This window comes from Haliotis cracherodii, unplaced genomic scaffold (assembly GCF_022045235.1).
Source record: "Haliotis cracherodii isolate W230 unplaced genomic scaffold, xgHalCrac1.p SCAF_14, whole genome shotgun sequence".
NCBI classification, from domain to species: domain Eukaryota; kingdom Metazoa; phylum Mollusca; class Gastropoda; order Lepetellida; family Haliotidae; genus Haliotis; species Haliotis cracherodii.
The window spans coordinates 11872525-11944613 of NW_027266269.1; the positions used below are offsets into that span (position 1 = coordinate 11872525).

A 72089-nucleotide genomic window follows, 5' to 3' on the forward strand; every position below is an offset into this window, starting at 1 on the left:
TTTCGACAATGCATTCGAAATATCGCATTGCTTTTATTATATTTACATATAGGCTTTAACTTTGTTTCTTGTCAGCTACACCATAAAAACGATGCTCATGATGTCAGTCACTGGATTGTTTGGTCCAGACTCGATTATTTACAGACCGCCGTCATATAGCTTGAATATTGCTCAGTATGGCGTTGAACAACAAACAAACATTATGTTACATGTGGTATATATCATGTTCAGATGAGAGATGTATGAGATATATCAACCCCAGAAAGTATGTACCGTAATCATTTCACGAAACAATCAAAGTTCTTCTTATTGTTTGACAAACATCATTTGTTTTGATGTTTAACCTGTCAGTGTTACAAACATGATTCCCCGAGAACTGTCCGAGAATCGTGTTCAAAAAAGTACAATCAAAAGCGAAACTAACTGTAAAATAACAGTTCGTAATAATAGGTTGACGTTTTAGAAAAAAATATGTATATATGCGAAAAAGAATAGAATTTATTCGAAGAATGAGTGAGTTGGGTTTTAACGCTGCTTTGAAAATTTTGCAGTGACATCACGGCGTGTCAGGTAAATGTGGGAGGAACGCCCGAAGTAATGCAGGTCTCAGACGTTTACAACTTTGGTGAAAACCACGAGCACGGTTATGGTGTTGACAGACATAATCGTGGCGAATCGGGATTCAAACCAATGTTCATAGGCGTCTGGTCTGCCCAAGGGGCGCAACTCTGCTTGCATTGCGGCGCGCTAGAAGACTTGGCCATCTGTGCCCCCCTTAAAGAATTTAGATGTGTACATGTGTCTATTTGGACTGCTTACATGAAGTAGGAAGAATGGGTGAGGAGAAGGTCGGTGGTTCCAACCACTGACCCCCTCGTACTTAATGACGTTCACAAATGGTATTTGTTGTTGCCCCGCCTGGCTAGGTCAATATAATCAACAATAGTCAGGACCAGTACAAGCAGACACACATACGCGCCTAATTTCACATCACCTTGTATTTAAAGAAGAAACAGGGATAAAGGGAAATATTCGTTGCTTTCTGTTTTTACACGTCTGATTATTGAATAAGATATCATTATGTATCAATGCTACATTTCAAATGGGTTTTAGCCCAATTCAACCATGGTTATGTCACTGTCGTCATGCCTGGCGCCCAAACACACCACCCTGACATGCACGCGGAACATCACTTGTTTGGTTTTTAAAACACTGGGTTTTCATGTGATTGCCATCACAATATTACAGCAAGTGAAAAGCGAAAACATGCCACGACTGACGAAAGTTAAAAAATCCAACAAGGCCACCTCTACAACTACGGCAAGTCATTGGATGGGTGGCCATGTTCGGCAGCTTGGCTCCTGAGAGTTTCAAGGGCTTCTGTCCTGCCCAACACTGAAGCACACGTGTGGTGTCTCATTTGGCAAGTGACTTTGTTCGAAATGTGCCTCTGTTAATGAATGAGTACCCGGTAAGATGAGATGTTAATTTACCTTTTACCGCCTCACAGGTAGCTTGGATTGTATGCCCCACAGGGAGCTGAGAATAATTGGTGTGCACACTGGGGTTAATAAGTGCGCCTTGAGCACCAACTTAGTGTGTGTGGAAAACTGCGCCAAAGAAGTTGACTTGGGGGGTGTTGTCAAGTGGCCTAAGACGCAATTCTCTGTGCATCCGTTAGGCCTACCAGAAACCTGTGATTGTGGGTTCTAAATCCCCGTTCACCCTAATTATGTTTCTACGTTTGACAGCACCACACTTGTGTTCATGGGTTTTACTAAAGTAGTAAACGTCTAAGATCTGCACCACCTCGGTCTTCCACAAACATCACGTGAACACGCCCTGATACAGCTGATGTTGAAAGCAGCGTTAAACCCAACTCACTCACTCACAATAGACAGTTAACAACACCCAATCAGTTCCTTTCAACACCTCAACGTTTCAAATCTGTATCTTCTATAATATACTGCGGAAGTCGGGTACCTCAACACTCTCCATTCCTTAAAATAACGGCGCAGAGGCCCTGCAGCCGACACATGTTTTCGGGGGAAAAAAATCGATATTATTCACTTGTCAATAAATTTTAAAAATAGTTCCGTCCTTTCCAAGTGGAAATTCATTCAAATGTTGGTTCAATATAACGTATAGTTGACAAAACAACCTCCCATTCCTGAAAAATAAAGGAGCGTTCAAACAATAGAATGACGTCACAGATGAGTTTTAAAACGTACCAGTCTAATTTGATATAGTCACTATATGGCTAAAATATTGCCGATGTGACTTTAAATATTAACTCACTCACTCACTAAAACGTACCACTGATTTGTCATTCGTTCATCTGGATGATTTCACTGGAAACGGTACAAGTTGCGGATGATGTAGTTTGACCAGGGGGTGATGCAATGCACACTACCAATGACACGAACATGATAGTCGGGCTGATTTGGGTCAGATGTCTGGAAAGATGGGATTCGATATCATTCACCAGTATGCAATATTCTGCCTTTCTTCTGCTGTATTTTGTTTCTTCAGAAAGTATTCACTGTCCAGCCTAATTAAATAATCACTCAGAACAAAACACATGAAAAAAACACTAAAGGGGGCACAGGTGGCCCCGTCGTCTGAGGCGCTGGGATTCGATGTGTAGAGTTGCGTCTCTTGTCGGTGGCGGAACCCTGTGATAGTGGGTTCGAATCCCGATTCTCATCGATAATGTTTCTGGGTTTGTAAACACCATACCCGTTCTCGTTAGTTTCGCCACTGGTGAAAATATCTCATTTCACTCGTCACTTGATGAGAGAAAGATGATATTTCACACTACAAATGGAATATCCTGTTTATTATATTCTTTTGGAGTAGCTCTACCGGTACATTTTTATTATTTCATTTCAAATGCAAAACCTTGAAACGTAAATTCTCCCTACCTAACACACAAGGACGTTCTACCACCCCTTGTAATTACGCCTCAAAAAGTAGTTCCGGGTGTTAACAAATATAAACAAAAGTAATAAAAACATTTGAGGTCACGAAAATTCTAAATCCTAGATTTGGATATGATTATACACAAAATCAACTTCAAAATAAATATTCTTGAAAACTACGAGACCGCTGTTAGAAGCGTGGTGAATGCACGCTGGTCAAGTCACAAAAATGGCGCTTTACGAAACGAACAGTATCGATGGACGAGTTATAATGAGAAATTTACAGTTTATAACGAAACAATTTCAAGAGAATAACAAATGGCAAGAAGCGATATTAACTCCATAAATGTCATTATTTTTGTCTTGTCAATGTGGAACTAACGTAAAAAGTCAACGGTTTGTGTACGTACCAAACATTTACGATAAAGGGAGACAATATGAGGGGAGGTAACTATTGTTTAAAAATAGTTCCGTCAACGTGTTATGTTCACTCAGTGAAATATCAAGTGTTATGGTCACTGCAGTGAAGTATCAAGTGTTATGGTCACTCAGTGAAGTATCAAGTGTTATGTTCACTCAGTGAAATATCAAGTGTTATGGTCACTCAGTGAAGTATCAAGTGTTATGATCACTCAGTGAAGTATCAAGTGTTATGGTCACTCAGTGAAGTATCAAGTGTTATGATCACTCAGTGAAGTATCAAGTGTTATGGTCACTCAGTGAAGTATCAAGTGTTATGATCACTCAGTGAAGTATCAAGTGTTATGGTCACTCAGTGAAGTATCAAGTGTTATGGTCACTCAGTGAAGTATCATGTTTTATGTTCACTGAGTGAAATATCAAGTGTTATGTTCACTGCTATGAAATATCAAGTGTTATTGACCTTAACAAAACAGATTTCGGTAAAATTCGATAATGGATATAAAATTTATCAATGAAATGATTCTCAGTTCAGCGTACAAGGGACAGAGTAGTTAGAAACAGCATTCACTTTCTACACACACAGTGTTTATATCACAAAAGTGACACATTCTGTGTGCTCTTTCGATCCCCATATATCTTCCCATCTCGATAAAGAGTTTATGTGAACTACATCTGAATCTTACAAATGCAATTCGAAATGTTTTATTGTTACATTTAATAAGTATTGCCCTCCACAGAAACCATTTTTAAAGAGGAAATAAGTTGATAATTTAATGCATACTTATGAGAAAAAGTGCCAGTTTTGATTAAAAGCATCTATGAAATGATCTGGTATATACGTGTTCTGTTCTGTCCATACATCATCATAACCACATGAATAAAGCGCAAGTCTTTGAAAGGCGTTTAGAAGTGATACACATAAGGAAGAGAACACAAAGCGTTTAAGTGTATATACTTACGCCTTCATCATTTGCACCTGATGAAGGCGCAAGCAGATACTTCCGAAACGTTGTGTTCCTCATAATAAAGAAGATGACATCCATATATTCTCTTCCTTATGAATGAAGATGATACGTAGCAGAAGATGACAACTTACATCTTTGCATAAACCATGTTTTAGCTAGTCCGACTGTATCAAAGAAGTTTATAAATTCATAATCGTTCAAAATGGATTTTGGTCCAGACACGTTCCAGAAAATAAAGTTTACGGACCCAGTCAACAAGGTGGAATTTGTAGGTGAACCTGCATGAAACACCCTACAATCAACTTTGCCCTGGCCACCCCCGTATCCTGTGTTTGTTTTCTCTCTCGTTCTGGGGCAGAGTGATCGCGGCTGATAGTCAATTCTGTTTTCTTCCCCGTGCTTTCGATTAGAGTTCTTCCTGGTTCCACCATAGTTTGGTCTGATATTACTTTTCTGGGCGTGTGCAGGACTATCTCTTCTCTCTATGGCACGTTTAATGTCCTCGGCAATTAGTCCTCCTTTGAAGAAACAACTTTGGCGTGGTTTATCAGTCCTTATAGACAGCCTGTGTGCAAGTTCAATATCTCTTGACACTAGCTGGGGAAGTTGAGTTTCCTTATTTCTAGCCCTGTTAATAATATCTAACACCTTTCCCCTGCATGCATCACTACATGCATGCATTCACTATCTCCTTCAGAAACATCATAAAGAATAAAATTGTTTCTTCTACTAGGTCGTTCCTGACTTTCAACTCTTTCCTCCAAAGTCTTAACAACGTCTCATAACCATCAATATCATCTATTCAGACACAGCATCAACATCATGCCTTAAGATTGCCTGTTCTTCTTTGTTGTTGTTTATCTCTTCTCGAAGTTCAAGAACATCGTTCTTGATTGTCTGGATTTCAGCTTTAACAGGTGCAGTATGTTTAGTTAATCTAGCCTCCGATGCCTTTATCTGTTCAGTTATTGCAAACTTCAACTCATCAAAGCTATCTCCTGTCGGTCAAAGATTAATTTTGATATCTCCGGAGAGATTAATAAGTGTCACAATAGGTTGTCGGCTAAATTCGAGGTTATTGTTCAGATTTCTGTATGTAAACAATGTCGATTGTTTGTATACATGTTCACAAATTTCACCATCTGAGCACAAAGATTCTGTAGTAGATCCCAAATACCAGATTGTGAGAAGTGGTGCTGTACAGATCAGACATCAGACTGTAGTCCATGTCAGTTCTAGCTGTCCACTCCGTCGTGGTCCACACTGGCACCTGCGTGTTTCTATGGATATCCCCATTCTGTGATGTCAAGTTTTGACGGATATTTGCCTCAGATTTTATTGTCACAGGTCGTTTGAATCAACACCCGATTACTCTAGCACATGCGCCATGTTCTCTATTGTTGACAATAACAACCTTCGTCAGTTATTTAAATATGGACCACAATATCCAGAGCAACCTCCTGCCAATTGGGATCACAACTTTAAAATCATTATGGAAGCTGTCGATGCATGTGGGCCCAAAGAGAAGAGGAATGTCTTTCCGAGTGGTTGAGTTAGTGCATGATGTTGTTATTGGTAGAATGCATAAATTTAAACAGAGGAAACGGAATTGGAATGTACCCATTCTGTCCCAGCCAGCTGCCATCCCAAGTTTGTTGTTGTTTCTACTGACAAGGCATTAAAAAACATAACCATTATACGGATGCATGTAGAATACTCAATCATTTGCATAAAATCAATATAACCACCAAGTATCAATATTTATCTCTTAAATGACATGCTTGGGTGAGTTTAGACATCAATGTTGATTGTTATTTTCTGAATCTACTTATCCACCTGACAATAAGTTTCGTTTTCATTCATGTAAATACTTGTTGGAAACAAGTTTGACGTATATGTGGTCCTCTCAAAATTAACCCAAACCAGTTGTTTCACACGAAGTCGACAAGTTATCTCCCTTGTAGATCATTTGAGGACATTCAATATAACCACCAAATACCAATATTTGGATATAAATCTGAAACTTTTGATCCAGTGCTCATTCCGTTACATGATTGTGTGATTGATGAACATTATTACGTGATGAACAGTGGAAAACATGTCATGGTGAATGCTGGAGCGTGACGTTGCAGAGGCATTATATACATGAACCTCGAAAGTCTCTGGTTTGTCAGATTCTGGTAACTGTTGACTATTGATACAGCTTGTACCATGTTATTCCACACACACAGCACAGCAGGTGATACCATATTTCCGACAAGTACATCTTTGTGTGATATAGTCTTTTTTTAAAAAAATACAGCAGGTACTATCAAGGAGTGCGGAAGGTGCTGCAGGCTGATCTGAGTGTATTGGTAAGCAACGTCAATCTATCATGTGCCATCCCCACTCAAATGGAATCACGCTGAACACAGGGTCTGTCGACAGGCAGTGTATATAGAGGTTATCACGCGAGTGTGTTTGGGGATGGTAAATATCCTGCATTAGGAATAAACATTGTATTTAGCGAGCCTTGGCGAGCTAAATACATAGTGTTTATTCCTAATACAGGATATTTACCATCCCCAAACACACAAGCGTGATAACATCTTTATCATATAATGTCATTCTTTAATTCTGTGCTTTAAAATCGCTTTCCCTCACAAACATTACCGAAACATTGCGAGTTTTCCTGGAATGCGCGCATTAATATTTAGTACGTCACAGGGCAAGTGATGTGTCAGTAGGACTGTGGCAGTAGCCAATATAGTTCCAACTGAAATCTGTTTCATATACAGTGTCGAAGCAACTTATACGCAAACAACAGTTGTTTTTAATTGCCTTTCGTGGCAATCCATCGGTCTGTCCTCTAGAGTAACTGCCCTTTGTCAAAGGGAAGCCACTCTAACCCTAGTCTATGAGACGTCACGGCCACGGTCAGACTTTGTTGACAGTCAGTCTGTCCTTTCATAACGTTAAGAAGTGTAGTCAGATGTTCACACAGCGACAAATCGAAACAAGGTAACAGTTCAAACATATTTCGGCCGAATCCAACCATTTTGATTTGTGGAGAAGGTTTCAAGCCACAGAGGTCTACAAGCACAGATATGGCTTCTGATCCCGCTTGGCTAGGCCTCGTGCCCTCGCAAAATTGTTTCAAAATTTATATCTCGAAAGTTGCCAAAACTTATAAAGTGCCTTAGCTACATCACGGTTAGACACTGATTTTCAGTATATTAGACTGTTCGTTTGATAATGATAGCAATTATCCCTGTAGTTTATCCAGATTCACGATGGTTAATTCTGACTCGATCGCCGAATGATGAGGGCGACGCCATGTTTGTTTATACACAGTGAAAGTTGTCCTATTTGACCTTTGATATTTGCATCTCTATCCGCATATGACCCCAACGGATATCGTTTTTATCCGTTGGCTTTATCCTGCCGAGAAACCTACCCATTATATGATAAAGCAGATTAACAGAACATGGTATCGGAGCACTTCGACCCTGTTGCGTGATCTTTTAACAGCAGTATAATGTTAGGTACCAGCATAGAAGATATCCCTCTTCCATGTGCTACACCATTGCTGTATGATGTCAGTCAAAGCTTCAGCTCACAAAAAGCGTTGTTTCTACCCTTACGGGTCTAGGTTCAAAAGTCTACCACGCGTAGCAGCGGTAGGTAGGGCTGACAGTTGGCCTTTCCCTGTATTACGTGCTCTTTATTCTTTCGGACCTGAAGATCAGGATGGCTGAACCGGTTGAAGAGGTACATGTTGATAACTGTGATGATAATGCCGGTGAACAAGGGTGTAATGCACCCCGTCTACCACGCATTGGTGGAATTTGTTCCCCTGGACCCACGATAGTTGACACAAATGTTGTTGAACACTGGAAATTGTTCATTCAAAAGTGGACGAACACTGAAACTCTGAAAGAGCTCAAACAATATGATGATAGTACCAACTGGCATTGTTGCTGAATAGCATTAGCGATTCTGTACTGAAAAGTTTTAATGTGTTTCATTTTGACTCTACAGAAGAAGCCAGAACTGTAACAGAGATCCTGTCTAAGTTCGATTCTTTCGCCATACGGGAGGTGAGAGATATGTGTTTAATATACGTTGTCGGAAGAAGGTGAATCCTTGGAGAACTTCCACTCAAGTAACAGAACACTGATTACAAAATGTAACTATTGTGAAGACTTCAGTCCTCCGTGACAGAATAGTGCTAGAATCCATGACAGGGAAACCCAACAGCCCTTAACGAAGAAGCGCAAGTTAATCCTGGAACGAGCTGAAAAAGCATCGCTTCACTGTGCAACACTGAACACCGAGACAACTGAAAGTGTTAATAAAGTGGGTGTATCAACAAAACATAATGGTAAACGTTGTACTCCTCACAAAGACGACAGGGCAGCCTCCTAAGTCAGAAGCGAGTCAGGGTCAATAATGACATGTTGATTGTGCATATGCTGTGTCATCTCCAAACTCTAATTCCATCATAGATACGTACACAATAGTGTTTGATAGTGAGCTGGATACCTTTGAAGGTGCAGTGGGCTTTGAACCTCGACCAGACATTGTTTCAGAAAGAGATGCCCAACAAATGGATTACTACTGCTGTTAGGCCAAAACTCGACTTACCAGGATGGGAGTCGTAATACATGTTGAGAGAGCCACTCTGTGGGAAAGTCAAGTGGCAATAACTGAGAATCTCTAGGTGAAATAAGAGTCTGTCTTGATCTTAGACACCTCAATCAGGCCTTTATGTCGAGAACACTTCACATTACCAATCCTGGAAGATTATCTTAATTAGTTGGGCTAAAAACGCGTATCTAAGATCAGGCTACTGACACGTACAGCTTGACAAGGAATCTAGTATGTTGACGGCATTTCAAACCTGTATAGAAGGTTTCGTAATGAGAGACTTCCGTTCGGAACATCCACCTATTTTGAGATATTTCAGAAGAAGCTCATAGAGAGCGTTTAATGGCCTGCATGGAATTCTGTGCCACAAAAGGTAGGGACAAGCAAAATAAGCGACAAGCTAAGTCATTTGCTTTGGTTACTCTGACTCGAAGTCTTGACCATTATGCATACAATCCATGGCATTGATAAAAAAAACATGTATATGTATCAGAATGTGGCATCTTAAGTGGGAGATGTGTTTTCTTGTATCAGTTATCACAAATATATGTGCCGTCTGGACCAAGTGTTACAGGGCGAAGGTAAATCGAGATGCCATATTATTATTATTAGGGATATGATCTCTCCATGTCGCGAATCGGCGGATACATTTATCAGTTCAGATGGTTACAGGTTCTTGCGTTCTGTCTGATGCCAATTCATGAAAATTATTTATCCAAAACATCAAGTGTTAATTATATTATGTGCCCTTGTCAGCGACCAGCTATCCCCGAGGACGAAATATCGTCACACCCGTTATAGCTCAAGTGATCGCCACTCATTTACTTTTGTTGTTCTGTTTATTAGAAGAAAGAAGTATTTGCCCTGCAATGATGAGCAAAATAGTGGCGTCATAAAAGAAATCGATGGAAACGTTTCCACAGGCAGAAATAAGGGCATATATTTATAGTTTTACAAAAATCAATGTTATTGATTATAATGGTACAATCAACTTTATACACAGAAAGGTTCAGAAAAAAATGGGAAAAATTGGCGATGACAGGTACTCTCTTTAGTTCCAGTACTTCTGACAAATACCTGAAATATATCGTCAAGTACTGAACATACCTTTCACTTTTTCGGTAAGGAAATCATGAAATATGGGACGTCGAAATACAGACTAAAGATCGGAAGGTCCGTTGTTCGGTCCCCTGGTCACGCCCTACCAAGAGACGTTTAAAGAAGGCACTTGTTGTAACCATGCCTGGCACTCGGCATTAGAGGGACTACACAAGGACTGCTCGGTTCGGACTCTATATAACGTGCCTGAATAGAGTATCCATGTTAAACGGTATCTCATTGGCTAGCACTATAAAACCGACGGTAGTCAGGGCTAGCACAAACAGCCACACACACACACGTGGATATTCGTCCCTACTTGAGTAAAATAATCTTAAACGAGGCGTTTAACCACATTTCACCTCCCCTCAACCATAACCTGGGCAGACCTGGTGTTGCGACACAAGATGCTTGAACTGTAGCCTGTGCACTGACAGATCCTGCCGCCACACATATATTGACAATGAAAGTGATACTGATTCTAAGTGTGAATGGAATTGGTGTTACAGAATGTAACATAGTGTTGTGTTTACTCATTTGCAAACAACTGACGGGTGTCAGCCTCCTAAATGTACCGATTATGATGAAAAGGAATATGTTTGAATGTGTGGACGTTACAAGAGCAAGGGATTATGTTATAAATCAGCAGGACCTGTTTACCTGTGTATCTGGATATTTGATGTTTTACTTCTTATGTCTGGGTTGGCGTATAGGTAATCTGTGATATTCTTACTGTTATACTGAACACGTTGATTGATGAAAAGTTTGCTCTCGCCACTATGGCTGAGAAATTTGTGATGCGACAGGAAAGTTACGATAACTCATTACCTATTTCACTCGTTCTTTACGTACACAATAATTCGGAGGAGGTGAGCTGAAATAGTGTTTAACGTCATTGCACTTGTATAGCGACGTACATACACGCGTGCGTGCGTGCGTGCGTGCGTCCGTGCGTGTGTGTGCTTGTACTAGTCCGGACTGATGCCGATTTATAGTGCAAGCACACTGAGATACCATGCCGCAGTTTTAACCTGAATATCCCACTCAGACACAGTATACTGACTCCAACCAGTCCTTGTTTTAGCCCCAAACCCGAGCGCCAGACAGGGTAACAACAAGTACCATCTTTTCATGTCTTTTGGTATGACGCAGCCGGGGATCAAAACCCGAAACTTCCGCTCTCCGTCGGCCACTCTACCACTAGACCACGGAGGCGTCCTATAATTCGGAGGATGCAATCCCTGTGTTAACACGTGGCATTATAACAACCATGTAAAATATGTGGAGATTGATTCATTTCGTCAGCTTCTCTGATAGTGATTTAATTAATTGACTGGTATATTTGTATTGTCGTTTGTTAACGCGCAACATCTTTTCTGATAGTGATTTTATTAGTTGGTAGGTATATTCGTATTGTCGTTTGTTAACGACCAACATCTTTTCTGACAATGATTTTATTAGTTGGAAGGTATATTCGTATTTTCGTTTCTTAACGACAAACATCTTTTCTGACAGTGATTTTACTAGTTGGAAGGTATATTCGTATTGCCGTTTGTAACAACCGACATCTTTTCTGACAGTGATTTTACTAGTTGGAAGGTATATTCGTATTTTCGTTTCTTAACGACAAACATCTTTTCTGACAGTGATTTTACTAGTTGGAAGGTATATTCGTATTGTCGTTTGTAACAACCGACATCTTTTTTTACAATGATTTTTATAGTTGGAAGGTATACTCGTATTATCGTTTCTTAACGACCGACATCTTGTCTGACAGTGATTTTATTAATTGGAAGGTATATTCGTATTGTCGTTTGTAACAACCGACATCTTTTCTGACAGTGATTTTATGAGTTGGAAGGTATATTCGTATTGTCGTTTATTAACGACCGACATCTTTCCTGACAGTGATTTTATGAGTTGGAAGGTATATTCGTATTGTCGTTTGTTAACGACCAAAATCTTTTCTGACAATGATTTTATTAGTTGGAAGGTATATTCATATTGTCCTTTGTTAACGACCGACATTTTTTCTGATAGAGATTTTATTAGTTGGAAGGAAAATTATTATTGTCGTTTGTAGCAACGGACATCTCTTCTGATAGTGATTTTACTAGTTGGAAGGTATATTCGTATTGTCGTTTGTAACGACAAACAACTTTTCTGATACTGATTATATTTGCCAACAGGTATATGCGTATGACCGTTTACCATGTAATAATTTGCTTTGACCGGACTGAACTCAACACAACCGGACATTAGACATATCCGCAATCTCATTAAAATCAGATCTTAGTTTTCACTTCCGCTAAACAAAGATCTGAGGACATCACATTATGGGTCACGTCAGAACGACATTTCGCGAATTTTGACCGACCAATGTAATGACTGACATGGGCCAATCAGAAGGTAGCTTTCTCGAGATTCACGACACTAGTTTCAAACTGGCGAGTACGCCTCGAAACATATTTTGACCTATTTTCCATTAAAAAAATTGAAACTGATAAGAAGAACATTCTGGAATGGCTTATAGATGGCCTAGATTGTATGGATATAATCATAAAACCCGTAGCTGTCGTACTGATAACCCCGTGTTAAATATATTGTGGTTGCATGATTAGAAAACACAATTCGACTGTCACTTTTATGATCTGGTAAGCGACACTCTGATTGGTTGGATAAAAGTTCGTTCTGACGTGACCCGTAATGGGATGTCCCTAGATCTTTGTTTAGCGGCAGCGAGAACAAAGATCTGATTTTAATGATATTGACATATCCGAGAAAAACTAGGTTGAACTGAATGTGTTTGTGCATATAAACGTTGAGTTTGATAGACATTCTTGTTAGTCAACATTCAGCACTGTAGGACAGAGCAGATTACAAAACGTGACTGTGTTTGAATGATGTGCAGGTATAAACTCACATCTTACATCCAGTTACGAAAATAGCAATAATTAATTATAATTAAGTACCTCTTTTATAGACGATTCCATATCATTTAATTTTATTCATGATCATGCCTAGCACTTTTAATGAGTTAAATAACAATTGAACGGAATCATATCATAAATGATTCTATATACTTAAAAATTCCACCCAAATACATTTAAATTTACAATAACATTAAACAATTCAGTATTCCCTCAACATACATCTCACAAATAATACAAAGCCTGTTTTAAGGATGGACATAAAAGCGACAAAACCCTTTCAATATTCAAGAGAAATTTGATAGTACGATTCTGACTATAACATGAGCATTGTTGTTTAACAATCAAATAGTGATGATACCAGATTTTCGCGAAAACGTGAGTGTAACCTGCCCCACAGGTGGCACCCGTCACATACACATGCAAAGGAAAGTCAATTGTTCACCTGAAAAAATCATGTAAACATTTGGTACAAGTCGAAATAGGGAATTGTATTGGACGTCATATATGTTATCAATGATGAAGTCCAGCATTTCACAAATTGTTTTCTCAGTAAACTGTAGATAGCATTTGCTTTCATTTTTGACAAATTGTCCCGAATCTCTGAATATAGATACGTAACTGTAACAAAAGCCCCATCAATCAAGGAATGACGTTTTCCCTAAAGTTTGTTATGTGGGATGGTGGTGTGCAAAGTTGAAAAATCATATGTTTGACAAAATGGAACTGGTTCATTTCTGTGACAAGCAAATCCCTTGTGGTTTTAGGAATCCACATGGTATTAATTCCACTTGCGTCAAATACTGTATTTCAATATAAAGAAAGTTCTTCCTTGATTGTACTAAGGATTATAATTAGCCTTTGAGACAGGGATTTGGTGGTACATTTTCTGGACCCAGCAATATATCTCTCTTTGCATGGATTCACTAGGAAAGAGGAATGGATATGTCTTCAGGTTTTAGAGTCAAGTCAAAAGTTGATATCAGGAATGCATGGTTCGGGCAGAATTCTTCGCCAGTCAACATACTGGCGATATATGACTGTGGCATTATTTGATGTAATTTATGCCAAGTTCTTTGATCAAACAATTAATGTAGTGATGCTTACATACAATGATTATACTATTTGAGGCCTTGCCAGTGGGAACAACTACAAACTTGGAATGACAGCTGGCTGGGTATATTCCAATTCCGTTTCCTCTATTTAATTTTACGCATTTTACCAATAACATCACGCACTGACTAAACCCATTCCGAAAGAAATTCAACATGTTCCTCTTCTCTTTTGGACCATTTTTTGTCATATGCTGACAACATCCATAAGTTGTGAATCCAATTAGTAGGAGGTTGCTCGCGAAAGTTTGGTACATATTTAGATAAGTGACGAAGGCTGTTATTGTCAACAATAGAGCACACTGCGCAATCGGGCGTTAACTAAAAATGACCTGCGAAATAAACAATGAAATCTGGGGCAAATATCCGTCAAAAAGTTCACGTCACCAAATGGGGATATCCATGGAAACATGCAGGTGACAGTGCTCTCCTACACCTCGACGTCGGGGTGGCAGCAGGAACCGACATGGACAACCGTCTGATGTTATGTACAGCACCATTTCTTACAATCTGGTATTTGGGATCTACTGCAGCATCATCGATGCAATCGGCATCACCGGCCAGCATACCACCATCCTCTTTGTTCTCAGATGGGGAAATTTGTGAACATGTATACAAACAATCGACATTGTTTACATACAGAAATCTGAACAATACCCTCGAATGTAGGCGACAGCCTTTTGTGACTCTTATGTATCTCTCCGAAGATATCGAAATTAATCCTGGACTTACAGGAGATAACTTTGATGAGGCGAAGTTTGCAATAATTGAACAGATAAAGCAATCGGAAGCTAGATTTACCCCAAATATTGAATCTGTAAAAGCTGATTCAGATGTAGTTCATACGAACTCTTTATCGAGACGGGAAGATATATGGGGATCGTAAGAGAACTCAGAATTTGTCCGTTTTGTGATTTAAACACTGAAAAAAGTGAATACTATTTCTTACCACCTTATCCGTTGTATGCTGAACTGAGAAAACAGTTCATTGATAATTTATCCGTTACCGAATTTTACCGAAATTGGTTTAGTTAAGGTCAAGTAGCAACGTAGTAATAACGAAACAATTGTCAATGTATATATTGCATGCTATGACGCTAAGAAGTTCCTCATGTGTTACCTTATAAATGTATATACACCCATACCATATGACATGTACCTATAGGCCTATGGCCTCTCGGTTTTATGAATAAACACATATACTGAATAGAGAAGTCATCTGTGATTATATGACCTACAGGTTGATAGTCTTGCTTGAGGGCGAATGGGATTGAATACGCTCACCTTGTCGCGAACCGCTGGTATGATGATTAGTTTATATTGAGTCATAAACACATCCTCATGATTTAGTCGGAATCGTACAATCGAGTCCGCTTTTTAAGAGATTTCTTGTGGTTATGGAAAGGGTTTTGTTGTTTTTATTTATTGGCATAGTACTGAACACATAGTAAATGTAGTTTTACAGCGACAGACACACATGTAGATCAAGGATGTCCTGTTATACTGATCTGAAGGTATCGTCTCAGAGCAATACATGGAACAAAAGACGAGAGGGTTTAAATTTTCATTTGTTTGTTGGTTGGTTGTTCACGCTGAAATCAGCTATATGACGGCGATCCGGAAATTTTGAAGTGTCGGCAGACTTTGAAGTGTTGGTCTGAAAATGATCAAATATGGCATTTACTGTATGTTGATATTCACATAATGAATCTCATAGCAACCTGTCCTTATGACAGGAAATAAATTATTTTTAAATCCACAACGATGATTTTTGTGGACATAAAACTTCCTAAATCCTTTATCATAGATGTCTTTCAAAATGTTCAGTTTGTTTAGGCAGTCATTCTTAGTGTCACAGTGTCCGTGGTATTCCACTAGAAACTGCTGGACTTTAGACAGTTCCCCTGATGAGATCATGTTGGGCAGCGCTGGCCATTCTGAACCTTCAACGTCCATCTTGAGAACATCAATGAATCTCTGGAAAACAAAAGAAGGATCTTACTGTATCACAAATTATCCTTACACATTTAAAAATTATGTGAAATAGGGTTCAATGTCGTGTTCAAGGTCATGTCACTTATAGCGACATGCACGTGTATGTGTGGCTGACGTATGCCTGTTTTATTGTGCTAGCCCACTGGGATACCATGCCACAATTTAATGTGGATATCCCACACACATTATACTGACTCCTAGCCGATCCATCATTGTTTTACCCCTTAATGCCGAGCGCCAAGAAGTGTAACAACACGTGTCAACTTGTAACGTCATTTTGAACTGCAAATATGCGCAAAGAGTCCCCAGAGAGTCCATTCTCTCTTATCTTATCTCTGCTCTTCAGAAATTACTTTGGGATAACACGTTCATGTTAATACGTGTTTCAATTGTGTTTACTCAAGATAATTTCTTTACACCAATAACGGAATATGGCACACATAATATAAAACTTGGGGCGACTAAATGGGTCGGGTTGTAAATGCTCATCAGTGGATTGTCTGGCAACGAACAAATGAATGATACGAATCTTCATCTTCCATTGGGGGTCATTTAAGTTAAACGTCCTCATTTCGCCCGAACATTGACAAGAGTAGAGACATTAATAACAAAAAGTTATAAATTGATTTGTGGAGGTTTCTTATTAATGATGTAAAATGTCATAATATTTCCGTATCACTGACCCCTGTGTGGTTCAACATTTTCTTGAAACTGGTCAATGAATGAAGATCCCAGGAACCCTTCTTGTAGTCCTTTCCATCAATACCTAAACTTAAAAACCGCACCCGTGGTGATCTCTGGTAACTTTTCTGTTTCATACTGAAATATGATGCACGTGTCATTAATATATTACAGCAGTAATCAGAGACAATGGCAAAACTGTCCACAATGATCTATTCAAAAAGATCAACATGTTATCCCACGTCAGGTATTTTAGTTACAATAAATGTTCCCAACCGATCTCAATAGGTATATTATAAGTTGTCGCACCAAACGCCCCGAGGATCGGTTGTCAACGAATTTATCTTACCGACATTCATTCATAAAGGTTCCGAATATATGTACGCAGTTTCACTGCGTTAACAAAACACTTGTATTGAATGAAAAAAAAGAACATAACGAATCGAGTTACTTCCCTTTACCCAATACGTTCGGACAAACTTGGTTTATTTCAGACAGTCCTCGTTATGAGTTCTTACCCCGTGGGGATTCCTGGTTAGAATTGGTCCTCAGCAACATGTTCTGGTCTAAAGAGCCGACTTCATGATTCGGGTGATCAGGCTCGGTCATTTGGTTGATTGCATGTCATCGTACCCCCACGGCGGGTGACGTTGCTCAATATCAATCATTGGTTTCTCAAGGCTCAATTAATAAAAAGCCGCCGACATTGCTGGAATATGGCGGAGTGTGGTGTTAAACAACAAACAAACCAGTGCATAACGTATAAGTAGGTTTGAACAAGCGCCTGTACAAACCTCGGATCAAAGGAAAAGACGTCACACTCATAGTTTTGGGCCGTTTCATCGTCAAAAGAAAAATCGTTGTTGATTCTGTAGTAAAACAACAACAATATTACTTCGCTGTGAAAAGTTTTAGAATATGCGTGTCTTATCATGTTACCAGTTAGGTACAATACGGCGTGGGTATACATGCACGGCAGTGCACAACAGTAAAAAGTAATAGCTTTAAAGACAGATCATTTATTCCGATACTATACATCATTCAAAATGAAGGATGCATGCGTTATTGACCCTTCAAAGTACATAAAACACAATAATTCAATTACATACAATTACATGAACAACTGTTTGTTTTCACACAATCGAGAATTTAGATGCCTCGACGCTGATTGGCTGATTATCATGTTTTCCTGGTGCGGTAACAGATCTGAATTCTGTGAGATTATTTTTAAAGGGTCCATATTGTAGAACTAAACATTTTTTTACATTTGAAAAGGACACCATAGTGCCCTACATCCCGATTTAAAGTGTTTCGTTGGCTTCATACGTTGGGCATGCCATTGTAATCAGTGTTTGTTTCTGTATCTAAGACAACTTAATATTCCAGTCAGGTGACAACTCACCCAAAGGAATACACAATGCAAGGCTTTACTGGTCGGTATTCTGCGTCATCACATATCTCCCAGCCTCCGTCTCCGAGTTTGCCCATGCGCAGCTTTCGCTTGCACAACATATCTACGTTGTCAAGGTAACTGAATAACAAGTAGAGTTACACATCTTTACACACTGTAAAGTTCCAAATGGAGTAGGTGGTCAGGCTCTGTGATCCTGGTTGATTATGTGCAATCGGACCCCGACGGCGTGGATCGTTGCTTGCAAGATCAAGCCCTGAATTGTCCGGTCCAGATTATTTACAGGCCGACATAATATAACTGGAATATTGCTGGGCAAAGAAGTATTGTATCATTTAGTGCCCAAACATTTCGCAACCTTGACTTTTATTGAGCCTGATTAACACAGATTGCACCCATGAGCGAGATACAGACAAAGGCGTAATCATGATATTTGTTGAAGTCCTTATAAAATTATTGTTCTTATCAGCATCAACGTCATGATTTGCACCAACGATATATGTTAGACCACCGTTTGCACATTGAAGGACCCACCTCTGTAAATAATTGTGGTGTTGCATTACAGTTGCCGTAACACTATGTCACAGACACTGGCATGGTACTGAGAAGATTATCAGTACGAATATGGGATTCGAACCCACTATCAACGGTTCTCCCTGATTATGTTTCGAGGTTTGTCATACCCCTGCTCGTGGATTTAACGAAATCGGTAAAACGTCTAAGACCTGCATCATGTCGGGCTTTCCTCCCACATCAAGCTGGTACGCCGTGATGTAGCCGAAATACTGTTCAAAGAGGCAATACACCAAACTCACTCACTAATTCACTTTCATTGCAAGAATATTGTACTGATTTCTGTCCACAGTAGTCAAGAATATTACACAATCGTGTTCGTTAACTCATGACAATATGTCCATTTCTGTTACTGTATCCACCTAATACACCTACCTGTGGTACGTTTTGAATGCTTCACTGATGGACATTTTCTCTATTACATCTTTCTCCGGTAGGCGAACCTAAATGAGGGAAATATATGTAATAATTTATGATACCAAATAATAATGGTTAAGACTCACATTCCACAAAGCTACTGAGGCGTTACGCCTATTATAGGTTCGTCTTTAGGGACTGTAAGACTTCATTCCGGGTCAGAATATAGGTCCCCAAGAGCCTATGCTTGTCTCCCTGTGGGGACTGCGGGTCAAAATATAGGTCCCCAAGGACCTATGCTTGTCTCCCTGTGGGGACTGCGGGTCAAAATATAGGTCCCCAAGAACCTATGCTTGTCTCCCTGTGGAGACTGCGGGTCAAATTATAGGTCTCCAAAAACCTATGCTTGTCTCCTTGTGGGGACTGCGGGTTAGAATATAGATCCCAAAAACCCTATGCTTGCCTCCCTGTGGAGACTGCGGGTCAGAATATAGGTCCCCAAAAACCTATGCTTGTCTCCCTGTGGGGACTGCGGGTCAGAATATAGGTCCCCAAAAACCTCTGCTTGTCTCCCTGTGGGGACTGCGGGTTAGAATATAGGTCCGCGGTAGCGTATAATTCTCTCCCTTTTAGTGTTTCGGGTAAGAAAGATGTACACTTTAACGTATGCTTGTCGCCACCGTCATATTAATAGCTGAAATATGAAGCTTTGTGCAGCGTTAAAAAACTAGCAAACAGTACTGGTCTCAGTTAATCCGGACACTCCTCGTTACGAACAGTACAGGAAATATGGAGAGTACTGTTACATTACTCACGTTGGGTTAAGGCCCTTTTTGCGGAAAACTTAATGGCGATCACTATCGGTTTTAGATATGGTCAAAAGGTGTCGCGATGGGGAACTCACCAGTAAAACGACAGATATTTGAGGATGAAGAATTGTTGGAATTAAGCTGTTGACTTAATTGTCTCTTGAGGATGTTATGGACCTATAATTCCCTTTGGGGTAGCAATGCCATTAATGTGTTTCAAGTAGCGACACACGCATTGATGAAGACTATGCAGGTATAAACTGAAATGAAAGCTGCTGCTCCTATCAATACAAAAACACTTGCGCCAAACAAAGAGCTGAATGATCTAAAGGACTATCCGATGTGCATTTGTAGAAGTGTCTCGGCCGAAGTTCCATGGATGGCCTCCTCGACCAAGATGAAGGTGGACGAAAAGTTGAAGGTGAGAGGCACCTGATTTCGTCACAAAGCCTAGGTCGTTTGTGACGAAACTCAAAATCGAGGGTTGTCAACAATTGTATCTACGGACATCTAAGATGAAGCCTTTACCAGAACAGGTCAAGTTGACGCAATCGGTATCTGCAAATGCTCATCTACTTCAAAAGCTTATGGATTAAGGTGACGCAGAAATTACAGAAATTAAAGAGTATTTGGAATATACAGCAGAGATAAGGGATCTTTGCCAGATCTTCTTTCTGCCATCGGTGATGCTGCTTGACAACTCACATCGTCATCAGCAAGCACAAAAAACAGTGATTATTTGAACCAGAGCATTGAGACTATTGAGATACTGAGACTACTTTTAAATATTACCAATCTGCTTCTGATCATGAGAATGCACAATTGGTTGAAGTTCAAATCATCACTTCAGAAATGAAGCTTGGGGTTAGGTAGCGGTGTATTAGAACCCTGGCTGCCTTGGTGCTATTACAAAAGGTTTAGGAATGTGAGACTGATTCCTGATTGTTTTGATCAACGCAAAAATACCAACATCACGAAATCGATGCTCCTGTTAAATTGTTGCCAAAGAGTTTTATGGCAAGGATAGACATTACAGTGACTGAGTGACTGAGTATGGTTTTACGCAGCTCTTAGCAATATTCTAGCAATATCATGGTGGTGGACAGTAGAAATGGGCTTCACACACTGTACCCATGTGAGGATCGAATCTGGGTCTTCTGAGTGACGACCAAACGCTTTAACTACTGGACTACCCAACCCACCCTAGATAGACATTAGAAACCAGTTATGAAGCAAATGGATTGAAACCGTGTTTCAAGAACGCTAATATTCCAACCTATATGGTGGATACAAGGTTTCCTTTTGGGACATCTAACAGACCAGATATATTCCACAGACTTTCTTCTTCGGTCAGAATGATGATGGAACACAGAGGTTTCATAGTGGTTGTGTATCCTGATGACTTTCCAGTGATTGGTGACACAAAATCTCAGTAGTTCAATGCATTATTGCTGATAAGACAGTGCGGCCTTGTCAAAAGCTTGGTTTTCTTGGCATTGAAATTGACAGAACAAGTGGTACAGCCTAAATCCCAGGCTTTGGAGGAGGTTAAAGGACATTTGGCAAATTGGGTCAGCAAAAATATAATAAAGGTGAACTAAATTGGGTTGCATGGATGGTTCATGGTGGACGAGCTTTCTTATGCAGACTGATTAATTTAATAAACAACAAAAGGCGCAGTCGTCATGTAAGACTCGATAAGAGTGAGAAGGAAGACATCATGAAGTCCATTTAATTTCAAAGAAAAAATGTACCTCAGATGCATGTCAAGAGGGTGGCGCAGTACGTTATGGAACAGACAGGTTCTATCGCAACTCGAATTTGGATTTTCCAGAAGTTAACTGAACACATATCAATGTTAAAAAAATCTTTATCGTCCATCTGTCAGCTAAACGGTGGTGCAGCAAATGGAGAGCGGATTGTTGTACATAAGACAACGTGTTTACTATGTATGCTACTAATAACTTCACATGCAGAGGTCCATTGTGATAAGCAGTGTGAACCACATGCCTGATATTATTTGCAGAATCAGTGGCACAACAGTGGCGGATGACAGAACAGAACACCGACAGTTTAAACGAGCAACATATGCTGAGACTACAAAACAGACCTATCCATCTCTGAATAATGTTTAGGTATGATTCTGTTTCTATTTGGGTGTACGCCAGTGCTTGCAAATATGAGTACATTTTAGCAGGATCCCTTTGTTCCTCAAGTATTCCAGGATATCTGAAGGTACTGAGACTTTCACATCTCGAATTTGGATTGCAGAACCCCTTGGATAACTTAGAAGAGAAATCAATTTAGAGAGATTATCAAGTCCTTGCACAAGTCAACTATGCTTCCTGAATCAGCCAGTGGCGTAAGTTCCAGAAAGAAGACCTATCTGTTGATGAATGATGTTATTTTCCACAGCAGGGGATTTGATTACGGTGACTGTTCCACACATCTACAAAAGCCTTACAGTTTGGACAACGTGTGCTTCGTTTACCTCTGGCAGCTCTTTCAAACACCAACAGTGTCCTTACAGACTGTGTCCCGTGTCAGCCTTGCATAGACCAGTTTTCTGCTGCTATACAGAAGGCAGCAGTTCCCTTGTTCTCCGATATGAATGCTGGTGGTGGGGCCAAGTGCTTAACATACAATAGTTTTGTATGGACCTTGAATTTTTACCTGTTCTTGTGTGGTTACAAGTCAAGTGATTATAGTTGTCCCTCTTTTCGGAGTGGAGGTTGCTTATTTCCTTTCGCAGTAGGGGAGTCTAACACTCTTATTAAGCTCAGAGGTGACTGGCGCTCATAGTCCTATGAACGATATGTCTACATCAGTTACAATAACTTGGCAAGACAACTTAATGAAGCAATCACATTTTGACTCTAATAATAACAAGAATTTTACGTAAGTTAAATTTTTTTTCTTCCACTTAGTGGTATTTGGGGTTTTGTTTGGAATTTGTTCTGTATTACACCCAAATGATATTTGTTATTCTTTACATGTTGTTCATGTTTTGTATAGGTGTTATACATCACACTTTCTCCTCGACGATGTCACAGAGAAAGCACAGAGATTAACAAAGTTTCATTGTGTAGGAAGTACGATAGACAACACTTTGATCCCACGTGCGTGGGTTGGCAAATGTCTTTATCGTTATAATGAAATATAATGTTTTGTTAATTTTTGTAAATTGAAAAACCGTTAACTTGGAAACGCTGACTCTAACAAACGTGTGCATGTGTGCAGGATGATATTCGGGGAAATATTAATCAAGTCGCCTTGATTGGGAAATCTCTTGGATTAACAAGGGTTGACTTCAATCATAATCTGAAGATGTAAGATTCATCATTAATTAACTAAAATGTCATTGGAATAAATATGTAACGACTCACAAATTTAGTTTATGCAACGTTGGTTATGTTTTAGATATTTTGTTTGTAGGACGGGCCTAGCGAGGTTGTACCAAAGTTACTTTATTTGACATTATCTCATAGTATCTAGCACAGCACTTGTGGAGATTACTCGTGGCGATTCAGGGTAAGAATATAGATCCCCAGCAACAGGAGCGTGTCGTGAGAGACAACTAAATAGGTTGGGTGGTCAGGCTCAGTGACTTGGCTGACTGAATGTCGATACATTCCGTGGATCGGTGTTCATGATGTTTGTCACTGGGCTGTCAAGTCGAAATATTGCGGCGTTAAACAACTAACAAACAAACAAATCAAGAACATTTCCAACTGTCCATTTCATTGGTTTCCGAATATTTTGTTGTTGTTTTGAAATGTTTTTAATCGTGTATTCTGGGCTTCTAAGTATGCTGCCCCTGTCTGAAAATAATACAACCCTCGATCACTCATCGATCTGTGAATTCGTAATGAATAAACCTGATGTTGACATGAAGATGGCGATTATATAGAGAATGTTTACATGAAGATGACCATGTCATAAATGGAATGTATACTTAAGAATTGAACTTCACTTTGTGTGAGTTTATTGGAGTATGCACCTTCAATGTTTGGCCCTCACTCTATGAAGGTTCATACTCCAATAAACTCACACAAAGTGAAAGTCAATTCTTATAATTTTCTATCACAATTTCGTACCTCAAAGGATGTAGACCAAGATCGTAACACAATTTTATTTAGTACGTGTGACTTCATGTTTACACTGACATTTCAAGAATACGGTCTCGTGAAAAACGTATGAACGTCAAATTGTGTCGTTCATACACTTATGTGACCGACCTCTCGTCCAAAGGAAAAGCCGTATATCGTGTAAACTTCAAATTAAAAAAATATATGTAGATGGCGATATTATATATATAGAATGTTGACATTTAGGCGGATATATTATAAATAGACGGAATGATGTGAATAGTACCAGGCCAGTCTAGATGTGAATGGTATCAGGCTACTCTAGATGTGAATGGTATCAGGCTACTCTAGATGTGAATGGTATCAGGCCACACTAGATGTGAATGGTATCAGGCTACTCTAGATGTGAATGGTATCAGGCTACTCTAGATGTGAATGGTATCAGGCTACTCTAGATGTGAATGGTATAAGGCCAACCTAGATGTGAATGGTATCAGGCCACACTAGATGTGAATGGTATCAGGCCACACTAGATGTGAATGGTATCAGGCCACACTAGATGTGAATGGTATCAGGCCACACTAGATGTGAATGGTATCAGGCTACTCTAGATGTGAATGGTATCAGGCTACTCTAGATGTGAATGGTATCAGGCTACTCTAGATGTGAATGGTATAAGGCCAACCTAGATGTGAATGGTATCAGGCTACTCTAGATGTGAATGGTATCAGGCCACACTAGATGTGAATGGTATAAGGCCAACCTAGATGTGAATGGTATCAGGCCACACTAGATGTGAAAGGTATCAGACCACTCTAGATGTGAATGGTACCAGGCCACTCCAGATGTGAATTGTATCAGGCCACTCTAGATGTGAATGGTATCAGGCCACTCTAGATGTGAATGGTATCAGGCCACTCTAGGTGTGAATGATATCAGTCCATTCTAGATATGAATGATACCAGGCCAGTCTAGATGTGAATGGTATCGGGGTTCTCTAGATGAGAATGGTATCAGGCCACTCTAGATGTGATTAACACAGGCCACTCCAGATATGAATGGTATCAGGCCACTTTAGATGTGAATATTGTCAGGCCACTCTAGATGTGAAAGGTATCAGACCACTCTAGATGTGAATGGTGCCAGGGAGTCTCGATGGGAATTGTACCAGGGAGTCTCGATGTGAATGGTATCAGTAAAAGTAAAAGTAGGTTATTCCAAACATAAAAATAGAAATGAAACATTTAGAATAAATAAATAAATACAATGTGGTTATACAAGAGAGAAGTGGGTACGGTTGAGAAAATGGTATATGGCAAAGCATCTTTCTGTGCCTAGTTGCGTTCCTGTGTCAGGATCCAGTTTTTGCGGGCACGTAATCCAGGTTTGCCCTGATTATGGTCCTCACTATTTCTCTCTGCGCTAACCTCACACGTCATCACATCACTCACATGCATGATGTTCCAAGTTACCTTAAACTAGATTATATGACATACAAATAAGTGGGTGATTTTTGTTTAACGCAGCTTTCAACTGTATTTCAGTTATGCCACAGAGTATTCGCGTTGGTGAAACCCATGAGCAAACTGTGATTCGAACCAAGGATCATAGTTTTTACTGGGACGCATAACGGACGCAATTCCGCACAGCCCGAAGCATTTACTACATGGAACTCATGAACATGGCCATGGTGCTGACAAACCTAGAAACATCCCCAGGACTATGCAGGATCAGAACCCCAGATTACAGGTTTCCGGCACTTCTAAGGGAGACAACTCTGCACACTAAATTTTAGGCGCCTTAGATTGCTGGGCCACCCGTGCCGCCTCATAAGAGATAATGAAAGGTGGTGCTATACCTGTCCTTGCTGGCGAAGATCCTTGAGTGGTCCGTCCATGTTTTCTTCTAAATGCAACGCCCAATTTGATTTTCGGTACTGAAGTAGAGATTTTTCAACATTCTTTGAACGAATAATTGTTTTTTTTAAACTATACCACTGCTCAGGACTTACAAGTGATTTATTCGATTTCATCGTTTATACTTTGAAAGCTACTGTTTCTAAGGTTACTTTTGTCTCATTTATGTCATGTAGTTGCCCGGTCACCTTGAGTTGGGTCGTCGTACTAGCATCTAGATGGGCCTTCTGTTCTGTGACTCGATACTGGAAAAAGAAGAGGCTCCAACTTTTAATTTCATTTTATTTTTAAGAATAAAAACATCGCCATTAAATTTAATAATAGCCCAGTTCAAATTTTACACATTAAAGTAGTAAAACACCTAATATAAGCTTTAACTGATGTCTTTAGCATGGTGTGGAGTGTTTTCTATATTGCATACAAGGGACCGTGCCGTTAATATCAGTCAATCCTTATAAATCAATTTAGTGACATTTTCACTTGAAAAGAGGAACATCGGAAACAAATATCACAATGTGCTTAAAATCCCAATTGGCGAATGAATACATGTTAGTGACAGTGAAAACACTATTTTCAACACTGTCAATAAAGCGTCAAACATACCTACGGGAGACACCCCTAATTAAATTCAACCAATCAAAAGCCCGTAAAACAACTGGTAGTGAGCAGGTAAACAGACAATGACCTTATTGACGTGAGATTGAGATTGTGGATATCACAAAAAGATAAAAACAGTGATTGAGCAAAATCTTTTCTGTACTTTATCTAGAATACTTTGAAGTGTTCCTGTGTTCTTCGAGACAGAATAAACAAATGTGCATGACGACACGGAATATAGTAATGACCGCCATTGTGGCACATCAATTATTGGTGACATATATCGCGCCATGCGGCGCATCAATTACTAGTAACAAATATGTCTCCGCGTTGCGCGTCAGTAAGTCCTTCTTGATCTGTCAGCGGCGTTTGAAACAATAGACCATGCAAGGTTATTATTTCGTTTGGAAAATGACAATGGTTTGAGCAGCACTGTCCTGGCGTGGTTTTCCTCGTAACTGACAGGTAGGACACACTCAGTTCGGATAAACAAGACTGTCGAACAGCGAACGTCTCACATGTGGTGTGCTTCAAGGGTCTGTGCTGGGACTGATCTTGTTCACCATGGGCATTCGGTAGGGCATTTGATATCAGTAGAGCATGTGGCTCATCACTTTTATGCAGAGGATTCACAATTAGTTGATTTCAGTCCCCTCCTCGACAATCAGATTTCATCTTTGAACAAGATGGAAAGTTGTCTAAAAAATGCCAAATCCTGGATGACTGCCAACATGCTTAAGCTGAATGACGATAAAGCAGAAGCAATCGTAATCGCTCCGCCCGAGAGACAGCATAAATCTCATCAAACCAACCTCACAATTGGACAATCCTTGATTCCTTTTTCCTCACTTGTCAAAACCCTTGGTGTATTTATTGACTCCAATCAAATGACCAACTTCTCCTGTATGTTCCAAAATACAGACCAAAGTCCTTCGGTGCTCGATCCTTCTCTCATGCTGGTGGAACTCCCTTCCTTTCAGCCTCAAAAGTGCAACTAGAATCACTGTGTTTCAGTCTGGACTCAACACATACTTTTTTTAACGCTACAACTGAATGTGTATATTTTTACTATTTTATTGTCCCCTCTCTGTTGTACATATGTACATATGCTGAATTTTGCGCATTGAGCATGTCCCTCACTGATGTGGATTTTGTCATATATCATTAGAAACGGACTCGACAAGGAGATTCTAGTTTTTTTAGTGTGGATCCTCCATTGGCAATGCGTTCAAGGTCATCCATGTAAAGGAGGTGAGTAAGGGGTGTTGGGGATCTGTGCTGAGGAGGTCCAGGATGATAACCTTCCTCTTTGCTAAGCAAAATGCTTAAAGGATTTAATGGCAAACAGAAAAGCAAAGGACTGAAAGAATCGCCGTGCAATATTTCTCTTCTAATAGAAATGGGTTCCGAATCGAAGTCACCACCTGCCCCTGCAAATACATCTCAAGTTGAGTTGACCACCAATTCAATAAAGACTTGAGTAAAACAAGCATTCGCTCGGGGAGGTCAATACATTCTACTTCAAAATCCATTCGTGAGGTACAGTATTATTATTATCATTATTATTATTATTATTTACATATTTGCCATGTTTTTCCTCAATCTTGTCAATAAAATTAGTGTCAAAGGGGACAGAAAATTCAATGATATAAATGATTTCATTGGATTTATCAAAAAGGACAAGATGAGGTTTGTTGGCCTGGATAGGTCTGAGGCTGTAAATGGGCCTATTCCAAAGGATTTTGTATTTATCATTTTCCATGACGCCCTCTAATATTATCATTATTATCTGTAACATATCGCTCCAGACAAATGCAATATAAATTGCTGTCTAATGGAAGTGCCCCTTTGGCGAGATGTAATCATGAACATTTTATCCTTATTATGGATGAAGCTACGTACTGATGATTTGTTGAAACGAATAAACACACAGAAACAAACACACCTTAATAATGCAGAGTGAGTTGAAGTTACGGCGTACCAGAGTGTTCAGAGCTATAGATATAATGCTAAATCCCACCCCTTCTTAACTCTTTGTTCTGTTCCCACAACTGAAAGAAACCCTCACCAGCTCAATGACACAATATAAGCGGCGAATAGTTTGCCCTGCCTTAAAAGGCTACAAAGCTAAAACCATTTCCGTGTCACCGAAACTTGCATACTAAAAATTCGTAAATGGGATTTACAATTCGGATATGACCTTACCTGCAGAATTTTACCAACACAAAGACTTTAATAACAATAGCCTCCTGTGAAAGCAGTAAAACTGCTGTTGCGTCGTGGATTCATAGCTATGTTTTCATCTTATTAATATTTGGGGGACGGGTGGCCCAGTCATCCACACGGCCGCAATTCGCTGTGCAGAGTTCCGTACCGTAGGCCTCTCAGAAATCCATGGTCGTGGGTTCGAATGTCGTGTCTTGAAGCAGACTAACCCTATTTAAGTACACTTGTATGGGGAAGAATATCTAAATCATTTGCTCACATTCTGTTCTGTTAACAAAAGTAGCATTGTTTCACTAATGTATGGGTTATACACACATATTGTTTCCCGAATTATGTGCAAAATTTTTTGTGTTTTATGTGCACCACCCTCACAACCGCTTTCAATAAGACATCCCTCTTCTTTTCAAACCAGTTATGAAATAGATTGGAGAGCAACTCACCTGAGTGATGATAAGAAACAGGGCGCCACAGCCAAACCCAACCATGAATCCGATAGGTGCGATTTTCAACTTCATTCTCCCCTCACAAACGAGACGTCTCTGTGTAGCCACCAGGCGAATATCCAACTGTGGTCAGGATATCAGAGTTTACAGAAATCGAAATGACGTCATATGTATAACAGCATCACGACTTTGCATTGTATCCACCAGGAAGTAGACCACGTTAGCAGTACAACGTGCAAATGAATATACATTGTAGTCAAAACCCGATTCTACTAATTCGAAGTCGTTTGAGCCTACGAGTCCTGTTAATTCGAATCAAGGGAGCGATGATATTTGAAATGAAAAGTATATGTTTCAAATAGGAAATGGTCAATATAATATTGTGAATGTTGTGTGCTAGAAAGCACTCATATGTCGTTATCTATCAGACCAGCAAAACATACGTGTAGGAGTGTGTATACAGATCCGATATAGGAGTGTACAAACAGATCCGATATAGGAGTGTACAAACAGTTATGATATAGGAGTGTATATGCAGATCTGATATTGGAGTGTGTATACAGATCCGACATATGAGTGTATAAACAGATTCGATATAGGAGTGTACAAACAGATCCGATATAGGAGTGTATATATGCAGATCTGATATTGGAGTGTATAGACAGATCCGATATAGGAGTGTACATTCAGATCCGATATTGGTGTGTATATACGGATCCGATATGGGATTTAAATCTTTATGTAAACAAATACACACTCATTTCAAGCAGAGCATTACAAAGGCATTAGTTAATGCTGCGAATGATAGCAACTGTACAACATTTTTGAGACTTGTTAAACTTTATATTACCGCACGCTCACAGGACTCTAGCTTCGCACCCGCAACTTGGGTAGATTATTGTAAGGAATTACTTAATCCAGTGTCAATAGGGGATGAGAATTTCTCAACTGAAGTCAGTGAGTTTCTTCAACATCATAATGATAGCTTTTATTGATTTCGAAAAGCATTTGATATGGTTGATAGGAGTAAGTTAATGTATATTTTATTGCAAAATGGTATTCATGGCAAGATTTTATGTATTATTCAGAGTATGGGTAATCATGTTAAAGCAACTGTAACATACGATTATGGCAAGAAAATTACTGAGTATTTTGATAGTTCATGTGGGGTAGTTCATGTGGGGTAAGATAATACGTTTTCTGTTTTATGCAGTTAAAAGTATATATTTATTAACACTGTAAACGTATTCACTTCAAAGTCATATACCACCTTCGAACTTTGCGAGCGAGTTGAATGGTCTATGTCCATTGGAACGAAATATAGTACGAGTGTATACCTTTTTTTTATTTGGTGAAATACACGTACGTTAGGTAAATATGACTATAAAACGAATTTCTTTTTAATTCCTTTCATTCAAAATGTCTTTGGAAATGAAATCATGCTTGAAATATAGAGCTGACTTGATGGGAGATGCAACGTTAGCCAGCTGTGACTGTACATGTGGACACACACTGCACCGATTACAACATACATGTAGGATCTTTGTACAAGGAGATATATACAGGAAATAATAAGTAGCAATTCCCTGTGTAGCAAGTACATGTTTGCAGTTCTGCTTTCTGAGACACACTGATGTAAGTATCTACTACAACTAACAATAAATCTATATAATAAAATTTAAAAAATAACTCTCTGCTGAAATGTGTGGCGCCAATCATTCGATTGGGTAAGAATCGTACAATGTATGACTGGACGACTCAAATATTCATAACCGATACAGAGAAAACAGCCAGATTTTAGTCACAGTGCTATCACATGACAATTGAACATTTTAATTAGCAGATAAATTAGAGTAAGTGACTACATGTACGTGTTTCCTATTGTATGTACTGTTATATTTAGCAATGTAAATATTTTTGTGAGGTGAGACTCAAATGAACAATCTGTCTGTATGATTGTAAATTAGTCCGACTCTGTAATTAGATACGACTTTCTCTTAGGCGAGTGACATTGTGTATTCAAGAGTTAACTGCCCTTATTATAAAATATAAAAAGAATATATTTTACTGAAGGTCTTAGTCAATACATATGTAGACAAGAGACACGATATAAGTGGATCATAAATCAAATATTCATGGCAATAAAAATATTTAATTGCAGCATTATTATAGCTGGGATATTTTACAAACTGGTGTTTACATGCATTTGTCAAATATTACATGTACCTCAATCCATTCACAGTATAGCATCATAGTATGCATTGTACATGTTTGGAGACTATTGTCATGCGTTGACGGCGTGAAGTCCCATATAACTCCTAATTAGTGCCATAAAGCAATAAAAACGGTTTCGCAGAAATCCGCGGTTTGCAAATTATTCACGAATTATTGGCAACTTATCCGCTGAATATTCGCGGATTATTCGCAATTTTGCTGGAGAACACGATAACTGACTTTTGCGACGTAGTGTTGGAGTGTACATACAGACCTGATAAACAACACAAAAATTAATTATATCCGATGTTTTACGAATGAGTGACACTCATAGAGGAAAATTGTTTTTGTTTAATTTCCTTTCCGTTTTGGTCATCTTTAAACACACACACACACACACACACACACACACACACACACACACACACCTGTTCCTAGTTCACAAAACTGCTGTTCTCTTCTCAGTACGTATATTGATTTAATTATATTGTTCTGATATATGAAGCTGATTAAAATTAGTTTTGAGTATTCCTTTTTAAACCACAGTTTAAGTGTAAAACATACCAAATTCCAAATTAATCAAGTACGATAGAGAACATACCTTCAGCGTGGAGGAAGACAGCTTAATTCCTTGTCGAAGTTATGTATCCAGGCCAGACCGGCAAAGCTACAGTGTGGCTCAGCGATTGTGTGGTCACCGAACATGCAAGATGAAAATCAATGTGCGGCGTTGCATTGGGCCATTAAACTATAGCAAAAAGAGCAATTACAAGTTGGGGAGTTGGGAAGGGGGACTGGTGGGGGTGGGGGAGGGGAGGGGGGATATGTGTGTGTGACGGTGTGGGTTTGTAAGTTGATACACTGACATTTAGTAGACACTAATTTGTAGTAGTGATGGTTGTCTTTAGGATGAGTGACTGACATGTAGTGGTGATGGTGGTCAGTAGGTGGAGACACTGACATGTAGTAGTGATGGTGGTCTGTAGGTGGAGACACTGACATGTAGTGGTGATGATGGTCAGTAGGTGGAGACACTGACATGTAGTAGTGATGGTGGTCTGTAGGTGGAGACACTGACATGTAGTAGTGATGGTGGTCTTCAGGTGGAGACACTGACATGTAGCAGTGATTGTTGTCTTCATGTGCGGCGTTGCATTGGGCTTTCAAGCTATCACCAAAAAAAGTTGACATTGTTAAAAGTTCATAGTTCATAGTTACATAGTTCTTAACAATCAGTGGGCACATCGTGGTATTTGAAGATAAAAAATGATAACTTCATACTTCATTCTTATATTTGCACAGTAATTGAGTTTATGCTTTCTTTGGAAGCTTCAAGATATTGAATGAGATATATTGTCTATGATTAATATCAATGAGAGAACAACAGTAACTATATAGTCGCCTTTTATGGCAAGCATGGGATGCTGAAGACCTATTCTCTCCCGGATCTTCATATGGTTGTGGTCGATATGTGGAGGCACTGACTGTAGTAGTGATGGTGGTCTGTAGGTGGAGACACTGACATGAAGTAGTGATGGTGGTCTGTAGGTGTAGACACTGACATGGTGTGGTGATGGTGGTCTGTATGTGGAGACACTGACATGTAGTAGTGATGGTGGTCTGTAGGTGGAGACACTGACATGGTGTAGTGATGGTGGTCTGTAGGTGGAGACACTGACATGTAGTAGTGATGGTGGTCTGCAGGTGGAGACACTGACATGTAGTATTGATGGTGGTCTGTAGGTGGAGACACTGACATGGTGTGGTGATGGTGGTCTGTAGGTGGAGACACTGACATGTAGTAGTGATGGTGGTCTGTAGGTGGAGACACTGACATGTAGTAGTGATGGTTGTCTGTAGGTGGAGACACTGACATGTAGTAGTGATGGTGGTCTGTAGGTGGAGACACTGACATGTAGCAGTGATTGTTGTCTTCATGTGCGGCGTTGCATTGGGCTTTCAAGCTATCACCAAAAAAAGTTGACATTGTTAAAAGTTCATAGTTCATAGTTACATAGTTCTTAACAATCAGTGGGCACATCGTGGTATTTGAAGATAAAAAATGATAACTTCATACTTCATTCTTATATTTGCACAGTAATTGAGTTTATGCTTTCTTTGGAAGCTTCAAGATATTGAATGAGATATATTGTCTATGATTAATATCAATGAGAGAACAACAGTAACTATATAGTCGCCTTTTATGGCAAGCATGGGATGCTGAAGACCTATTCTCTCCCGGATCTTCATATGGTTGTGGTCGATATGTGGAGGCACTGACTGTAGTAGTGATGGTGGTCTGTAGGTGGAGACACTGACATGAAGTAGTGATGGTGGTCTGTAGGTGTAGACACTGACATGGTGTGGTGATGGTGGTCTGTATGTGGAGACACTGACATGTAGTAGTGATGGTGGTCTGTAGGTGGAGACACTGACATGGTGTAGTGATGGTGGTCTGTAGGTGGAGACACTGACATGTAGTAGTGATGGTGGTCTGCAGGTGGAGACACTGACATGTAGTATTGATGGTGGTCTGTAGGTGGAGACACTGACATGGTGTGGTGATGGTGGTCTGTAGGTGGAGACACTGACATGTAGTAGTGATGGTGGTCTGTAGGTGGAGACACTGACATGTAGTAGTGATGGTTGTCTGTAGGTGGAGACACTGACATGTAGTAGTGATGGTGGTCTGTAGGTGGAGACACTGACATGTAGTAGTGATGGTGGTCTGTAGGTGGAGACACTGACATGAAGTGGTGATGGTGATCTGTAGGTGGAGACACTGACATGTAGTAGTGATGGTGGTCTGTAGGTGGAGACACTCACATGTAGTATTGATGGTGGTCTGTAGTTTAAGACACTGACATGTAGTAGTGATGGTGGTCTGTAGGTGGAGACACTGACATGTAGTATTGATGGTGGTCTGTAGGTGGAGACACTGACATGTAGTAGTGATGGTGGTCTGCAGGTGTAGACACTCACATGTAGTAGTGATGGTGGTCTGTAGGTGGAGACACTGACATGTAGTAGTGATGGTTGTCTGTAGGTGGAGACACTGACATGTAGTAGTGATTGTTGTCTGTAGGTGGTGACACTGACATGTAGTAGTGATGGTGGTCTGCAGGTGGAGACATTGCCTTGTAATAGTGATGGTGGTCTGTAGGTGGAGACACTGACATGTAGTATTGATGGTGGTCTGTAGTTGGAGACACTGACATGGTGTGGTGATGGTGGTCTGTAGGTGGAGACAGGCGTAGCCGTCTTTCCAATTCATCCCACAGATGCTCTTCTAGGTTCAAATCCGGGGATCTGGAGGGCCAGGGGAGAACATAAACTTTGTTGTTGTGTAGACAGGCTCTTGCGGTCGAGCGTTGTTCTGCTGGAATACACCGTTGCTGTTGTCTGCAAATGGGAGGACGTGTGGTAGGATAATTACGTTGATCGTATCGTTGAGCCGTAACAATACCACGTCATCACGCTACTTCCACCACACATGTCCACTTCCTGCACGCTGTTTCCGGCGTAATGTTTTCCCCGACGTCTGTAGACATGTGTTCTTCCATCCCCTCGACGGAGGAGAAATATTGATTCGTCGTTGAACCAGACATCTCTCCATCGCAGTTGAAGCCATACCCTGTGCTGACGCCACCAATGAAGTCGTTGTTCACGATGTCGACTCAATGTGACGCGTCGAACAGGACCTCGTAGACCTGCTGCTCTTAAACTGTTTCGTATGGTCTGGTAGGAGATTCTGCGCAGTCCGGGCATGTTAGATGCGGTTAAGGTGGCTGTGGTCGTCCTTTTACGTAGGTGGCGTAGTCAGATGTAGCGATCTTGGGCGAGGATGGTTGGTTACTCTTGGTCGTCCCGACCTTGGCCGATCACGTGTTGACCCTTGCTGTTGAAACCGATCCCATAGACTTGTGATGGTGATGGGCGCTACATTGAAAACACTGGCTACAGCTGATCTGGATTCCTCTTCCTGCAAGCGGCCTATGACGTTGTTTCTTTGCACTTCTGTTAATCTTAGCATGTTGTTGAACTGTCACCGTTCGATTGACGAAGATGCCAGGCAATCAGAAACCCTGCACTTTAATACCGTTCATAGTGCTGCTGCACGTGCAGCACGTGCAGCTCCATGGCCCTTTTGTTAATGCACTGGGTGCGTTTTTCCGAATCGTACCTGTTTTCCGACCAATTGTTTGTCGTTGTTGTGATCATGTTGATCCGGGAAATCTGTCCCTGACACTATAAGTCATTGAACCTCTTTATTTTGATACTCTTGGTCCTCTAATTTTGCTTTTAAGGCCAAACATTTCCGTATTGCGTTTATTTGCTTAAAGAGTATACTACTGTCGCTATAATACCAAGAACTACCTGTTCCCATTTGAAATAAGCCTCTTTGAAATAAGTATTCCAATTTATAAATCATCAGATTCTAGATCCATTAAGTTAACGTTTTAGACAGTCCTATTGATTATTTTGTCTTCTGCTCAATACTTTGGGTGAACTGGCTGTGGACAGAAAATCTAACAATGAAAAGTACTGTATCATGTTACACTAATTTGATTTATGTATTTTATGTCATTAAATAGTCTCAAATATCAATTCTATTGAATTTCTGTTCTAAACATGTCACTTGCAGGATCAACATTGATATAGATGTATATGACTTATTTTTCGCGAACAAATTTTTATTGATATAAACCTCACCGCCATTTGCCTTTTACGCCCAATATAGTCTGAATTAATAAACCTTCAGGTTGTAGATCCATAAAGCTTAGTCCTATTGAATTTGTTGTCCATGATAATCCTTTTGCTCAATGTGTGTCATAATTATCACCGCCATTTGCCTTTTACGTCCAACGGAATCTGTTTCGGCGATAATCGAGACTGGTTATTCTCTGGCGTTGACGTTATTTTGTTACAGCTACATGCAGCTTTTAAAAAAGTTAGTTGGTTCAGGACGTTGTGAACAGGACTTCAGTTATACCATGATGTGTCAACATAATGTCGGATGAGAGCCCTAACTGACACAGGCCGTAGTGTACGCTTTGTTGTTGTACGGGTTTTGTTACATCCAGGTAATTATAATCGGGACAAATCAGGGATTCGAACCCACGACCATTGGAATCTCTGCATAACGATTTGCAGCGCCTTACACGAGTGAACCGTCCATGCACCCTCAACCGATGGAACAATTAAAGTATGTAAGAAATAAAGACAAACGCATGATGTACATTGCTAGTCGTTCTGTATTATCAACCATGGAAAGCTAAAGTACAACAATACCATTCCATATGCTCCAACACACTACAATTCTATTCCACATTCTCCAACATACTGCAATATCATGCATAATCTCCAGCATCAAAAACCATGATTATTCTACTGTCGACATAATACCATGTACTAACTGTTCCGATTTGAAATAAGCCTCTCTGAAATAGGTTGATAAACCTTCAGGTATAAGTCCCCATAAAGCTTACGTTTATTGATAGTCCTATTGTTGCTTTTGTCAATAATTAATCTCTTGCTCAATATTTTGTGTGCTGCAGGTACCAGCTGTGCACCTATACTCTGACAATAAAGTAAACCTACAGGTTCTAGATCCATAAAGCTTACGTTTATTGATAGTCCAATTGTTGTTTTTGTCAATAATAAATCTCAATACTTTGCGTGTGTCCCGCATGAACCAGCTGTGCACATATAATCTAACAATAAATTTAACATACAGGTTCTAGATCCAGACAGACAGATAGACAGACGGACGGACGGACGAAAAGACAGACAGACAAACAGACGGACGGACGGGCGGGCGGATGAACAGACAGACAGACTTTATTTTTGTACTTTAGGCCCTAGGCCCATAATACAATCAAGATGGATAAAATAAATACATTGTTTGGAATAATATATGATGTTAACTAAGAGCTAGGTTGCACCTGATTTATTTCAGACAGACAGACTTTACTTTTGTACTTTAGGCCCTAGGCCAATAATACAATCAAGATGGATAACATAATTACATTGTTTGGAATAATGTATGATGTTAACTGAGAGCTAGGTTGCCCCTAATTTATTATCTGCTGTATGATCGAGCTAACAGATCCATCTATAGAGAGAGCTGTATTTCATTGATCGTGTTGCATAATGTAATGATACCAGACTACAATGTGATTACTCCTTGTATAGTTAAACAAATACTGTAAATCTCATTATGCATTTATCATTAATGTAGACTGAGACTTGAAAACATAACTATGCCAGTTAGATGGCATTTATAGTCTTTAGAGAATAAGTAGTAATATTATGATCGTAATGGTGATGTTTTAGCATTCTCCGTAATGTAATCATAATATTTGCAGAATGTCTTCTTCATCTTTTGCACCATGTGTACTTATTGTCTGGAATATGATTTGACTCTGACTTGTTTAATTTCTGTGACTGTAGGTGCCTAGCCATAGAGGCTTCACACTGACTGTTTTGCACCATTCTGATACAATAGATGCTCCCTTGAGTATTTGTTTTTACTTCACGCGAGTGAGCCGCGATGGTCAGAGAGTTTGAGAAGTGCGGAAATTCAACTATTGAGATGTGTTACATGGCCGAGATCCACTCTTCAGGTACAGAAAACATAAAAATGAGATAATATTCAAGATTTATCGGCATTTCATAAGCTGTTGTCAGTCAATTTCTTACATTTATTGGAAAGTTGAATTATTTAGCCACCTGCCATACTGTATCCTATTTTCGTTGTAGAGGTGCGCGTTATCGCAGGAAAATCTTCATATATAGCAAGTTTTATGTCATAAAACCTGTGTTATTGAGATTATTAATTGTGTTAGACACTATCTACTGCCAACATGGTCAGTGTTAATGCTTTATTTTTATATTTGTGTGTAAACATAACATTATCAAAGTTGCATGTAGCAAGGGAGCAGCCATTGTATTACAGTGTAAAGTATCATGCTATTGCTGTGTTGCAATTATATTATAAAAGAGTACTTCAGCATGTGTAATTACATGTATTGTCATGACAGTGAATGAAGGATACATTCAATTACATTGCATCATTCTGTAATTTTCAGAACCCTTGAAAAGTAAATTCCGTGTTAGAAGAAATCTCGGCTTTGTGATCTCTGTATGATTCTTTCTAATAATTCCTACCATAATGTACAAACTGAATAAATAAATGAGTCTGTGAAAAAGAAACCAAATATAGCCTTGTAACATGAATTAGGACAACGATGTTGAGTGCAAATAGTGATGCTACCAAGAAACTTGGATATTTTTATAGTTATCACGTTTATACAATCATGTGACCTGTAATGGGTGGCGAGTACTAAGATCTGATTTTAATGAAATTGTGAATTTATTGAATAGTGACATTCCATGCCAAAGCCTTTCGCGAGTCTACAGCAACAGTCAACTGTCATAACATGGGTTCTGGGAACATTTCTTAGCCCAGGGAAAACAAGCAGTAGTCTGAAATTATCAGTCATATAATCTTATATTGATAATTTCTTCATATCTAACCAGGATAATATATTTAAGATTTTCTTATTAATGTTGGTTTTCATTTTGCTTTGAAAAATACAGCAACATACAAAAGTCGTGGATTGTAGAGAGGAACTTATTTGATTTGACATGTTTTCACTTGGAAGTCGTTGGTATTGATGTTGTACTACTGTGACCATCGCAAAGCAAAATATTTCAGGCAAATGTCAACAAAACGGACAAATATTCAAATCACGAATATAAATATTCGTAACATAATTTGGTTCTGAACATCACCCCCAAGCGCCAGCCCCCTAGGGCACCATCAACCCCAAGCGCCAGCCCCCTGGGGCACCATCACCCCCAAGCGCCATTCCCCTGGGGCACCATCAACCCCAAGCGCCAGTCCCCTGGGGCACCATCAACCCCAAGCGCCAGCCCCCCGGGGCACCATCACCCCCAAGCGCCAGCCCCCTGGGACACCATCACCTCCAAGCGCCAGCCCCCTGGGGCACCATCACCCCCAAGCGCCACCCCCCTGGGGCACCATGAACCCCAAGCGAACAAAATCTCAACTCAACCCCAAATCATCAACTACAAAAACATAAACAACCACATACCTATCCCGGGCAGGACAACCACACAAACACTCTTTCTCACATTCAAAACAACAAAACTACCTTCACACATTGTTTTTTGCACACTCACATACAAAGTAAACCAAGTCAGAAAAAAACCCACACAATGCTTCATATGCCACTCATTCGACCACCCTACATCCACATGCAAACAACCGCCCATGTGTCAGAAATGCGGCTCGCATAGACACGAAGCTGCGGAGTGCACATTGGCCCCATACTGCATTCACTGCAAATCTGAAGGACACGCAGCAACACAAAACACCTGCCCCACAAAACAAAGACACATACTTAAACTCAACAAACACATAACAAAGACACATACTTAAACTCAACAAACACATAACAAAGACACCTACTTAAACTCAACAAACACATAACAAAGACACATACTTAAACTCAACAAACACATAACAAAGATACATACTTAAACTCAACAAACACATAACAAAGACACATACTTAAACCCAACAAACACATAACAAAGACACATACTTAAACTCAACAAACACATAACAAAGACACCTACTTAAACTCAACAAACACATAACAAAGACACATACTTAAACTCAACAAACACATAACAAAGACACATACTTAAACTCAACAAACACATAACAAAGACACCTACTTAAACTCAACAAACACATAACAAAGACACATACTTAAACTCAACAAACACATAACAAAGACACATACTTACACTCAACAAACACATGCCAAAGACACATACTTAAACCCAACAAACACATAACAAAGACACATACTTAAATTCAACAAACACATAACACAGGAACACCTACCAAAACCGGCAACTATCTTCACATACATCTCTATCCCCGAATACGACTAGCTCAGTACCACCTCCGACTCGACATCCAGCTCCCTACCTGACCCTATTCCATCCCACCCACCCCACCCCCCAAAAACGAAACGTAAACAACTCGTCTCTACTCCCAACCCTACCTCCACAACCCCCACCATCAATCCTCCATCCACCTATTATCCCTGCCAGGTCAGCCATCCCGATACCAACCAACCAGACACAAAGAAGAAATAGACATGCAGGCTCCAAAATAAACACAACAAGGAAACAACTACCAACCCAGAAACTTCAAACTCTAAAGACAGCACCCTCGCAGATAGTCACACCCAAGAAACTCCATTCAAACACAAACAAACTTATACAATTTTTGTCAGCAGCCATCTGCTTAAAACACCCACACCAAAGATATTCCACACCCTGGCCCTGGTATCAAACCTCTTCCAAAAAAACTACCAAAACTTCCAGACAGCCCTTAAGGCACTCAAATAAAGCTCCATCACCCATCTTATTCTAAATCAAGCCCCTAAACACCATCCTATCCAGTTTAAATCTCCCCTCCATTCTAAAACCCGAGAATGGTGTTTTTTCAGTGGAATTGCAATGGAATCACCTCCAACGGGCATGAACTTAAGGCACTCATTGCCCTTAACAGAATTAGACCTTGCAATAAATTAATAAATTGCAGTCCAGGAAATATCTCCCAAAAGAGTCTTCAAAATCCCAGGCTATATTTTCATTCGGCAAGACAGACCGCGACCCACAAATTTCCCCGGACCCCAACATGGAGGCCTCGGTTTCTTCATCAAAGACCATCTACATTATGAAACATCAAATATTCCACCCCCTAATCTCGAATGCCTGGCAATCAAAACACCTATTAATCAAACTCATATTACCATCATAAATGTATATCACACCAAAACAAAACCCTTTACAGCTGAAGACCTGGAAATCTTATCAAAATTCATCAACCAAAATACCCTCTTCTTAGGTGATTTCAACGCTCACCACCTACTGTGGGGCATTAAAAAATATACCGACCAACGTGGCAAATTAATTAACGACTGGATTGATACCAATGGCCTCATCTGACTAAATAACAATCAACCAACTAGGATTCCTCTCAACCACCTCCAGTCTCCCACAGCAGTAGATTTAACCATATCCACAACTAACCTTCACCCAACCCTTTCCTGGGAGGTACATTCAGACACCTGGGGCAGTGAATTGCTGTATCATCCACTAGAAAAATTCCAAATCCATCCACCCCTCTTTCTACCCCACCCACCCCCAACCCCAAACCCCAACCCCCTTTAGACCAAATCTTCCAGCAAACAAATTTCAATTTTAAAAAGGCTGATTGGCAAACTTTCACTAGACTATGCAATCAAACAAACACACAATGTATCCATAAAACAGACATCGACATATTCAACTCAAATCTAACCAACACCATCCACAAAATAGCTACTAAACTCATACCCACAACAAAACAACATACTCCCCCACACATACACCTGTCCCTTGGTGGAGCTCAGAAAATCAAGGAAACAAAGGAAAAAAGCATTAAATAAAGCCAAGCGGGATATAACCAAACTCCCCTTGGCCAGAAATCTCAGAAATTCTCCTAAACAGCTCATTAGAACAGCCAAAAGAAAACATTGGGAAACCTTCACTAGCACCTTGAAAATGGGGAAACAATACCAAAATGCTATGGAAAAAAATTAAGGCAATTAAAGGAAACCCAAACACTTTTACAACCCTCACTATTCCTAATCTACATACAGACAAAGAAAAGGTTAATGCCATGTCTGCTCACTTTTCGGCAACTAGCAGCTCAACCAACCACACTACAAACATGCAAAACAAAATAAAAAATCACCCCACATACACACACAGACCACCTCTTACCCACCAACAAAATAATCACCATACATGAACTTCAAACAGCAATTAAAAAAAAAAACTCAGCCCCAGCCACAGGCCCAGACAACATTAGCTACATAATACTCAACCACCTACCTATCAAAATTCAAAATTTACTATTACAACTATTTAATCAGATTTGGACCTCTGGCACTATACCTCTTACATGGAAATCAGACATAGTGGTACCAGTTCTTAAACCAGGGAAATCCCCTCGAGAACCGAATTCCTATCGGCCCGTCTCTTTAACTTCCCTATATTTGTAAAATTATGGAATCCATCATTAGTAACAGATTAAAATTCCAAATTACTTCCCGAAACCCCCTTAACGAGGACCAGAGTGGCTGTATGTCAAATCGCCAAACTTTAAACAATATTTTACACCTTGAACACGCCCAGAAACAATACACAATTATATTTATTAATTTCAGTAAAGCTTTAGATATGGTCTGGCACAATGGCCTTATACAAAAACTTAAAGAAAAAACCATAGATGGAAGAATTCTAAATGTCATTCACTCCGTTCTAACTGACAGAAATATCATAGTAAAATCAAATCAAACCCACACCAATTAGAAAATGGTACCCCAAAGGGAAGCATCATATCCCCAACTCTCTTTAACTTCATGACTGACGACATATCCCACTAACAATAAATAAGGTTACCTCTGCAAAATTCGCTGATGACGTTTCATTCTGGACGTCGTCAACATCACTTAAAAAAAGAATTCTACCATGACATTGATGAATGCTTGATTCTGATTGGTTAAAAAGAGGTTTCCTTTTTGCTACAGAAACCCCTTTCAAATATATTAAGCCTTTTCACAAAAAAACGTGCGTATGAATACATAGATAGCCTACATATCGATTCACAGAAAATGGCTGCCGATCGATCACCCCCATATATGAACTGTAAAACATATCTATATTTCCTCTAATACACGCTGGGTTTCAAATACCAGACAGGTCTCTAATACACGCTGAGTCAAGGGCTCTCGCGAAATTAATAGACGGCGTATAGTGTCAAATAGAGGAAATACGGTAGTTTGATATCGGCTGTTTGGGGCGTTCTAGGCCCCGACCCTGACTGCTTCGATGATGACATTAAAAGATTTAACAAAGGCATATCTTTTGCTTACAAATGAAATGTTATGAAACTGTTAGGGAAATGTTCTATGGTGACCAGAATCGGTACAATTTAAGCTATTTCCTCATTGAAACAACCGACAATGAAAGTAAAATATAACATTATAAAAATTGTTTGAAAAAACAACATCACATCAGCAGGGATAGTCAACGTGTTAATGTTGAACAGCATCACACGCACAGTAGTGGGTTGTCTTCTGGTTTCCTGCAATTCTTTAACAACACTGTTACTCTTAACAATTTCTTTGGCAGCCATAACTGAGAGTGTAGTGCAGATACATGACAACCGGGACACGTTAGAACGGTTTTCATTTCAGGGTGGGGAGGTATAATTCAAAGATTCACACATTCAAAATTAGTGAAAGAGTGATATCTAATAAATTTTGTTGAGAAAATAATAATTGTTCATTTTCTTGGTAGCTTTTTCTGAAACCCACGAACAGTTAATTTCATTATTGAAACAACCGACAATGAAAGTGAAATATAACATAATAAAATGTGTCTGAAGACATTTTATTCATGACAACATGGTGTTTACAAACCTTTTTCTGATCGATATCCATTGCCGTCTCCATCAACCACCACCGTTAGAATTTGGCAGGTGGGAATTTGAAAGTCCATCAGAAAACACTCCCTTTCGAAAGTCCACGAAAACAATGTCCCAACTGAAGTGACAGCTTATCAAACTTGATGAAATTCATTTCAGAACACGCACAATTATGGAAAGTATACACGACCTACTATTTCTGGACCAGAAATGTCTAAGTTCTGTCACTTTTTGGCGTTGGATCCGTGAAATCTTGAAATTGACAGGTCAAACCATGCAGATTCCTCGTTTCAAAATATCCGTCTCGTCTGCAGCCTAAACAGCAGCTGTTCAGTCATACTCAGTTTCATTAGTAATCATATGGATGTACCAGCAGGCTCGATCAATCCCAGTAAATCTACAGGTAAATGTTGAACCACATCATAGATCGGGGTTGTCATCTTGCTTCTTTTAACTAGATCAAGTTAATGTAAAGACATGATTGTCAGCCATTGACAGCTGTGAGGTGTGAGTAATCGTGATTTAGGTTAAGTTCTGCCACATCCAAGTTCGGGGTAGAGAGGCATTTACTTTGATGTTATTATTGTTTACTGGGGGTAATTGCTATCTAACTAATAACTCTTAGACATATTTAGTGTATATTAGAATGTTAATTCATAAAGTTTGCTGTAGAAATATATTCGTTTTGCATTTTAAAACCTTTTTTCTATTACCCGTCACCCCTACAATAGAAATGATGGCATGTTCGATTTCCAAGAAATGACCTCTCTCACAAATTTCCGAGAAACGACAGCCAAGTCCACAGTGTTCAACAGTGTGCAACAGTTTGATAGAACTTAAAACATCTCTCTTTGGATTAAGTTAGGAGTGTTATTTGTCAACTTCGTTTGAAAAACTATGTGTTTTGAATACTTATTATGAACTACTCACGACTTTGGTGTTTTTTAATCTTAAACTTTAGTAATATTTGTTACATATATACTACCTGTGACCACTTTTCGGAATGTTCTAAGATTGCGGACCTGTGCACCTGTGTTATTACGCGTTGCAAGAGAGCACCATGTTCAAAGCGTTGTTGCCGTCATGGTAGAATGGAGATAAACCCTACTAAGTGATCTAGTATACGGGGCATCCCAGCTGGGATTCAAAATTAACACACATAAAAACCATAGGCTTATTATTCAAAACGAGACATATGCCAAATTTAACACCCAAACTCGCACTTAACGATGAAATTATTACACTAGAAAAGAAGCAAAATTTCTGGGAATTACCTTCGACCAACAACTGACATGGGCTCCCCATATTCATGACTTTGTCAACACATGTCAAAAAGATATTAATTTAATGAGAGCCATCAGCGGCTCTGATTGGCACGCTGACAAACAAACCATGCTCAATATATATAAAACGCTTATCCAACCAAGATAGACTATGCTGCCCCGGTCCTCCACTCCATTACAGAAAGCCTTGACAAAAAACTAAACACTATTTAAAGCCCTCAAAATAGCCCTGGGGACTAGAACCGGTGCCTCTCTCAACACACTTCAACTTATATCAGGCACCACATCAGTACAGCTAAGATGCAACCAAACTATATTTAATTACTGGGTTGGGGCTCAACACAACCCAATCTACAAACAAATAACAGCCAAATACTCAAATTCAAGACCTGCTACACTCAAAAATTTAAAAATAACCATAACTTAGCTCCCTACCTCACCCAACTATACAAACGCATTAAAACCCAAAAACTTGAAAACATCAAACACACCCCACCAACATACATATACATAAATGATAACCCCCACCCCGAAACAGATGTAACATTACACAAAACATTCTTAACACAACCAGACATCACAAACACAGAAAAAAACAATGGCCACACACACACACACGCACACACACACACACACACACACACACACACATCTATACCGACGCCTCACAATCAAACAACAACATAACAGGTTTAGGCATACAAGTCACTCCACCAGAACCAATCACCACAAACTTTTATTATACAAACTTCACACACACCAATACACCAGAACTTCAAGCCATACAATGTGCCTATCACCAAATTAAACTTTCTAAAGAAACTTTTTTTCAGACTCCCTAGGATCTATAACCCAAATCCAAAATAAACAATCAAAATCCCGTCCAGACATCATAAACAACATTATTGACATACACTACATTTCAAAAGTAACTTCCCCTGTATCGCGAAACCATTTCGCGATACGTTCGTGAAAGTGCCGTGAAAGTATCGCGAAAGTGACTCGAAAATGGCGCGATAATACCGCGAAAGTGGCGCGTAAATGGCGTGAAGTTTCGCGTTAGTTGCGCAAAAGTGCCGCGATAGTGCCGTGAAAGTGGCGCGATAGTGCCGTGCAAGTGGCGCGATAGTACCGCGATAGTGCCGTGAAAGTGGCGCGATAGTGCCGTGAAAGTGGCGCGATAGTACCGCGATAGTGCCGCAAAAAGGGGTAATAGTGCCGCAAAAGTGGCGCCATATTGGTACACTACATGTACACTTCAGAAATGCTGTCGCGTGTTACTTCCACATGTATATAGGATGCGAAGATACATGTACATGTATATTCATTCTAACCTGGAGCTATATTAAGCGTGTTCCTCTTGTTATATTTATAGAGGTGTACGTGGTTACGTCCACTAACTGTACACTGCTTTACATGGATATGTTCTTAAAAAGTGTATTTTTCGTGTATGGGAACGTAATTCCCAATAGTGCCTGAATACACTGTTTTTTCTAGATTCACCCAGATTTTGGTTCTCGGTTCATCTGACTCATACAACTAGAATTTGCGTTCGTCCGTAAATGCCTGAAATGCTGAATGTTAACAGCGGCCATCACAGTCTCTGTTTCATTTAGAATTCAAGATTCAGTATAAACTACATTTCGGTTTGATGTGCTTATGAAGCTTATACTTCTGATTATTGGGGTCTTTAAGTTTCCTTAAAACGAAGTAAAAATCAGATGATACACGGATGATACATACATGCAAGGAAGAGAATTTATGGATGACAACTTATTTAATATTAGGAACACATTGTTTCGGAGTAACATTTACTCCTTCCTCGAGTGAAGAAATAAGTATACACCCCGAAACGTTGTGTTCCCGATAATATAGATGTTTTCCTTATGTGTTTCACTTCTAAATGCTAATTTCAAAGACATCATACATACATGGTTTTCAAATGATGGGTCAAATACTGCGTTGTTTATCTGTTCCACATAGTGGTAAGTTGTAAATGAGTTTCTGCTCGTTAATCACTTGGTTTGTGCAAAGGATGTGCATGTATACAAATGTCGAGTGTTTGCAATCAGAGCTAGGTAACTGTAGTTGTGATTTGATGAATTCTTTATTCACTAGACATTCGAGAGTAGATCGGACCGAAGCATTAATCACAATGAACAATATACTCAGAATATCTACTCCAATAAAAAAACAACCCACGGTTTATTGTGTAACTTATGGCGAGACAACTCGGATAATTAATTACATTGTCTACTCACAATGCTAAGCAGGTGCACGAAATAACAGGAACAGTTATATAACATAACAAACGAGGATGATGAAACCCACCTTCCAGCAAATTGTATTCATAATGCCTATCAAAGAGACGCTTGTATATTGGAGTAGGGTAGATTCAGCTGTGCACAGAATTGAATAACAGCGTTAACCAATGGCATTTAAGACGCTCTTACACTTAAGAACACATGTAATGCTCATTAGGACAGAAGTGCAACAGATATGAACGATATCGACAGGTTTGTGCGAGGATCAAGGATTCCCAGCTATTTGCGACACAAGATAATACTTCTTCGTCAGCAACATCTCACATATCCTGTGATACAAGCGAGATTGCTACAAGAAGATATGTGGAAAGTCTCAATAAAATCACTTCAGATGACCTCCAGAAGATACAAGGAAACCGGTCGTGTTAGTGACAGGGCAAGGAGCGGCAGACCTCGCATCTTGACGATACTGACATCAGCTACATAGACGGCGTTATGCACCCAGATGACGAAACGTCCTCTCCTGAGTTACAACGTCTGCTTGAAAGTAAAAAGAGTAAATCTGTTTCAACGGTTACAATTTGTCGTGAACGGAACAGACTCGGCTGGGTTCAGAAACAGTTTCGATACTGTCAACTCATTCGCCAACCGAACCGCGTGAAACGAAAACACTTTTGTGAGCAGGTCATGACGTCGAATGATACATTTGATGATGTCATATTCACGGATGAGTGCACAGTGAAGCTAGAGTCAACGCTAAAGAAATGTTTTCGAAAGAAAGGAAGTCCGCCAAAATTTAAAAGCCGCCCAAAACATCCATATCAAGTACATGTTTGGGCAGGGATTTCAAGACGTGGTGCAACAGATATTTGTCTCTTCACGGGGACTATGGACAGCCAGGCTTATCAAGACATTCTAAAGGAGTTCTTAGTGCCTTTCATTCAGGACAAATACCCAGATGGTCATAGACTAATGCAGGACAACGATCCCAAGCATACCAGTAGGAGTACAACACAGTGGCTATCTTCAAACGGGATCCACCACTGGCCAACGCCTCCAGAATCTCCAGATCTCAACCCAATTGAGAAAGCTTGGGCTCCGTTGAAATGGCATATTAGACGTCGGGTGAAACCGCGAACAAAGGATGAACTTATAAATGGCATTTATGCATTCTGGGCAACGATGGATCCTGGAGCATGCTGCAGACTTATCGGTAGTCTCGACACAGTTCTACCAAGGGTGTTAGAAGTAGATGGCGCTGCGTCTGGGTTTTGAACGCACTTTTGTATTTCTTATTTTTCATAGTGCCAGCTGTAAAAATGCGTTAGGAATTAATAATGAATGCAATTACGAATACGTCTAGACAACAACTATGATACCAAATAACCAATAGAAGTATTGGTTGTTATTAAATGTTGATCACCATAATGAATATCTTCTGTCTTTATAGTGCCAAGACTAAAGTCTATTCTTTTTACACAAAATACTTGGGGCCGTATAATAACACATGATCATGTATATGAGGCGCAGTGTAGCAATCACACGGTTTTTTATTCCGTGGAAAAGAATTCCAGTTATCAGGGATCAAATATATCAATGTTCATGTAGTTTCTGCTATTAGGATACGGAAATAAAAATAACAAGTTGAACAGACGGACAAACATTATATTTTCGTATATATCATGCTCAAAATAAGAGCTATACTTAAAAAAGAGTATAGCGACACGCATGTGCCGCACAAAACTCAAGGATACAAAATACTTTAATATACAAAAAGGTCAGTTTTTATGTACACATTAGCCATTAGGGGTCGACCAATAAGCGACAATGACGTTTTCGGCTGTTAATGAAAGTTCATTTTCTTATGGACTGTGCTCACTACCGGGCGTTGTTTTGAGACGATCATGGTTGATGTTTGCACAAAAGACACTATTACATGAAGTGACGAATAAAACTGATTTCAAGGGATTAATTTTAACAAGAATTCTATGTACACGGGAATACCGGGAATAACTGACTTACCTAAATACACTTGCATTGACATGTTGCTTGAAAGCATTGATGGGTTTTTTTGCATTTGAGAGTAACTTTATATATTTAGCATGGAAAATAGCACAGTTAAAATCCCGCCATCCTTTACAGTGGCAATTGCATATTTATCTCTACAGAGGTGAAAATGGACATTGAAAACCAACGTGACGCTACTAATTGAACAATATTGAAAGTTGTTTTCGACTAGACAGGGTTGAAGATAAAGTTAAAGTTGTGAATTATTAACGGCAGATACATAGGATAAGTAACATTACATTTCAATTATATCATTGGTGGAATTACAATTCCTTTCATTCGCCAACCCCACACGTATCTGTTTACTTGATTGATGGCGTCTACACATTCTTGTTTTTCCTTTGCTTTGTCCTTGGGTGGGAAGGTATTGAATACGACATCAAATATCATGGCCATCTTTGCGATGTCAAATGGCTGGACAGTGACGTTCTGGCCTGACTTTATCATCCCGTACACATTTCTTTTATACGTTTCTCGCAGGGTGAAAACAGTTTTATAAAGTTCTTTTGCCAGCTGCTTACGGCTCCGTCCACCTCGCTGCCTTGCTTCTTCTACTACGTCCTGTTGAGTATTCCGTGAGTCCAGGGAGGTTTTAATGTTGATATCGCATATTTTGCATGGCAAATCTGCTACCCGCAGATCCCAAAATCTGCTTTCTGTGATGATGTTAGAGTGCGTTGATGTTATGGACGTGGCGGATGGCAATACAGTGAATGTCGTTGAGAGGGGAGATGATGACAGTGGTGGTGACGACAATGCATTGTTTAACGGAGACAGGGCAGGTAATGGAAGGACTGACATTGGTGAAGGCGGCGTGGTGTCAGAAACCATCGACTCTACCAACAGCCGCAATTCCTGGATTTCCTTTTTGAGGCTGGCGACTTCAAGTTTCAGTGTGACGATATCTGCGTCACTGGAAGGGTCAGACAGTCCTGTTGTTGAGGTAGATACATGGCGTGGTGATCGTGATGTGCACAGGGTCGTTTCAGGCGATGCAAGTGGGGAAGTTGGAGGAGACGATGCATTCGTCGACTGGTCTGATGCCGGTCCTCTTCCAAGAATCAGGAACTATAACGATGTGAAGAAGATTTTGTTAGGTCATACAACATACATGCACGGGCAACTCAGGTTATAACTTAGCTACCAACTTGCTCATACTGTCTCAGAAGTCTGGTTAATAAGACGAGATAAATTCTTTACTAAAATAATTAGTCATGACAGTAATGAGAAGGAAACCTAAATTCACCTTCTTCGCAGGATTTGTCCTTTTCTTGGTTCGCTCTTGCTCTTGCTGCATATCCTATGAGATACAAAATTAATATATATTACGAAATGTTTTAGGACATCATTTGCAGAGAGACGAAAAGAGAAAGTGAAAATTCATATATAACAGTTACTAAATATAATCCACACAACCATGCAGTAATGTATACGCTACAAACCTCTCGTTTCCTCTTTCTTATACTGGTCGTGCGAGTACCCTGAAAATAAAAAGATTCGGAATAAAATGCATAGTTTATCAATGGTGAAAAAACATCGTATGTTAAGTTCCTCAATCAATAAGTTATTGCCATTTTTTCACAGTTGTATATAATTCACTGTGTTAGTTATCATTCCTTTCATGGGTCATGTCTGTTCAGGTGTAAACACATCAATTTATGACATATATACAGGCCGCTTTCTGATGTAATTACATACTTGATTATGAAGCTGTTGAAATTATTGTCAAAGTAAGTCAAATGGATTACATGGACAGATAATGTCTGATCTATGCAATATGCATTAAATTCCAATTGGAACATTGGCATGAAATATTGTTGCTCAATTGAATAATGCCAATTTAGATCTACAAGTATTCTATCATCAGAGCTTCATTGTACCTCCAGATTATTTCATTTATAACAGTTTTCCGTGAGTGACATATTTTCTTATTTTAAATGACATCCTCCCTTTGTATCTCTAAATTAAACAAATGTACGCCTAACGTGTACATTTTCAATTATTCAGTCATTACTATGTAATATTTACCATTGTAGAAGGGACAACAACCTCTGGCGGAGACTTGGGGGGAAGTGTCAAATGTTGGATCACGGCCTGTATCACTTTCATTCCAACTCTCACTGAGGTACAGTTGAAAGCTTTCAACCTGAATGAAAGATTAATCATTAGTCGATATGGAGATAGAACAGTATTATATTAGGTGAAGTTCTTGTCATCGAAAGGTATTAAAAACTAATATAGAACTATAGGGTGTACGCCGCGGCGTGTATAGTTACCTCTGAACCTGTCTCTTCTGGTGTACACGAAGCTGTGTGTCCGGATTGCTGGTAACCCTTAAAAACAATGTTAACTGTACATAAGCATATACGAAGCCAAGGCTACAAATGTGTGTATTGTAGTTTACACAATACTATTTGCAAACAAATTGACATTTCAGTTTAGAATTCGATATAAATATTTTTTTACAAAAAGGTTACATTCGTGCTTCTCGACTACCTACAGGTATGAACACAATTGTCATTTAGAAAGGGACTTGGTCAACACATGTCAAAAAGATATTAATTTAATGAGAGCCATCAGCGGCTTTGATTGGCACGCTGACAAACAAACCATGCTCAATATATATAAAACGCTTATCCAACCAAAATAGACTATGCTGCCCCGGTCCTCCACTCCATTACAGAAAACCTTGACAAAAAACTAAACACTATTTAAAGCCCTCAAAAGAGCCCTGGGGACTAGAACCGGTGCCTCTCTCAACACACTTCAACTTATATCAGGCACCACATTAAACTCATTAAAAGCCAAAAGTTTGAAAACATCAAACACACCCACATACATATACACAAATGGCAACCCCCACCCCGAAACAGATGTAACATTACACCAAACATTCTTAACACAACCCGACATCACAAACACAGAAAAAAACAATTGCCAGAACTATATACAACAAAACTGGCCAAATCACACACATATCTATACCGACGCCTCACAATCAAACAACAACATAACAGGTTTAGGCATACAACGCATTCAACCAGAACCAATCACCACAAACTTGTATTATACAAACTTCACACACACCAATACACCAGAACTTCTAGCCATACAATGTGCCTATCACCAAATTAAACTTTCTGAAGAAAAACTTTTCAGATTCTCTAGGATCTATAACCCAAATAAAAAAATAAAAAAATAAAAATCCCGTCCAGACATCATAAACAAAATTATTGACATAAACTCCAATCTTACAGCAACAAACAAAGCAATAACACTAATTTGGGTACCTGCCCACACCGGCATACATGGAAATAATCTGTCAGACACTGCAGCCAAACTAGCAACTACACACCCTTCCCCCTCCATAAACTTTAGCACTAGCAAAGCCGAAACTAAATCACTTGTAAGGAAAAATATATAAAATCAAAATTTCCAAATTAATAGTCACTAAATGTCGCAATTTCACTAAGTCTATTCTTTCGGATAAAATCATGAATAGAATGCTAAGCGGCCAATTTAACTTAGACGAAACACTTTATAAACAAAACAGACACCCACTGTCATACTCCAGAAAATCTAGATCACATACGGCCACTGCCCACAATACAAACAACAACAGACAGAACTATAAAACTCCCACCCCAAACAATACAAAAACAATACAACACTATTACTACAACCCTCCAATGACATAACCAAGTACTCCCATTTATCAAAGTTCCTAAAAACAACAAATCTCATAAACAGACTTTAGACCAGTCCCAACAAATTATTAGCTACAAACACAAACTATTACTCTGCAACTTTCAATTAAGGATCGGGAAAATCACTCTTTCTACTTCCTTCCTTTCTCGTGTGTAATCTCGTTCTAAATATGGAAACGAGATCTACACGTAATGACACGTCATTCGATGGAATTTCCCTGTCTTTTTGGCGCGAAAATCGCGGATATGTCACCTGTTTTCGCGACAGGTATTTTTCTCGCTTGAATCGTAAATCTAGCGTAATGGCGACCAACTACGATTCGGATAGCGATCAGATGACTAACAACGACTTTATCGGGAATAATAATGTGTTTGATTTGAATAATTTACGCGAAGGGGAGAGGGAATTTCGCAAATATTTTTGTGAAGATTTTGACGGTTTCGACGAAGTGTCCCCCCCGCCCCGAAGTATCGTGCTATTGATTTTTTCCAACTGTTTTACAATGATTCTGTGTTTGAACAGATTATCAGTGCGACGAATTTTCTTTCTTTTTTTTTAAATTTAATTTTCTGATCGCAATCCGAATTGTAGTTTGCCGGTTTGTCGTATAAAGAACTGATTTAATTTATTATGCAATTCTTAATAGCAGTGTATTGTAAATATGTTATCACAACTTGTATATTTGCAGAACTTGAATTTACGATCTTTCCGTCCTTTTACAATCTTTCCCTCCTTTCAGATCAATCTGTGATATCTTCTCTGTGATGTCATTCTTATAGTAGCTGTGGTTCAATGTTCAGGTAATGTGATAAATTACTATTTAAAAACTTAAATACTTAATTTTTGTTTCAAATCCTGAAAAAGAACAAAATAAATCAAATATTTGTGTTTTTACCTGTGTTAAGGAGTTTACCTGCGTTAACAAGTTTACCTGTGTTAACGAGTTTACCTAAGAGGCTGTAAGTGTATCATAAGTAATATGTGACATCAGTATAGAAAACAATGTCAGTACCAAGAGTTGTAAACTTGTTTATTTGTTTACAGATGTGCATGAAGAGAATTTACCTGTAACACCTGGGATTACCTGTGCCGTCAACACTTGTAAACACCTGTAATTAGAAAATAACAAAGGTTAGAGACAATAACAACAAAGAATATTACAGTATTCTTAATCCTCTTTACAATGGTATATGATAAATGTATATTAAAAACAAGTTTCTGGTAGAAAAAGTGCATCAAAAATGATAGTGTGATTTTCCAATAATACTGCCAGGGAGGCCAGTGTGCAGGCCTTGTCAGTGTCAGGGACTGCAGGGTTTCAAGGGACATAACTCTGGGGCAGCCAGGGATGAAAGAGTTAAAGTAGGTTTCCTTCTTTAACCCCCTTTTTCTTTAAAAATAACTTATTACCTATATATTATATTAAAAACATCAGCTTAACTGATCTTATATTACATTACTTGCGCTATACCCTTTATCACCTCCTTATAGTATTATAGACTGGGCCTCGCAACAGCTATCTTCTACCACTAAGCTTCTTCTCCCATTCAACCCTCTTTACTATCTTCTTTTCTACCCTTACCCCCTCTAATTAACAGTTTTTTGGGCCAGCCGATTACTCTTTATTCCCAATTATTAATTTTTATTTAACCCGTCTGCCCCCGACTGCGAAATAGCCAACGGCTGAAGCGGTCGTAAAATCACTAAAATCTCTCTCTACAGTCGTGATTACATATGAAACAAACATGGAAGAGCTAACGAGTCCAGCTCAAATAGCAGGAAAAATGGGATAATACTTGGTGACGTTATTGCCCACAGTCCTCTATGGGAAGGAATAATTCATGCAAATACGGCAAAATGGCAGAGAAATGGGTTGAAGACGACAGTCTCATAACTCTGAACAACGGCAGTCACACACGTTATGACTAGGTACACAACACGTGGAGTTCAATTGATCCCACAATTGTCACAACAACCTCGGCTCACATTGCCAATGGCAAGTCCATGATGGCACTTGGGGAAGCGATAACCTTTCTTTACTCACCTACATAGGTAGCCCACCACAATTAGAGGAACAACCCAGTCCTCAGCCAACATGGGACTATGCAAAGGCTGATTGGCCTAAATTCAGGAAGGAATGTACATCATTCAAATCCTCAGAAATTGCCTCGGATAATCCTGATCTTTTTGCCAAAATCTTACCTCAGCAATTATAACCACAGCTGAAACATCAATTGAAAAAAAGACAAGAAAACTGGCAAAACTCCGGTACCATGGTTGAACAGGGAAATAGCAAAAGCTAAGGGATAAATCAGCCGTCGCCATGACAAAAGTAAGACAGCTCATAGACGATTCTAAAAAAGAGTCATGGCAGACCTTCCGCAAATCTCTAAATGAAAAAACAAATGCTAAAACAGCCTGGAGCAAAATACACGCAATCAGGGGCAAGCATAAACCGACAAAGAATCACAAGTTAGCCAACGCCCATACAGTTAAAGAATAGGCCAACATTCTAGACGAACACTTCTCATCTGTCACCAGCAACACAAATTGCAGCAAAGAATTCAAACAGGAAAAAATACTTATGCTTAAGGTATCAAAATAGCCGCCATGCAAACATCTTGTAAATAATATATTATTTACTGTGACAGAGTTTGAGGATTCGATACAACATTGAAAAGTCACAGCACCTGGTCTTGACACAACCGAAGTTACGAGATATTGAAAAACCTACCTGATCAAACCAAAAGCTAACTCACGGAGTTGTATAACACGATATGGTCCAAAGAACAAGTTCCAAAAGCATGGAAACATGCTGCAGTTATCTCGCTTCTAAGGCAAGGGAAAGACGAAGCCCTACCAAACTGTTATCGACCGATCTCAGTCACCTCAAAAATGTTACAAAAAAAGGTTCATGCATCACCCTGAAACTGGCAACCACATCAAGCCTGATCAAAGTGGCTTCAGGAAGGGACACTCGTGTCTAGATCATATTCTAAGACTGGAAAATGAAATTGAAAAAGCTCAATTAAACAGACAATACCTAGCCGCAGTATTTCTGGACTTCAGCAAAGCCTTCGACATGCAATGGCATGACGGACCACTCTCAAAGCTTGCACAAAATGGAGTAGAAGGGAACATGGCAAACTTCATGGACAGCTTCCTGCAAGACAGGTCGCTATCACTTAAAATAGAGAACAATTAATCTGATCCTATATTACTAGGCAATGGCACGCCACAAGGCAGCATTATAAGCCCAACCCTGTTTAACATCATGATCAATGATCTTTTTGATCATGTCAACTCTCCTACCCAAACTTCTAAATTTGCTGATGTTGGAGCAATATGGGTATGAGATATTTCACAAATCCGAAAAAAAAACAGTCGACAGCCCTGGACAGTGTAGAACAATGGTGCAATACATTGGGGTTTACCCTTTCAAGTGAAAAAAACTGTTGGAGTTCTATTCAAACGCATCGAGGGACACTCAGCTGGCCCTCTACAAATCACTTATCAGACCAAAAATAGACTATGCCTGTGAGGCCTTTCACTCAGCATTAAACACTGTCTCGACAGAATACAACATAAAGCACTTCATTAGAAGCACACCAAGTAGAAACGGGAGAACTCGCATTGAAAATAAGAAGGGAGCAGGCAGTACTATCGTTCTGGGGACAAACATTAAACCCTTTGGTTAAAAAGATATGGCAAGGCAAAAACACCCGAGATGAAGCCCTAGCTCTGAGAAATCCCTCACTAAAGCCATCTGGGACATTATTCGAGAACTCATCCGAAGTCACAATTGTGATGACATTCAGCCACAAGAAAGTCATTACAAAGAGTCTACAGCCTCCCAGGACACTGCTTTAACATCAGAAGTCACTAAAAATGAAAACCCAACCCTTCTACGATCAGTAGCTATCACTAAAATTGAAATTACCTGGGACAGCTGGGCCCATATATACACTGATGGATTCTATCAACAACAGTGCTGGTCCACTGATTCACTGCTGAATTGGAGGCAATTCATCATGCACTCAAACTCATACCGAAGCAAAGGCAGTCGTCCTATCAGACTCGCCAAGTGCACTTCAAAGCCATCAGCGACAGGAACTCAAACTCCAGGGCAAACACAGTCAATAATATTCTATTCGAATATACAAAAATAGTGGACCAAGGGCAACAGGTAGAGCTGTGTTAGATCCCCTCTCACATAATTGTTCATGGAAATGAAAAAGCAGACAAACTGGCGAAGCTAGCTCTAGACAAAGCGGATATACAGCCTATTCCCTTTAGTTAACTTGAGATAAAAAGCAAAATCACGGGTTCTATAGCCCGAAGATGGCAAGCCCAGCGGGGCGCAAATAAGATCGGAAGATGGCTATACAAAATTCAACCCAAGATCAAACAAAAGCCAAACTCATACTTAAATGAAAGGAAAATTGAAATTGCAATCTCACGCCGCAGACTTGGTCACAAAAATCACCATGACAAGGTTTGTTCATCTTGCAATCAGGCTGAATCCATTGCTTACTTGTTACTGGAATGTCAAGATCATGCCCCAGCCCGGGCTCGGTTAAAACAAGAACTGCAGTTAGATGCGCTATATGTCATCGATCTCCTAAAGCCAAGAGATGCAATAGCGAAGACCAAACTAACTCTATTTCTGAGAAATGGACAGCTACTCGAATGTATATAAACAGAGCAGCCAAAGATAAAAAACGAAAATATATCAATATACGAAAATAGAAATCATATCAATACGAAAACAGAAGGTTTGTGAACACCGAACACACATTAGATATGTGTACCCTTCTCACACACAGGAATCCCAGAGAGGGACAGGTCACCCGAAATTGCTAAGGCAGAAGGCGACCTCTCAAACACTTAATGCAACAACAACAACAGTCGTGATGTTAAAGATGTTTTAACCACCCGGGCCAAGTCGATCCGACAGGTAGAATGAAAAGCAGGATGCAAAATGATGTACTGCTCGTAAAAATCCCAAGTACAGTACAGAAACTGAAGTAGGTTGTGCAGGTTTACCTATCTAGGTTGTTCTGTATGCTTACAAATCATCACGTCATACTGTATTTAAATATTTTTTCTTATTCTAATACTGCTAATGTTTGTCAATGGCCAGTGATAGTATGGTTTTTTATGGAATAGTATGTTTCATACCAATATTGACTATATGTTGTGACTTCATTTCGTATTTGCGAGGGACACTATCATGGCTTACAAAAGTATACTGGAAGCATTTGAGGACAGATATGTTAACGGAAGTTAAAAAGACAATATTTTGGTTTTGTTATTAGCCTCAACAAATGCATAAGTTATCGATGAAATGGTAGGCTACTGACTACCACTAAAAGCTTGGGACAGCTAATTAAGGGCAAATGGTTGATTCATTATGCAACACTTATGCTAAAATGTTTCTCCATTTAAATTCAGTGTAATTGAAAAAACAAATTAGCGTAGTGTAAGACGATGCTTGAACTTGGAAACCAAACAGTAATGGTATCAACTCAAGTGTGGGTGAAGGAAGGTGTTTTTCTTGCAAAAAAACATTGACATGTGCATATGTTAAAAACGAAAACCTAGGTGGTACCTCAGATTTAAGTACATGTACTATTTTAGTAACAGTTCCACGATTGATCTAATGTTCAATATTGAAACGCACTTCAAATGAACATATACACTCTTCAAAAATAGAAACGCACAGGTAGATGTTTAGTAAATTTATTGTACCTAATAAAGTCGATATGTTGAATTTAATATCATAGATACAAATATGAAATTTTGGAGCTCGATAGTCACATGTTGTCGTTGTACAAAGGCATTGAAAACTGTTACATAAGGCCACAAGGTTGCGCTAAACTCAGTATCTCGTGTGACTGCCCCGGGCAGAAATCACGGCTCTGCATCTCCTCTGCACTGACTGGATAAGTGTACGAATTCCATCCTGCAGAATTCTGCGCCGTTCTGCTTGTAATGCGTTGGCCAGTTGTGGGAGTGGCTGAGGTTTGTTCTGACGTTGACGTCAATCGAGTTCATTCTGGAGATCTCGACGGCCAGGCAAGCCGTTCTTTTTGGCATTATGAAGACATTCTACCGAGTCTATCGACGATGATAAACACGTTGTCTTCCATCTCGCCGGTGAAGAACAAATCGTTATTCATTGCTAAACCACACTCGTCTCCAGTTTCTAAAATTCCAAGGGTGTAAGGTATGGCAATAACGCAAGCGTCGCTCTCGTTGGATATATTACCAAACAGGGACGATAACTGGTCTTCTGGGTCGGAGACAGCCTTGCGAAGATGGTTCCTGTCAGTCTGGTCCGATATCCTCCTCAAACCAGGGATGCGTCCGGCAGTCTCCGTAGCTGTGGCATTGCAATGGCATAGGTGGAACAGCAGAATGTAGCGATCATGCGCAGGGGAGGTAACTCTTGGTCGGCACGTTCTCGGACGGTCTGCAGTGGAATTGAACTGTGTGTATCAGTCGCAAATGGCGCTGTACCGGACGTTGAAGTTGCGTGCAACAGAAGACTGTGATTCCCCTCTTTGGAAACGTCCTATGGCAGCGCTGAGTCTCGACATTCTCGAACTTGAAAAATGTTGACAATTGAATGACAAATTATTGGCTTATGCTTGTCTTTTTATGGCCACTACCACGAGTTACGAATGCCATAACTTGCACCTGCATTTTGCTTTACTGTTTTCCTCCATGACATGTTTTATCAAGTGTGAAAACATGGCCGTTTAAGACACTGCAAATCGACAATTGCTGCGTTTTGACGCACCGATTGTCGAATATCAGGCCACCAACATTTTCCAATAACATATATAATATTTATATACCGAATTTTGTGTGTAGTCAGGTTCAATGAACAACATACTACGTGTGCGTTTCTTTTTTTGAAGAGTCTATGTGAGTCTTGAAATATTATTTTTTTTACATTTCTTACAAATTCAAAAAACGTTTGACTAAAGATCATAGCTTAAAACACCATATAAACATGCCAAAACTTCAACATACTTTACCTGTTATTGATATAGGCAGTTTAAGTTACAATTTGTTCAGCAAAATAGCTGCAAAACGTCACTACAACGAGATCAAACAAGGTATTCAAGCTTATATCAATCTCAAAAGCATTTATTCACTTAATTTGGGATTATAAACATAGTAATACTAATAACTTCTGGTTGGGCAAAAAGGGTTGCATTTGTTGTAACACAGGAGGTGGAATGGCATGTAATAAATACATTGTACTAACAGTGTCACAATAAGAAGCCAGCAACTTTTATGTTTCGCCCTGTCTACGCAATCTGCCAGTATCTAATTGTTTGGAATAATCCTTTCCCGCGTTTCTTTCAATTTAAAACGACTAAAGTGGTAGATAGGCACATGTAGATATTATACTAATCTATAGACGTAACAATGTGATGATACATCTGGATGTTTAAAGTCGATTTTGACAGCCCGGGCCAAGTCGGACCCAACACAGACCAGACACTTTAGATAGAGACTATGTTGTGAATGTCGAGGTAAAAGGGCTTCACTTTGAGCACCTTGTTTTCTTTAAATACCGCGATCTGAGACACTATAAATGGTATATAGGTAGATATAATACAAGTCGATAGATGTAAACACATTTAATGATATATCTGTGTGGTGTACATGTAAGTTGATTTTGACAGCCCGGGCCAAGTCGGACCCAACACAGACCAGACACTTTAGATAGAGACTATGTTGTGAATGTCGAGGTAAAAGGGCTTCCTTTTGAGCACCTTGTTTTCTTTGAATACCGCGATCTGAGACACTGTACGTGGTATATAGGTAGATATAATACTAGTCGATAGATGTAAACATATTTGATTAATATAATGATATATCTGTGTGGTCTACATGTAAGTTGATTTTGACAGCCCGGGCCAAGTCGGGGCAAACACATGTGACAGAGATTACAGAAAATACAGATAAAGTGCCTGACTTTCATGGACCAGTTTCCTTTACATGTGGTGAAATGTGACATTATAAAGAGATAAATAGGTCGATATATGCTAGTCTATAGATGTAAACACATTTGAGGATACATCTGTGTGTTTAAAGCAAAGACCAATCACTGTCACTGTCAAAGAACGTTGAGAATGTTGAAGGGAAAGGGCTTCACTTTGAGAACCATGTTTTCTATAACTACCGCAATATTAGACATTAAAGTGGTATATAGGTAGATATAATACTAGTCAATAGATTTATAGTATGTTTAGTAACTGTAACATTAACTTTAACAGTTATTAACACATGCGTGTCAGCCCTATGACATTTGCGAATATCCTCTTCCAGAAAACATCCTGTGTTGGTTTAACATGAATTTGTAAAGGATAATAAGGGATGCCCAACGCGTTTATTAATGAAAAAAGAGTTGTCAAAACACTGTCATTCCCTGCCCAGGACATCACACCCCTACACACTTAGGGTGGTGAGAAACCTCATCAAAGAAAGCACACAGTCAGGACACTGACTTTTCTACGAGGACTCTCGGTATGTAGTCATTATCAGTTTATTACATTGTTGAAGATGCTTTTTGATTCAAACTCAATTAAATGAGCAAAACTATATGTTTTGACATTTGAGATCTGCCTAAATATGCACATTTCGTTTTTGTTATTCTGCAATCCATTTTTAGTATAACCCGGTGGCCCGGCCCGACTTTTAGGCAATCCCCAATAAACCCTGAATCCTCGGTACCAAAAAGAAGGTTGTTAGCCTCACTGTCCCTCTTTCTCTATATTTTGGCGAACGTTTGGACAAATCTCATGCATTTCAGGGTTTGAATAAATCTTAATTGAACAACTAACAACGTATCGAGAATATTAAGAACTACTAGACCAAATGAGACTGGCTATGCCATATTTCAATTACCCATTAGTTACTTGATCGTTTTAGAAAACTATTAAAAATAATTGTTGTCCGAATGCATAATCCGTTCACTAGTTTCCATTTTATATGTTTCGCTATTGTTTGTTGCCGCCGTGGCATGAACTCAGTAGGGGAGGTAATAAGCTTGGCCCCGTCTCTCATTTCAAGTTGACGACGCGCATCGGGAGCCGGGAACAAATTCTCACATTGTACAAAATATTTCTGTGAACGAGTAGCGGATGACCCCTATTGATCATGAGACGCGCATCGGGAGCTTGGAGTGAGTGAGTGAGTGAGTTGAGTTTAACCCCGCTTTTAACAGTATTCCAGTTATATCGCGGCGTGTCAGCTTAATGTGGGAGGAAAGACAGACGTGATGCAGGTCTCAGACGTTTACCACTTCGGTGAAACCCATGAGCACGGGTATGGTGCTGACAAACCTAGAAATATCATTGGGGAGAACCGTCGGGAGCCAGGATCAAACTCTCACATTGTACAACATATTTCTGTGAACGAGTAGCAGATGACCCCTAGTGAGAAATATCCTCTGCATGAGATGTCAACATCAAACATCACCCAATATGTTTTTCATTGTGAGAAATGATTTAGACAACTTTAGGAATGTCTAGTGATCACGAGTGTTCGTACATCAAGTGTCGGCAATCTGGTTCCCCGCTCGGTTCACTGACAAAGATTCTATCTTAATAAATGACAAAAAGATAGGAAAAGCAGTTCATAAAACATAACAACCTTAAATCATCATGAAGATTATAACACAATCAGTAATCACATAACTTCGTTGATACATGGCAAGAAAATAAACTACAAATTTGGTGTAAATCGTGCAGGATTTTTGAGTTTCACAAACAGTTTTATAGTCTATTCCATCCTTCACGTTCATTGGCGGCTCGAGCATAGGAACACTCCACGCACACCTCAGACGAATCTGCTGATTAGTGAAGTCTTCTTTGGTTTAGGGCATCTTTTGACCCATTGGATGTCGAACAGGAGCCGGATGTGGTGGAAGGGATGGAGATGAGGTTGCCGCTGCCTCCGGTCCAGGGACGTAGGTCTCCTTTCTCATCATCATCCTCGGGTGTGGTGGCAACGGTGAGCGTACTGTCAGGCTGGAGCATGGAGTCCTGAAGGTGAACTGAAAACATTGTATTGACTGAACCCTTACAATAACTAAAAGGAAATACACATTTTTCGATTCATTATTCAAAATTATCAGAGTGTTTTCCAAACACAAATAACTATGCTTTAAAATAGCATACTTTCATTGAATATTTCTTGTTACGAATTAACCATTATATACCACCCGTGAAGATTCCGGGGTAGAATAGGTCTTCAGCAACCCATCCTTGCTGTAAAAGGTGACTATGCTTGTTATAAAATGCGACTAACGGGGTCGGGTGGTCAGGCTCGCTGACCTGGTTAATGCATGTCATCGATCCTTATTGCGAGGATCGATGCTCATGATATTAATCACTGGTTTGTCTGGTCCAGACTCGATTATTTACAGACCGCCGTCATATAACTGGAATATTGCTGAGTGCGGCGTTAAACAACAAACCAACCAACCAACTGAAGACTGCGACGAACATGGCTGGTGATTTATTTCTGTGACAATCGTGTGACGTATTGATGACTGTGACGTTTCTGTGTATTCGTGCAGTTGAAGATAAACAATTAAACAGGGTGAAAGACACAACATAACACAACATTTGATATCTCACTGCAGTGACCATAACACTTGATATTTCACTGAGGGAACATAACCATTTTTATACAATAGTTACCTACCCTCACATTGTCTCCCTTTATCGTAAGGCTCTGGCACGTACACAAACTGTTGACTTTTTACGTTAGTTCCACATAGACAAGACAAAAAATAATGACATGTATGGAGTTAATATCGCTTCTTGCCATTTGTTATTCTCTTGAAATTGTTTTGTTATAAACTGTTCTCATTATAACTAGTCCATCGATACTGTTCGTTTTGCAAAGCGCCATTTTTGTGAATTGACCAGCGTGTATTCATCAAGCTTCCAACAGCGGTCTCGTAGTTTTCAAGAATATTAATTTTGAAGTTGGTTTTGTGTAAAACCATATCCAAATGTATGATAAAGAATTTTCGTGACCGCAAATGTTTTTTATTACTTTTGTTTATATTTGTTAAAACTCGGAACTACTTTTTGAGGCGCAATTACAAGGGGTGGTGAAACGTCCTTGTGTGTTGGGTTGGGAGAATTTACGTTTCAAAGTTTTGCATTTGAAATTAAATAATTTAATGTTCCGGTAGAACTACTCCAAAAGAATATAATAAACAGGATATTCCATTTGTCGTGTGAAATATCATCTTTCTCTCATCAAGTGACGAGTGAAAGGAGATATTTTCACGAGTGGCGAAACTAACGAGCACGGGTATGGTGCTGACAAACCCAGAAACATTATCGGTGAGAATCAGGATTCACACCCACAAGCATAGGGTTCTGGCGTGCCAAAGGGACGCAACTCTACACATCGAATCCCAGCGCCTCAGACGACGGGGCCAACTGTGCCCCTTTAAGTGTTTTTTTCATGTGTTTTGTTCTGAGTGATTATTTAATATTAGGCTGAATATGTGAATAATTTCTGAACAAACAAAATACAGCAGAAGAAAGGCAGGATATTGTATACTGGTGAATGCTATCGAATCCCAATTTTCCAGACATCTGACCCAAATCAGCCCGACTAACATGTTCGTGTCATTGGTAGTGTGCATCGCATCCTCCTCTGGTCAAACTACATCATCCGCCACTTGTACCGTTTCCAGAGAAATCATCCAGATGAGCGAATGGCGAATCAGTGGTACGTATTAAAACTCATCTGTGACGTCATTCTGTTGTTTGAACGCTCCAAATTTTTCCAGGAATGGAGAGTTGTTTGTCAACTATACGTTATATTGAACCAACATTTGAATTAATTTCCACTTGGAATGGACGGAACTATTTTTAAAATTTATTGACAAATAATTAAATTTTCGTCGTGTTCATTGAAATTCCTGTATTCTGATTAGCTGAATTGGTCACGTGTTATTGCATTCATTTCCCAATGAATGTAAAACATTAAGCCACGCCCACAGAGGCGCACTATTTTTATTTCTTCGGAATGTCGGGGAATCCCAATATTACAGCCGAGGGAATACCTTTTCTGCTCACGTGTATCGTCATGCACAGGACATTTAGCGATTTTCATGCATATTCATTGCCCAAACAAACCTTTGAAACCGAAGGCCGAGAATGTATGAAACAGCAAACGTGCAGGCTCGATCGCCTGTTTTTTTTCTGCTCGCCTCGGTTCAACTTTCATGTCTTCGGGTTTCCTTTCTAACTAGCATTTTTCCAACTGCGTTTTACCGTAATCAGGGAAGTAATGTTTGAATCTGGCGGTAACTGACCATGTAATTTGAAACAGCCGCCTTCTCCAGGACATATTTCTTCCAGTTCGTTACAGTCTGACTGTTGCAGTTCTTTTCGCATTTTGTCTTAACTGACAGGTCCAATGAACATTGTTTTGATCCTGCTCTCCGTTGATTGGCTACTGACAGTGTAGGCGTGTCAATTTATGTGCATAAATTAAACAATCACCTGATTCATGTCACGCCACAGTATGTATTCCTACACCTGGAATGTTTATCAATCTCGTCATTTTTGTCTGTTTTGATATATACAACTGATTTTGGTTAAACTATTGTTAGATAAAACATGTTTTATGCTGTCGAATTTAATTATAAGCATTGACTAGCACGCTTTCAAGCGTAATATTAGTCTAACATTTATTTCAAATTGATGTAATGTTGATGTGGTACCTTTTGAATACAAAAATATTTTCGTGATTTACATATTGTATATAAACCTGTTCTTGGTGTAAATGGCTTACTACTGGTCACATCAAGTGACCGACCGAAACGATGTTGTGATTTATTTATATCTATGCGCCCGACTGTCGAATTATATTATAGAAGATACAGTTTTGAAACGTTGAGTTGTTGAAAGGAACTGATTGGGTGGTCGGTCAAAGTTCGCGAAAGGTGATCGCGATGTCTTCAGATCTTTGTTTAGCTATAGCAAGAACTAAGATATGAATTTTAATGAGATTGTACATATGCTTATAACGAACTACAGATATAACAAACTGAAATTACTGGCCCCCTAGAGTGCGTTATAACCGTAGTTTACTGCAGCTGGTATTTGGACACTGTCTTGGAATAACATAGTCACTTATAAGTTTTATAAATCAGTGATACTAATTGTATATTTTAAATATAGAAATAATCAGCAGATGGTAATCGGTTGCTCAAACTTGGCGCACATCATTGTAACTGACCACAATTAGAGTCCAAAACTGACTGGCATCGTCGTCCCAGCGAATTGTTGCCTCGGGAATGTTCACCCACTCTGCCCCTGTAGTGCTTTTTTCACATTTGTCGGAAGTTCTGTGGTTGTTGCTGACGTGTGGTCGCAGTCGTTGATCCAGTGCATCGGCATTAGAATCAGGTATATGATTTTTCTCTTATGTTTCAGAGAAAACATGAGTCCTCTTGGTTTACTCTTCCTGTTGGGGTTAGCTCAGGGTACAATTATGTATGAAAACATTATATTTCAAAAATTAAATGATATAACTACAACAAGGTCAAAGTGGTTAGTAACATTTGTTATTGACTTAAAGCCATATGATCAGTTTATTGGGAAATGTAGGTATAACATTAACCAAGTTGCAATGATGATTAGACAGCTGTTGAGCCGCTACCACTCTAATCAATCAACAGGGATCTTAAGCATGTATACTAAGTTAGATGAGGAAATCATAAGGCTGAATGCAACCTTGAATGACCTAGTAGACAATTTCTCCGAATATAGCAGGTTACGTACTAGACCCAAGCGTTCACTATTGCCTTTTGTTGGAAGTGCTTTGAGTTTTCTGTTTGGCACTGTGTCTGAAGCTGACCTAAGTACTATTAAGACAAATGTTCGTAGGCTTGCGGAAAATCAGGCAGGAATGGCACATGTTATACATGAAGGGCTCTCCATCCTTAATACAACAAGGATGCAAGTCTCAGAGAATCGCAACGCCATTAATGAAGTCGTTAACGATCTAGGTATAATCAAACAGGAGATCGCTAATGTCTCAGGGACATTGAGCAATCAAATAGCTAGGTTAGAATAGGCCACGAAGACCTATTTACAAATAGAATTGGCGATTGAAAATATTCGAAGTATGGTGCAAACATTTTTGGCCTATTTGGAACACCTCCAACTACAAATTAATATGTTGGCTTTGGGGCACTTGTCACCAAGCACCATAACGCCAAGTCAGTTACTGGCTCTACTGAATGACATCAAAGCTCACCTACCTTCTAAATTCCGGTTAGCGAACGATCCAGTAGATAACTTATGGGGTTTCTATAAGACCTTGCTGTGTACCACAGTACTGTTCGATGATAAGATATTGGTAATCACATCCATTCCGCTTTTGGATGTTGATGGTCAATTCGGAATTTACCAGGCTCATAATTTGCCGGTACCGCTAATAATGAATGGCATAAGCACGAAACCAAACGGAATCAATAATATGGTGGCAGAGTATCGGTTGGAAACAGAGGTGATTGCAGTCAATGCACAACGCACAAAGTACGCATTGCTGAAACCCTCAGAAGTACAGACATGTACAAAACCACTTACGGGCTATTGCCATATCCAAAGCCCAATCTACCCCATCAATCTCAGCCACCTATGTGTCATCTCCCTATTTATGAAAGATGAGACGAAAGTCCGACAGACATGTCACACAGAAGTCAGGCCTAATGCTATATTGCCTATGGCAGAATATCTGATGGCAGGACGTTGGGTGTTGACAACAACTAAGAGGTTAGACCTAGTAGTAGTGTGTAATAATAATAACTTGTTTTCTTACACTGTAGCGGTTTTGCCACCGCTGGGAATAATTAAGTTGAATGCCTCATGTTCGGCATCTAACGACCATTTAACCTTACTCCCTTATTACCATAATGAAAGTCAGTATGAGTTCGAAGATAATCTCATACAGTCGGTCCATACACCCAATGTCTCAAACATGTTACTATGGAAACCATTTATGAAAACTGCCATAAAATTGAACTTGACCAGGTTACCAGATAAACTCAAGGGTATAAAGAATATTCCTATGAATCATCTGATTGATCAGCTGAATGATTTACAGACAATGATACCAGATGATGAAACACCGGGTTGGAAGTATGTCTTAGGAGTAGCTTTAATTATAGTGGGGATACTGGTAGGGATGTTCCTATATGTAAGATATATTAGACCCTGGCTAGCTAAACGAGGAAAGAGTAGGAGGAATGTCTGTGCTGCAACCAGCTTTGAGATGGCGCCAGTTGACACTGGAAACGCAGTTCACGCCTACAGAGGAACACTACCCTCTGCGCCACTCTTAAGACGAAGGGACCACGATCCAGCAGAGGTGGAACCAACTCCCGCCATACGGAGCATCTACCCGACGCTGGATACGGCTACCATCGGACATCGTGAGGTCAACTAACTCCCATTAGTTGACGGAAGCACGACGGAAGTAAACCGGAGAAGCAGTGACATAATGAGGTGTCATCTCTGCAGTCGGTCTGAAGACCGTATTACAGAACTTTTTAAGTTGACTTTGAAAAAAAATATACACAACGCATGGCAGACGATAGAACACGTCGCTGTCCTTGCACCCAAGATCCGGGTGTGCAAAGATGTTTTTGTGATTACATTTTATGTATGCGTATTAATTTCTTGTAAAGGTAATGGACAACGGTTGTTGTTGAATTGTACATATATGTTATATGATTGTTGTAAGAAATTTTACGTGGAAAATGTCTTCATGTGGAAAGGGCGAATGTAACACTATTCAGTGTGGGCAGAGGCTGTATGTTGCCGCCGGCTATACTGGAGAGTTTTCCTGTCCAGGTGACCTAGTGGTCAAGATGAGATAGTTACTGGCTGACAAATTGCCTCCGGCTGATTGACGACCGTGTTAGACAAAGTGGTGCTTTGATTCTCCAGTAACCTAGTGGTCAGGAACTGTGTTAATGTGGAGGGACACCCTCCACACATCAGGGGATATATCAAGGACTGACCTGTTTTGTGACACAATGGTCCCGAACTGTCATGTACTGACCGACAATTGTCGTCGGCTGACTGATGAATCGTGATTCAGGCTGACGAAATCGTGGTGCAAGCGCGTGTTGGGTCACGTTCAGCCAGCCAGCCTATCCACATATAAGCCGGTCCGTCAGTGAAGTACGGGAGAGACGCAGAGGGACGCAGAGAGAGGCAAGAAGGCACAGGACCAGCAACACCAACCAAGACCAGATCGACAAAGCAGTCCCGGAGAGCGGCCCCAGGTCTCTAACAGCCGCCACGACTAACAACCACCAGTCAAGCTAGCTCCCACCAGAACAACACATAGGGACAAGCTCTTGTCGCGTCTGGTCGTGCCTGAACAATCACCACAGTCTCCTCTCACAAGTCTCTGCCACGTTCGCTCTGGTGAAAAACGTATTGTACTGCTAAGTATTTGTTAACAGTTATTAAAGAAAACCGTTATAACTCTGAACGACTCTTCTGTTGTGCTACACGAACCACAAAACGTCACTCGTCACTGGACCAAACTTCATAGCAGATGTGGTCTTACTCTGTGACCTTGACATCATTGACGTCGCAACCGACGATGCGGTCCGTCAGAATGACACCTCGAACTGGTCGTCAAGCACGACTACCTTCAGCATGTAAACGGTTCCTCACTGTCAATGTTGATATCCTACACAATCCTGGTATTGCCGTAGTTGTAGAGGTGCCCGTGGTGGATATTAACGTAGACGTGTGAATCTGAACGTAGCCGTATGAATCTGTCCTAAGTTCTAGTTGTGATACGTGGTCGACCGCATCTGGGAAGGTCACGTGTTGTCGCGTGTGTCTGATAACGGTTCGACAGTCTTGTAATGGTGCTTGGTGCTACGTGGAGAAACCTGACTACAGCTGAAGATGAGCCTCCTGTTTGAAGTCGGCCGATGGCGTTGTTGCATTTGGCTTCCGTCAGTCGTGGCATGTTTTCCCTGTTCACTTGCTGTAGTGATGTGAGGTGAGGTGAAATGGGGTTTAACGTTGCGTCCAAGATTATTGCACTTATATAGCGACGTGCATGTACGTGTGTGTGTTTGTGTGGCTGCTTGTACTAGTCCGGACTGATGCCGATTTATAGCGCTAGCTCTCTGAGATACCATGTCGCAGTTTTACATGAATACCCCACTCAGACACAATACTGACTCCGAGCCGACCAGTACATGTTTTAGCCCCTTAATGCCAAGCACTAAACAGGGTAACAACAAGTACCTTTTTTGGTATGACGCGGTCGAACCCCGGACCTTCCGCTCTCCGGACGGACGCTCTACCACTAGACCAAGGAGGCAGTCTGATCACTTGCTGTAAGATTGTGATGGCAAGCGTAAGAAAACCTAACGCTTTTACGGCCCAACAAGTGATATTCCACGTGCATGTCATGGTGGTGTGTTTCGGCGCATGGCTCTCGCGTGGTTGTGTTTTTGCGATTTTTCCATCTTTTGACCAAATCTCTGCAGTACCTCGTTCTTTACCACACAAATCAATGCTAATCCATATAGAAATTACCAATTCATTTTTATTCATTTTTTTCCATGGATTTCGATGGAACATTTCTTTCAGATATTTACGAATTTACGACTTGTGCGGGTTTTTTTCTTTTTTGCAAAGGATGTGTGCGTCACCCTTTTACATTTTAGGTTGTTTAAAACCCCTAATATGTATAACCTTAATTTACCATTAAGAATTACATATTTAACAAGTCATTTTTGTGTACTGCATGTCAGAGCTAGAGTTTTCTTTAAAAAAAATCGAAATCATTCGTTTGAATATCTTGATTAAATATTTTGGTGGTTTTTTTTTGCGTTTTAGCTCTTTTGAGAGGCATTTAGAAGTTGGAGTACTAAGTAAGGGTAAGATATATGGGTGAACAACTTCTTTATTACAGTTACGAGCGACGTTTCGGTGTTGGTTCCATCACCTGCTTGATAACAGTGTTAGTACCTACACCGAAACGTCGCTCCTAATTGTAATTCTCAGATGTCAAATGTCGGTACAACGCAAATCCGGTTTGGACAGATTCCTCTCAGATTCCTTCATTATCTTGAACATCTTAGCTGTATCATACATCTGTGTTGGTACTTGGAAAACACACAGGGCAGTCTATATTACAAATCAGTCTTCTTATGCAATAGATATGACATTGTGTAGCGTATTTAGTTGGATGAACTCCTAATTTCATAGTATCGAGCACAACCACTGTTGCATGACTGTTATCCCTGTGTTAGTGAGTTGGGTTTGACGCCGCTTTTAACAGTATTCCAGTTATAACGCGGCGTGTCAGCTTAACGTGGGAGGAAAGCCCGTGTGATGCAGGTCTCTGACTTTTACCACTTCGGTGACACCCACGAGCACGGGTATGGTGCTGACAAACCAAGAAACATAACAGGGCCGAACCGGGATTCGAACCCACAATCATAGGTTTCTGGCGTGCCAAAGGGACGCAACTCTGCACAGCGAAACGCGGCGTCAGAGTGTTAGTGTTAGTGTGTATGTGTATGTATGTATGTATGTATGTATGTATGTATGTATGTATGTATGTATGTATGCATGCATGCATGCATGCATGTATGTATGTATGTATGTATGTGTATGTGTTTGCGTAGTGCATATGTGTGTGCATTTCTGTGTATGTGTGTGTATGTCTGTATGTATATCTGTGTGTATGC

At 39.8% G+C, this 72089-nt stretch overlaps 1 protein-coding gene and 2 pseudogenes across 1 annotated transcript; 1 reads left to right on the forward strand and 2 right to left on the reverse strand.

Annotated features, from left to right (window-relative positions):
* Nucleotides 1-15758: 15758 nt before the first annotated feature.
* LOC139460556 (probable methyltransferase-like protein 24) lies at nt 15759-29246 on the reverse strand. Its single transcript, XM_071242025.1, has 8 exons — nt 29172-29246; nt 26097-26153; nt 25851-25928; nt 19114-19181; nt 18157-18285; nt 17549-17623; nt 16757-16892; nt 15759-16055 (listed from the first exon to the last, which is right to left on the reverse strand). The coding sequence occupies exons 1-8, from the start codon at nt 29244-29246 to the stop codon at nt 15759-15761; spliced, it is 915 nt and encodes a 304-aa protein (XP_071098126.1).
* A 20585-nt stretch (nt 29247-49831) lies between these two features.
* On the reverse strand, nt 49832-66750 carry LOC139460219 (uncharacterized; annotated as a pseudogene).
* A 43-nt stretch (nt 66751-66793) lies between these two features.
* On the forward strand, nt 66794-68803 carry LOC139460877 (uncharacterized; annotated as a pseudogene).
* The last annotated feature ends 3286 nt before the right edge of the window (nt 68804-72089 follow it).

Excerpts from the sequence above, each read along its gene's own strand:
- LOC139460556 (XM_071242025.1), bottom strand. The coding sequence starts at position 29,246 with ATGAAGTTGAAAATCGCACCTATCGGATTCATGGTTGGGTTTGGCTGT. Across the intron at positions 18,286-19,113 it reads GCATTCAAAACGTACCACAG|TTACCTTGACAACGTAGATA; the intron begins GTAGGTGTATTA and ends CTTGTTATTCAG. Across the intron at positions 17,624-18,156 it reads TGCATTGTGTATTCCTTTGG|AATCAACAACGATTTTTCTT; the intron begins GTGAGTTGTCAC and ends GTTTTACTACAG.